At 43.7% G+C, this 60948-nt stretch overlaps 5 protein-coding genes and 1 non-coding gene across 9 annotated transcripts in view; 3 read left to right on the top strand and 3 right to left on the bottom strand.

Annotated features, from left to right (window-relative positions):
- Positions 1 to 588: 588 nt before the first annotated feature.
- Positions 589 to 11675, bottom strand: DEFB123 (defensin beta 123). The gene is made up of 2 exons (XM_039479667.2): positions 11553 to 11675; positions 589 to 838 (listed from the first exon to the last, which is right to left on the bottom strand). The coding sequence occupies exons 1-2, from the start codon at positions 11608 to 11610 to the stop codon at positions 693 to 695; spliced, it is 204 nt and encodes a 67-aa protein (XP_039335601.1). The 5' UTR covers positions 11611 to 11675; the 3' UTR covers positions 589 to 692.
- A 4305-nt stretch (positions 11676 to 15980) lies between these two features.
- On the top strand, positions 15981 to 19085 carry LOC141585535 (beta-defensin 122-like). The gene is made up of 2 exons (XM_074405381.1): positions 15981 to 16079; positions 18843 to 19085. The coding sequence occupies exons 1-2, from the start codon at positions 16022 to 16024 to the stop codon at positions 18989 to 18991; spliced, it is 207 nt and encodes a 68-aa protein (XP_074261482.1). The 5' UTR covers positions 15981 to 16021; the 3' UTR covers positions 18992 to 19085.
- Positions 19086 to 30963: 11878 nt separating this feature from the next.
- DEFB121 (defensin beta 121) lies at positions 30964 to 34553 on the top strand. Of its 2 annotated transcripts, none has more exons than XM_003941000.1 (2): positions 30964 to 31190; positions 34313 to 34553. In XM_003941000.1, the coding sequence occupies exons 1-2, from the start codon at positions 31169 to 31171 to the stop codon at positions 34483 to 34485; spliced, it is 195 nt and encodes a 64-aa protein (XP_003941049.1). In that variant the 5' UTR covers positions 30964 to 31168; the 3' UTR covers positions 34486 to 34553. The 2 variants fall into 2 exon arrangements, with proteins under 2 accessions (XP_003941049.1, XP_003941048.2); XM_003940999.3 differs by lacking the exon at positions 30964 to 31190 and adding an exon at positions 33196 to 33312.
- Positions 34554 to 48380: 13827 nt separating this feature from the next.
- DEFB119 (defensin beta 119) lies at positions 48381 to 55807 on the top strand. Of its 3 annotated transcripts, none has more exons than XM_010351737.3 (2): positions 48381 to 48548; positions 55534 to 55807. In XM_010351737.3, the coding sequence occupies exons 1-2, from the start codon at positions 48488 to 48490 to the stop codon at positions 55725 to 55727; spliced, it is 255 nt and encodes an 84-aa protein (XP_010350039.1). In that variant the 5' UTR covers positions 48381 to 48487; the 3' UTR covers positions 55728 to 55807. The 3 variants fall into 3 exon arrangements, with proteins under 3 accessions (XP_010350039.1, XP_010350038.2, XP_010350037.2); XM_010351736.2 differs by lacking the exon at positions 55534 to 55807 and adding an exon at positions 49668 to 49926; XM_010351735.2 differs by lacking the exon at positions 55534 to 55807 and adding an exon at positions 49665 to 49926.
- A 712-nt stretch (positions 55808 to 56519) lies between these two features.
- On the bottom strand, positions 56520 to 56648 carry LOC120367997 (small nucleolar RNA SNORA40). The gene has a single exon (XR_005582228.1). It is a non-coding gene; the product is annotated as a small nucleolar RNA SNORA40 (small nucleolar RNA).
- Positions 56649 to 58727: 2079 nt separating this feature from the next.
- DEFB118 (defensin beta 118) overlaps positions 58728 to 60948 on the bottom strand; it is a 2987-nt gene continuing 766 nt past the window's right edge. Inside the window, exon 2 of the mRNA XM_003941001.2 lies at positions 58728 to 59775. Coding sequence (XP_003941050.1) covers positions 59462 to 59775 — 314 coding nt within the window. The 3' untranslated portion in view covers positions 58728 to 59461. The remainder of the gene's footprint in view (positions 59776 to 60948) is intronic.

The raw sequence follows: 60948 nt of genomic DNA, 5'->3' as shown, positions 1-60948 counted from the left end.
CCCTTTCTGCGGGAAGTAAAAAGAATTGCTTTGCTGAGAGCTCCTTTGGCCCAGTACTAATTTTTCTTTGCAGCACCAAAAAGAAAAATTTTATACGTAACAGTAACAAAGTGAAACCCTATCTTTATAAAAAATAAAAAATTAGAACAAAATACCTCTGCTAACCAAGATGACAAAGTGTTCTTATTTCTTGTGGTGCAAGGTAAGTTGTGGGATTTTCAAGTAATGACTTATTAGATGATTATAAAGGCATAGAGATTAATAGTTACAGTTAATAATATAACCAAAGATAGTTTGTAAGAGTTCTCAGTAGAATTACTGAGAACAAATTACATGAATCCGTGAAAATGAACATACTTACACCTTAAGCCTTCTACTTAAAAAAATTCTACACAAGAGCACATTAGCACATCTTTCATTAGCTGCCAGAACAATTATGTCATTATATGTCATGTATATTCTAGAAAATTCCACTATACACTTGTGAAAGAGTAAGTTTAAAAAAGTAAAAAAAGTCTTACTATTATTATGAAAACAGTTTTGACATCGCAAACCGCCTGAAAGGCACTCTGAGAGCTGCTGGGGTTCACTAACAGGCAAACATAGGAATCAGTCAGACGTGTTTATTGATAGAGCATGGGAATTCACTGAGTAACTTCAACTGCATTTTCACGATTTCAGCTTCAAAGGACTTAAAATGGCCACAACCTTCCTTTTGGCTGGTACCTGGGCTTCACGCAGCACATTTTACTATTTACGCAGTAAACATAGACCCTTTCCTTCTTGAAGCATCTGCGGCGGCATTTGCCATGAAGATTCCAGCATCTTTGGGTGCCCCCTAACACAAAGCAGAATGAAATAAAGGGAGACGGTGTCAGTCTTAAGAAGTAGGCTCTGGACTGAAAAGCCTGTAAAAAGATGGAAATAGATGTGATAGAAGGTCCCTTGTTTCCCTTGCCTTGGCCCTTTTAACCTATTACTGTTTTTCCTTTACCCCATTTTTTTGGCTCCCCACCTTTGAGAGAGTGATCTTGGTGTACATCAGCTGAATAAAGCCTTGCTGTGTGTGAGTTTTTCTTTTTTTCTTTTTCTGGAGACAGAGTCTTGCTCTGTCACCAGGGCTGGAGTGCAGTGGAATGATTTCAGCTCACTGCAACTTCATCCTCCCAAGTTCAAGGGACTCTTCCACCTCAGTTTCCCCAAGTAGCTAGGATTATAGACATGCACCACCATGCCTGGCCCACCCTCTTGTCTTTAAGTGCCTTTCTGTGTATGTGTGAGAGGAAACTACCAAAGGCCTGGGAATAAACAAACAAACAAACAAAACACCAAAAAGAAGTAAACAGAGACATAGACCAATGGAACAGAACAGAGACCTCAGAAGCAACACCACACATCTACAACCATCTGATCTTTGACAAACCTGACAAAAATAAGCAATGGGGAAAGGACTCCATGTTTAACAAATGGCATTGGGAAAACTGGCTAGCAATGTGCAGAAAGCAGAAACTAGACCCCTTCCTGTCACCTTGCACTAAAATTAACTCCAGATGGATTAAAGATTTAAACATAAAACCTAACACCATAAAAACACTAGAAGAAAATGTAGGCAGAACCATCCAGGACACAGGCACAGGCAAGGACTTCATGACTAAAACACCAAAAGCAATGGCAATAAAAGCCAAAATAGACAAATGGGATCTAATTAAAATTCAGAGCTTCTGTACAGCAAAAGAAACCATCATTAGAGCAAACAGGCAGCCAAAAGAATGGGAAAAAATTTTTGCAGTCTACTCATCTGACAAAGGGCTAGTGTCCAGAATCTACAAAGAACTAAAACAGATCTACAAGAAAAAAACAACCCCATTCAAAAGTGGGTGAAGGATATGAACAGACACTTTTCAAAAGAAGACATATATGAGGCCAACAAACATATGAAAAAGTGCTCATCATCACTGGTCATTAGAGAAATGCAAATCAAAACCACATTGTGATACCATCTCACGCCAGTTAGAATGGCGATCATTAAAAAATCTGGAGACAACAGATGCTGGAGAGGATGTGGAGAAATAGGAACACTTGTACACTGTTGGTGGGAGTGTAAATTAGTTCAACCATTGTGGAAGACAGTGTGGTGATTTCTCAAGGATCTAGAAATAGAAATTTCATTTGACCCAGCAATCCCATTACTGGGTATATACCCAAAGAACTATAAATCACTCTACTATAAAGACACATGCACACGTATGTTCATTGCAGCCTGTTTACAATAGCAAAGACTTGGAACCAACCCAAATGCTCATCAATGATAGACTGAACAAAGACAATGTGGCACATATACACCATAGAATACCATACAGCCATAAAAAATGACGAGTTTGTGTCCTTTGTAGGGACTTGGATGAATCTGAAAACCATCATTCTCAGCAAACTGACACAAGAACAGAAAACTAAACACTGCATGTTCTCATTCATAGGCGGGTGTTGAATGATGAGAACACATGGACTCAGGGAGAGGAGCATCACACACTGGGGGAAGTTGAGGGGGCTAGGGGAGGGACAGTGTGGGGTGGGAAGGGTGGGGAGGGATAACATGGGGAGAAATGCCAGATATAGTATGCATACTATATATATATAGTATGTATCTATGCAACAACCCTGCATGACCTGCACATATACCCCAGAACCTAAAGTAAAATAAAAATAAAAATAAAAAGAAGTAAGCAGAACAATTCCCAGTCATTGCATAGGTCTGGGAATAGCTTGTGTTTCCACCTGCCTGAATGGAAAGACCCTGTAAAATTTGTAGCATTTGGTGCTCAGAAGGCTATTGCTTTATTAGTGGGGGCTAAATTAACCCTAGACTAAAGAATATCCTGTATCCATCCTAACAAAGCTTAAAAGTCAGTCTTGAAAATATTCATCTGATTCCAACTAACTTGGCTGCATGCCAGAAAAATATCTAACACTCTTTAGAGAATGACAAGAAAATACAGAAACCAAAAGTGTAAAAATATTTTTCAGGCATACAAAAAAAAAAAGCAAGAAAATATTGCTCATAACGAGGAGAAAAACAAATCAACTGACACAGAAATGACAATGATGATGAAAGTAGCAGACAAGGATGATAAAACAGCTATGATAAATATGCTCCAAGTAGTAAAAAAGGTAGAGGAAACCATGAGCATGAGAAGAAATAAAGATGTAAAAAACATTCACATGGAATATGTGAGATGAAACATTAACTATTAAACAAAAAATATACTTAGTGAGATCAATAGCAGGTTAGACTGAAGAAGAAAAGATAAATGAACTTGAAGACACAGCAACAGAAATCATCCAAAATGAAACATGGAGAGAATAAAGATGGGGGGAAAAAAGAGCAGAGTGTCAGTGACCCATGGGACAATAGCAAGTGGTCTAACATACATACAATTGGAATGCCAAAAGAGAGGAGAATGGAGGGGCGGAAAAAGTATTTGAAGAAATAATGGCTGAAAAATTTCAAATTTGATGAAAACTGTAAGTCCATAGAACCATGACCCTCAGTGAACTACAAGCTTAATAAAACTAAAAGAGAAGCATGCAAAAGCATATCATAATCCAATTGTAAAAATCACATGAAAGTGAAAAATCTTAAAACAGCAGAAGAAAAGACACATTGTGTACATAGGAGTAAAGAGAAAAATAATAGGAGAGGCTGGGTGTGGTGGCTCACACCTGAAATCCCAGCACTTTGGGAGGCCAAGGTGAGAGGATCACTTGAGCCTAAGAGTTCGAGACCAGCCTAGGTGAGACCCTATCTCTACAAAAAAAAAAAAAAAATTAGCTGGGAGTGTCAGTGTGCTGTTAGTCCCAGCTATTAGGGAGGCTGAAGTGGGAGGATCACTTGAGCCTGGGAGGTCAAGGCTGCAGTGAGCTGTGGTCATGCCACTGCACACCAGCCTCGGTGACAGAGTGAGACTGTCTCAAAGAAAAAAGAAGCCCAGAAGACTTATTGTCAAAAAGTGCACACTAGAAGATGGTAGAGATCTTTAAAGTAATAAAAGGAAAAAAGCCCAGAATTCTTTACAGAGCAAAAATATTCTAAAAATGTAGAAACAAAGACTTTTTCAGATATTTGAAAACGGGGATAATTGATCACTGAAAGCCTTTTTTTTTTTTTTTTTGAGGTGGAGTTTCGCTCTTGTTACCCAGGCTGGAGTGCAATGGCGCGATCTCGGCTCACCGCAACCTCTGCCTCCTGGGTTCAGGCAATTCTCCTGCCTCAGCCTCCTGAGTAGCTGGGATTACAGGCACGCGCCACCGTGCCCAGCTAGTTTTTTGTGTTTTTAGTAGAGATGGGGTTTCACCATGTTGACCAGGATGGTCTCGACCTCTTGACCTCGTGATCCACCGTCTCAGCCTCCCAAAGTGCTGGGATTATAGGCGTGAGCCACCGTGCCCGGCCCAAAAGCTTTTAGTATAAGAAATGTTAAAGGAAGTTATTCAGGTCTTCTGCCTGAATATCTGAAAAAGTCTTTATTTCTCCATTTTTAGAATATTTTTGCTCTGTAAAGAATTCGGTGCTGAAAATGGTGCCAGAGGGAAATCTGGATGTCTACATAAAGGAGTAAAGAAAGTCAGAACTGATAACCGTGTGGGTAAATGTAAACAACTTTTGTTCTCCAATGTTTATTTATTTTTATTTTTTCATTTTTTTGAGATGGAGTCTCACTGTGTCGCCCACTCTGAGCACAGTGACGTGATCTCAGCTCACTGCAAACTCCACCTCCCAGGATATTTCTTTAAAAGATAATTGTTTAAAATAAACTAACAGCACTGGGCTGCGGGGTTCATAGCATACATAGAAGTGAAATGTTTGACAATAGCACAAAGGCTGGGAGAGTTGAAATGGAAGTACAGTATCCTGTTTTAAGGTTGTTACACAATGTGCAAATTTGCATGTTTTTATTTGAAGGGAGACTGGGGTAAAGACATCTCCTGTAAAACTTAGAATGAATTCAAAACCTGGTGCAGGATCTGCACAAGACAGGCCTTGACTATCTTGTCACTCCAGATAGCCAATGTAAGCCTGAAACTGCCTTTGTTAACAAAAGAACGAAGTGCTGAGAAACTCTTTCTCTAATCACAACTCTTGGAAACTTTGTATTTGAAATCATATCAGCAAGAAAGAAACGTTATATTCTTCCCTCAGGAACGGAGCCTTTTCGATACAGAAAAGCAGCCTTGATTTCAGAGCCAGGTGCTGGGTGTCAGATAAGGGGTTTTGGAATATAAAATTCCACGTCTCTCCTCATTTTCTGCTTTCCATGGAAACGGGATCCTGAATCACTTTCTCAGCCTAGGTCTGATGTAAATTCCTTTACACACCGCCCTGTGGCCCTGCCTTGCCTTGAAGTCTATCAGACTCTGCTTCATTTACATTATACTTGAATCTGCCTTTTCCCTTAATCCTACAGTAACCCTACTGTTTCTTTGTTTGGTGACTCCTCCTGCACCTCCACAACCACCCAGAGGCCCTTTGGTGTGTCGTGCTGTTTTCTTTGCTGTGGTAGGTTAATAGATCTAACTGTCAGATTGCTGATATGTCCTTGTGGTCTTTGTAAGATGGACTTGATCACAAGGAAGCTATCAAAGATTACCAGGGATATGTAAAATAAGGCTCAGGATCATATTAAAGAGGCTCCCCCAGCCACGGATGAGACAATGTCAGTTTCTGTAAGATTAAGATAGTAATGAATGCAAATTCATTAAATATATTTAAATCCATGCATTTGTAATGATATAAAAACAATTTTGTCACAGTTGGGGGATGATAGGACAATAGATCGCTATCTTGCAGATTTATAAATGAAGAAAAACCATCAAGCATGTATTCTGACTTTTCTTTTCTTTTCTTTTTTTTTTTGAGACGGAGTTTCGCTCTTGTTACCCAGGCTGGAGTGCAATGGCGCGATCTCGGCTCACCGCAGCCTCCACCTCCTGGGTTCAGGCAATTCTCCTGCCTCAGCCTCCTGAGTAGCTGGGATTACAGGCACGTGCCACCATGCCCAGCTAATTTTTTTGTATTTTTAGTAGAGACGGGGTTTCACCTTGTTGACCAGGATGGTCTCGATCTCTTGACCTTGTGATTCACCCACCTCAGCTTCCCAAAGTGCTGGGATTACAGCTTGAGCCACTGTGCCCAGCCCTATTCTGTCTTTTCTATATAAACTGTACCGCTAAGAAACTGAATAGTAGACAATGAGGAGTATCTTTTTCATATGACTGTTCCAGCTAACTAGTGAATATCACCTAACAGAATATTACCATTTTGTAATGCCCCAAAAATTAATGGATCCAGGCTTTGAGCATAAATGATTCCTACTGTCCTAAAAGACAGACAACCAGATATTATATGCCTCCTAATGAAAGAACATATCACCACCAAAGATTTTGCCAAAATGGGAGAACTTGAGCCTGACGAAACCTCTGGATATAGATACCAATTTGCAGGAAATGCAGAAGTGAGAGGAATACATTGAATTTTACCTTGAGTATGCAATCAGCAAAATTTATATTGTGTCAAAAGTTATAGATCAAATGACTTACGTTTTTTCAATAGATAACTTGCAAAGATAAGAAAGGGATGAAGATGAACCAGTAAATTAAAAAATTTAAGGAATCTTAAGAGATATCAGATTGTAACAGTATAAATAGGGTATCTAGGGATGCACCCTTAGCAATGAGACTGTAAAGGAATGCAAATAACTGGTGGCTGTAAAAGTCAGGGGAATGCCTAATTTGGTGGATGGAAACAATTGTGATGGATGAAATAGGTGGAGATGCTTTTGGGGTGACTGTCAATGCTCTGTTCATTGACCTGAACGGTGGTTACAAGGATGTGCACTTATAACCTCCATTAAGCTGCACACTTGTATTATGTGGTTTTCAGTATCTGCAAGTCTGTTTTACTTTATAAAAAGATAAGGAAAAAGCCACCATTTAACAACAAAATCTCAATTTTTAATTTAAGAGCATCAAGAGGAACTATTGGTGAGTAAGGGGAATGACACTCATACACTTTTTTTTTTTTTTTTTTAGCAGAAGTCTCACTCTGTTGCCCAGGCACTGGAGTGAAGTGGTGCGATCTCGGCTCACTGCAACCTCTGCCTCCTGGGTTCAAGCGATTCTCCTGCCTTAGCCTCCCAAGTACCTGGGACTACTGGCACGCACCACCATGCCTGGTTAATTTTTGTATTTTTAGTAGAGACGAGGTTTTACTATGTTGGCTAGGTTGGTCTTGAACTCTTGACCTCATGATCCACCTGCCTTGGCCTCCCAAAGTGCTGTGATTACAGGCATGAGCCACTGTGCCCGGTCTCATAAACTTTTTATTTTATGTTATTTTATTTTTTGGCATCTGTGGAGGCTACTGAGCAATAACTTATGCATTTTAAAACTATACACAGTCTTTACCTAGCAATTCCTTTCCAGATGTCTACGCCAGGGAAATACTTACATGTATAGACTGAGAGGCCTATGTACTGGAGAAAAAACTATAAATGAATGAGACACCTACCCTCAGAGAACTTCCAGTCTAGTGAGGGGAGAAAGAGCCATTAAAAAAATGGATACCCAGATATTTAATTAACTAGAGTATGATGGAAATTATAAAGAAAGAACTCAGGGTGTAATGGAAGGGCAGGTGGCATGTCCCACCTCAATCTTATCTCTGTTGGGTTTCTGGGCTTTACATAGGTCTCCTGAATTCCCACAATTAACCTAATGGTGAGTATGACAATATTTTGAAAATATTAAAGTGATGCCTATATTAATCTCCTTTAATCATGATACCCATTGGTTGTCAAAAAGCAGAACTGGGCAGTTTCTGGGCTTTGGGGGAATGGTGAATAACAGAACAAAAAACTCATTGCTCAGCTCTAATGAGATAAGGGTTGTACATAGAAAGACAACTTTAAGGACCAATGTTGATTAAGGAAGTTCAGGGATTTCCAAATTTCAAAGAGCTCCATTATACATTATTAGGTGAACCTGGAGGGTTCAGACAATCCCATTTCACCATAAGCTATAGGAGGCTAAGGCTGAGAGTCCAGCTAAAGTCGCTTCCATTCAACCTCTGTCACCACCACCATACCCAACAGGAAGTAGAGGGGAAATACTCTGCTCATAATTTCCAGGGAAGCTGGAAATTTAAATCCAGCTCCTACAGCAGCAGCAGTGGGCCTGACAGTCCTGCTAGAACCCGTGCCTCACTTTTCCAGCCTGATGGTGGATGCGCCAACAAGCTAGGGACAAGGCCTTTCATGCATCTTTCTCTAGCAGTCTACTGGTTGACCTGAACACTCGGGAAGTAGAGATAATTAACAGGAGAAAGGTAGGGGCAAGAGGATCTCTTGCTATGAATGCCCAGATTGGTTGGAAGAAATTGCCGAAGCAGAGGACACCTACTCTTTGCCTCTTAGAGCATAGCTCAGGGAAACTGGTAGCTCCTTAGAGAAATTCTTATCTGCAGCATGGATACAGTACAGCATGGTGCTACCTGAAGGGGGATTAGAAATGGCTGAGGGACATGGCTGAACGTTGCTCTCAGCTCTTTGCAGCATAAAATAGATCCAGAAGGTCCCCAAGTTCTCTTGTCTCTGGTTGAGATAGAAAAACCAGTGAGGGCCGGGCGCGGTGGCTCACGCCTGTAATCCCAGCACTTTGGGAGGCCGAGGCGGGTGGATCACGAGGTCAAGAGATCGAGACCATCCTGGTCAACATGGTGAAACCCCGTCTCTACTAAAAATACAAAAACTAGCTGGGCATGGTGGCGCATGCCTGTAATCCCAGCTACTCAGGAGGCTGAGGCAGGAGAATTGCCTGAACCCAGGAGGCGGAGGTTGCGGTGAGCTGAGATCACACCATTGCACTCCAGCCTGGGTAATGAGAGCGAAACTCTGTCTCAAAAAAAAAAAAAAAAAAAAGAAAGAAAAGAAAAACCAGTGAGGGACCTGCCGAGTGTACACCCATAGCGCAGAAGGCAGTAAGGGAGAGTGTGAACAGCCTTAACCTGGGGACCAGATGGAATATCTGGCTGAGATGAAGGGTCAAGTCAGTGGGAACCCCAATATTGCTGAGAGATTTCATCAGCCATGAAATCCACTAGTAAGTGCTAGCAGGACACTCACTGACCACATCCATCGAGGGATGTGATCCCCGAAGTCAGTGAGGGTCCAGCACAGGACCCGACCCCACCTTCTCATGTTCCTATCCCGGGGCCCTCGCGTTTGCTGTTTCCCCCAGCTTGAATGTTCTTCCCTACATATCCACATGGCTCACCCCGGATGTTCCTTCAGGTCACAGTGAGATGTTCCACAAGCACCCCCTTAAAAATGGCAAAGATCAGGCATGGTGGCAAAAGCTGTAATTTCAGCACTTTGGGAGGCCAAGGCAAGCAAGATTACTTGAAGTCAGAGGTTCAAGGCCAGCCTGGGCAACATGACCAAACCCCGTCTCTACTAAAAATACTGAAATTTCCTGGGCATGGTGGCGTGTGCCTGTAATCCCAGTTACTTGGGAGGTTGAGGCATGAAACTTGCTTGAACCTGGGAGGTGGAGGTTGCAGTGAGCTGAGACCATGCCACTACTACTCTCCAGCCTGTGTGACAGAGGGAGATGCTGTCTCAAAAACAACAACAACAACAACAAAAAGGCAAATCACCTTCCCCTGGTGTTCACTATTTCCTTTCCTGCCTATTCTGCTCACGGTACTCATCATCTGACGTACAATATGTTACATTTATTTTTCAAATTCTTTGAGTCCTCCAATAGAATGTCAGCTCCAAGAAGACAGATTTTTCTTATCTTGTTTCGTTCTGTTTTGTTCACTGCTCTACCTCTAGCACCCATCACAGCGCTTGAAACAAGAAATCCATTCAACTGTATTTACTGAATAAACCAATTAATTAATTGATGTCATATCGAGTTACTTTTCCTTAAAACCAGATACTATCCCAGGAAAGAGAAGGGGTGATAGAAGAAAGAGACATGCTGAAAGACGTAATACTTATTCAAAAGAGATTGAATTAGCTTAGAAATCATTTTAAGCCAGAAAAGACAAATATTTAACTGCTGAGTTCAGGCGCAGCCCCTATGTGCCATGTCACCCTGGGTTGTAAATGCTATTTAACTGTCTCCCCTAGTTTGCCCTCCTCACACCATGTCATTTACCTCTCTAGTCCTGCTCCTCCCATCACTAACTTCCACAGTCAGAATTGAAGTTCCTGGGAAAGTTCAGTGAGTTATGAGAATCAAGAAGCCACATTTCTTTTGCAGACCAAAATTTCAGTGTGTTCAAGGTTGTTCCCTCAACCTGATATTGTTACGTACTTGATGTTGTTACTGCAGTTTGAGAAATGAGGACATGGATACTCTGAGCAGCTCAGCTTCTTTTTGGGGGTCACAGTCAGAAAATGATGGGTCAGGTTTTAACCTGGAGTTCGGGCTTTCCTCTCTACTCCAGGTGAATGGTGTTTTAGGGCCTCAGAAAGACACAAGGACTGAGGTCAGCTTGTTTAGGAAATTCACACATTCTGACTCTGTAGTAAGGTTAGCTGACAGCCTCAGGGTGGGTAGAAACTTCTGCCAGATAAGCAGGAATGGATAGGTGGCTCATACTGGATTTGGTGGGTGGGGTATGTCTGACCAGGGTCCTTCTCTCCTTAAACCTTCCCATGGGTCCCACACCTGGCATTCAAGGCCCACTGACACCTGGACCTTGGATGCTTCCTCAGTTTACCCCTGCCTCTCTCCTAACCCACCCCTCCATGTTGTGCAGGTCCCCGAGGCTACCATGCTGTCCACCACATCCAGACCTTTGCATAGGCTGATGACCTCTCTGCCTGGGACACCCTTCCTGCTTTCCCCTCTTCTCCTTCCTTTTCTATTTCCAGTTCACTTTTTAGAACTCAGGATGTCCTTCCAGGAAGACTCTCCTGACCCTTAGACTGGGCTGGACCAGCCCCGTGGCTTCCCACTGTCACAGCCATGTCACCTTGGGTTATAAATGCCATTTAATTGTCTCCCCAGTTAGCTGCCCTGGCGCCATGTCATTTATCTCCGTGGTCCTAGCTTCCAGCGCAGAGTCTGGCACAGAGACAGCTACAGTACAAATGAGCGTTTCTCTCCCATTAAGATGGCTATGATCTTCACAAAGCTTAGTTCATTCTGGGGACTATTTGCAAAAGGGCCATGCCTGCCTCTCCTCTTTCCTGCTTCTCTTGCTCACCCCTCCCACTCTTCCTCACACACTAGGCCACCCCCACATGCTCCCTGGAGCCGAGCAGGGAGAGGAGGGATGGAGCGGCTGAGAGAACAGCTCTGGATGTGGTCGTTGGCATCTATCGTCTGGCACCTGCTGCTGGCGAGGCACCTCCTGCCTCCTATACATGGTGTCAGATGGCAACGTGCAGCCCATCATCCTTGTAGTCCTTGGGATTCCCTGACCAGGCCCTCAGTCTCCAAGCCCTGCCCCTTCCTGGAGGAGGTCCAGCTTACCAGCTTACCTGGAGTCAGCTGGGACAAGAGCAGCAGCACAGTCAAAGTCAGCAAAAGGAGCTTCATGGCTCAAGACGGCCCGAAGCGAAGCTGCAAGTCCGATGCCACTGCTGAGCTAGTGAGAGGGGGAGTGCCTGGCCTGCGGCACGTTCCCTCCGCTGCCCATGGGTATAGCCCTCCTACTCTGAGTGGACACACCTCCCCTCGTCATTTAGGTCAGCAGGCAGAGGGCAGCCATCAAGGTCCAGGGCCCAAGACTTAATACTACCCGTCCTTCCATGCAGCTCCAAACCACCATCGGCTTACTGGTCTTGACCAGCAGCTTCCAACAAGCATCTAGGGAGGAGAGGCTGGCAGAGTGGAGACTTAGCTCTGGTGGCCACCCAGCCTCCTTCAGTCCAGCTGGATTTGCTCTGAGCAAATGAGGCAAAAGCAGACAAACAAACAAACAAAGAAACATCAGCTGCAGTGGCTCACACCTGTAATCCCGGCACTCAGAGAGGCCGAGGTGGGTGGATCATCTGAGGTCAGGAGTTCGAGATCAGCCTGGCCAACCTGGTGAAATCCCATCTGAACTAAAAATACAAAAATTAGCCATGTGTGGCGGTGGACACCTGTAATTCCAGCTATTCAGGAGGCTGAGGCAGGAGAATCACTTGAACCCAGGAGGTAGAGACTGCAGTGAGCTAAGATGGCACCACTGTACTCCAAACTAGGCAAGAGAGTGAGACTCCATCATAAAAAAAAAAAAGTCCAAGGCACATGCTGATAAGATGCCATCTCTTGAAACACTCTGCTTTTATTGCGCCTGGCACAGGCTCTTGCAGTCAGCAGACCAGGGCAAGACAACCTGCAACCTGACTACACCACAGGCTTGCCCATTTAGGTGCAGATAAAATAGTTGGACTTTAATCCTCCAAGGTCCATCCCTGTGAACGAAAATTAGATGGTGACCTTTCAACAACCATGCCCGGCCAATTTTTGTGTGTTTTGTAGAGACAGGGTTTCACTGTGTTGGCCAGGCTGGTCTTGAACTCCTGACCTCAAGTGATCCCCTTCACAAAGTGCTGGGCTTACAGGTGTGAGCCACTTCGCCCGGCTGTCTTTTTCTACTTCCCTTTCTGGGATGCCTTCTCCCAATGTCCACCCACCACGAAGGCCCACAGGGACCGGAGACCATCAGTCTCTGATCTCTGCACATGTCCCTGCCAATGGGCAGCTGTCCCATCCAACTTAGATATCTCCGAGGATGGGCAGCTCAGCCCCAGCCATCAGACTCCAGAGACATCAGAACACGGGTCCATCTCCAGGCCTCCCACATAAACCGCCAGGCATTTCTTACCCGTGCCTTGTACACTGCTTGTCCCCAGGAACTATAAACACTTCCCGAGGAGGACCTGAGCACGTACAACTGGCGCGGTCACTACCCATTATCTCACTTGATTCCACGCCCAGGGCCTCGAGTATCCCTGGGCAAGGCTGTGAGTGAGCCTCCATGGGCAAGCCCCGGCCCGGTCACAGTGCCTCCGCCGCCCCCAGACTCACTCTTTAAAATCCTTTGCAAATTGCCCTTGAAGTCCAGGGCCCACTGGTTGAGTTAACTGTCCCGGAACCCCCTTCAAAACCTGCAGCCCAGCAGTTTGAACTTCCAGGAGTCATAAGTGCTTCTGGAAGGAAAAGACCATGAGTGTGATTCTCCTGTCCTGCTGTGCGCCCCTCTTTGCAGGTGGCCTCCGAGTGGGGGTCATCGGGCTGTTTCTGTTTCAGGTGCTTCTGTACACGACTCTCCTGACTTCTGCCATAAGTTTTTGCCCAGCTACATGGGAGGCATCCAGGAGGGGACCCCGACTCCTGCAGGTAGCCCTTCCCATCCCCCCTCCCCAGGCTCCCGTTCCTGTCCCTTTCTCTCAGGGCCTGTCCTCCCCCACGCTGCTTCCTCCCTAACACTTGTCACAGAATAGAAAACCATTTTGCTTGGAGACTTTTCACAGCATTGGGCCTCAAAACCATTGAGGGCAGCTGGGGCCGTCCCACACCCAGGTTAGAAATCACTTTTCTGGGTAAGGAGGGAATGGATGGGCCCAGCTCCTTCCCAGGCCCATATCAGGGGACAAACTGGGCCCTGGTGCTTCTCACAGAGACTGCCAGGCCTTCCTCAGGGCTGTTCGTGGGAGGCCTTGTCTGTTCATTCCTTGCCATCCTTGGGAACCAACCCACGAGGAGCCTGGCTTCATGCCTCGAATGTGGGTGCAGACTGGAATCCCACCCGACTCTGCCTACGTATTTTAACCGCATGCTAGGGTCTGTGAGAGAACCAAATTCCCAAACATGGGTCATCTTTCCGTCGACCCATGCACTTTGTCCGTGGTTCCCAATGGGTGTGATTTTGATCCTGCAGTATCAACGCAGGAAGCTTTAGCCGTGTCTGGAGCTTTTTATTTATTTATTTATTTTATTTTTATTTTTATGAGACGGAGTCTCGCTCTGTTGCCCAGGCTGGAGTGCAGTGGGGCAATCTCGGTTCATTGCAATCTCCGCACCTCCCCGTCCCCGGCTGCTGCCAAGGTTTAAGCAATTCCCTTGCCTCAGCCTCCCTAGTAGCTGGGATAACAGGTGCATGCCACTACCCCCGGCTAATTTTTTGTATTTTACTAGAGACAGAGTTCCACGTGTTGCTCAGGCTGGTCTTGAACTCCTGAGCTCAGGTAATCCACCTGCCTCGGGCTGCCAAAGTGCTGGGATTACAGGTGTGAGCCACCAAGACTGCCACAAGCGATGACTGCCAGCGGCGTCTAGTGGGTGGAGCCAGGGATGCTGCCAAATGCCCTACAGTGCACAGGACCATCCCTACAATAACCATGACCTGGCCCAAGGCGCCAACCGACCGTGCCAAGGTCAAGACCCCTGACTTAGTTCTTTCTCTCTGGCTGATCTGGTCCCCACACTGCAGATGTGCCATTCCGGACAAGTGATTCCAACTTAACCCCTCTCTGCCTGTGATGTGACATGAAAAGCAAGCAGCTGCCTTGAAGATTAAGAGCGTTAAAGTCCATAGAAAGAAGTGATGGAAACGTCTACAGCAGGGACCCCGCTACACAGACACGACCCCCTTCTCTGCCACCCCCACCCCCAGAGCCACTCTGGGTGCAGGGCTGAGGGAATAACAGAATCCTGAGTTACAGGCTGAAGCGTGTCCCCCACATTGCGTGGAAGGCCTGGCCCCCCAGTCCCTCAGAACAGGCCTGATTGGAAGGTGGTTGGGAACACGGAGCAGGTCACTCATGGTTTAAACGAAGCCCCCGGGGTGGGCCTGATCCCGACTGCCCGGGGTCCCTGTGGGGAGAGGAGACTCAGACCCGCAGAGGGCGGGTGGCCCGAGGGGGCCCAGGAGATGCCCGCTCCCAGCCCAGGAGGGGCCAGCGAAGGAACCAAACCCTGAGACCCGCTGACCTCGGGCTTCTGACCCCTGAAAGGAGGAAACCAACGTCTGTGGGTAGAGCAGTTGGAGGTGCCCCGGCTGCGCTGTCCCGAGGCTGCGGCCCCGCAAACTCCTCCCAGTGGCAACAGAGCGGAAGGTCCCGCAAAAGCCCTAGGAGCCGCCCAGGGAGCCCCAGGGAGCCGCCGTCCCACCGCGTGGGGAGGGGAGGGAGCGAGTCCCGCCGTGGGTCCCTCCGCCGGGCACCGGTTCCGGTTCCGCAGCTTCCCCAGGAGGACGGAGGCGAGGCCCCAGGAGGCTGCGGGCGGGGCTCAGGGCGGGTTCCTAACGGCGGGGGGGGGGGTTCCCAGAACGGATGGGGGGGCGTGGCGCCTCCGTGGGTCACCCCTAAAACCAGTCCACAGGAAGCAGCCCTGAGATGGGGGGCCTGCCCTGTGCTGTCCCCACAGGGAACAAAGGCTTCCTCTCTTAGACTGGAAATAATCCAATAGACACATTCTCCCTAAGACAGGAAAGAGCGTCCTTTTTTCTTTACTCTTCAGCTCTCAAACTGGCAGCCGCATTTGAAAAAAGGAGCTTCCTTAATTTACATTAGAACCATGATAATGGTGGATTTCTAAGCCAGAGAATATAGAGCTTTGTAGGGCATTAAAGATTGTGGATTTTGTTTTCTGGTTGTGATATGGAGTCTTGGAGGATTTTTAAGCTGGGTTATAACAAGTGCTGACATATATTTAAAAAAGTATCCTTCTGGGTGTTGTATGATTTATTCTTGCTGGTCCCTTAAAAATGATGGTGGACAAAGGGAGGTGTGTGAGCTCAGGGGTGTGGGGTTCACACTGTAGATGTGGGGGTGTTGGGATGGTGACTGAGCATGAAAAAGGCAGGCTGTCCCAGAGCGAACTGTACCCGTGGGCAGCTAATGGCACGTGTGAGTGACACAATTCCCAGCTGATTAGAGGCAGCAGAGAGTCCTGAGCTCGCCTCCATTTCCTGCCACTTCCCCTGAGCTGAGACTACTCTGTGGGCTACTTTGAAGTCATGAAGTCTTTTTTGGTAACTTTGGCTGTGCTGCTGCTCTTCTTCCAAGTCATTTCAGGTAACCTAGACCTCTTCAGGGGAGGCGCTGGGAGTAGATAGTGGGTCTTGGTCAAGGGAGGATGGGCTGACAGGGAGCAATGTTAAATAGCAATTGTCTGGAGGAAGAGGAAAGAGTCCCCCAGATCCTGGTTTAGAAACTGCCTCACCATTTTCAAGTTCTGTGATGCCCCCAGCAAACTACTTGGTGCCTATGAGTTTCAGTTTATCCATTTCTCAATTTAAAATAATAAATTAGGTTGAGGGATCAACATTGAAGACACTGAAATTTTGATGTACAACAAATGTAGCTCTTGAAATTTTTTTTTGTAATTCATTTGAATGTTTCCAGGAACTCTCATCCTGCTGGTAGAAAAAGTGGGAGCTGAAAAGGCACAGGGATGTACACAGCTTCAGAAGACAATTCTATTCATCTTTTTAGATTTAAAAGAGCCTCTCAGATGAGCTCATTCTGCTTTAAAATGTTCAGTCTTTCAGTGTTTCTACTTTCACCACCTCTCCCCCTCCTTCTCAGAATGGCAGCTGGATTTAGGGGATAGTGGACATGTCATTGCTTAGTTAAATAACTCATTCATTCAGTAAATATTGTTGAATGTATTCCATATACCAGGCACAGGTGTTAGAGATAGAGCAATGAAATAAACCAACTAACCAACCAACCAGCCAACCAAATAAAACCACCATCCTCTTGGAGCTTATGATTCTATTGGGGGAATGAATGAGCAGAGTAAGCAGGGGATAGCAAGTATGAGGGGACGTGAGTTTGCAACTTAAAAAAGGGGCATCAAGGGAATGCCTCACTGAGAAGGTGACATTCGAACAACGACTTGAAGGAAGTGAGGGGTGAGCCATGCAGATATGTTGGGAAGAACCTTCATTTATTAGCTGAACTCCTTATCAAAGAGATGCTTTCTGTCATCCATTTGGTTACCTTGGGGTTTAGAGAGTTCAGAGAGGAAGACAGGATGAACACTTGAGTTTATCTTTGCTTAATCAGTTTGAGAGATAGTGAATTAGTTTTCCATCAGCCTCTGAGGTTGAGTCATTAGTTTTTCTTAAATATTTTTTATTTTGAACGGATGATTCTAAGGAATGAGTTCAATCTATTGCAATTATTATCGCTATTGAAGTACAAATTGTCCTATTCTTGGCCAATAGAAGTCTCTTCAATTTGGCTTGCAAGTCTTTCAGATATATCCCTATTAGTCTTTGATGGTTTTCTTGGTATCTGGTATGACAAGATGTTTCAAGATCATCTTGTAATTTACTGCCCGTAAGTGGCATCCACCATGTCTCCAAGAAGTCCTGTTTTTTAAAAAAAAGTTTACTGGGAGATAATATTTTAAGATTACAATATGGGTAGTAGGGATGCTAATTTCTTCTAGGCATTGTTTCTAGGCTTTCTCAGTGACCAGAGCTGGAAAAAATTTTATCTATCTATCCATCTGTCAATCATCTATCTATTTTATCTATTTAAATATAAAATACTTTTGAGTTCATACTGGCATTTTCAATTCAAATTCAGAACTCAAATTCAGTATTTTCTTTTTTATACTAACAATTCTGGTTCTCAAGGTCACCAGGGATAACAGAATTAGAATATGCCATGATTACTCATTTGATTGATCTCTCATTACATATACAATAGTCTTAGTAAAATAATATCAATGCTATGATAATGTCATGATTACTCAAACTAGTTAAGCTGTCTGCATATACTCTCACCATTATTCTCTCATTTTTATGGTGTATTGTATCTATATTTGTCAGAACATATAGCCATTATGTACTTTACTCCTTCTTTTAAAATCCTCATTTTGGTCTACAAGTATCTTTTTATTATTATTATTATTATTATTATTATTTTTTTTTTTTTTTGAGACGGAGTTTCACTCGTTACCCAGGCTGGAGTGCAATGGCGCGATCTCGGCTCACCGCAACCTCCGCCTCCTGGGTTCAGGCAATTCTCCTGCCTCAGCCTCCTGAGTAGCTGGGATTACAGGCATGCGCCACCATGTCCAGCTAATGTTTTGTATTTTTAGTAGAGACGGGGTTTCACCATGTTGACCAGGACGGTCTCGATCTCTTGACCTCGTGATCCACCCGCCTCCGCCTCCCAAAGTGCTGGGATTACAGGCTTGAGCCACCGCGCCCGGCCACAGGTATCTTTATTTTTATTTATTTATTTATTTTTTTGAGACGGAGTTTCGCTCTTGTTACCCCAGGCTGGAGTGCAATGGCGCGATCTCGGCTCACCGCAACCTCCGCCTCCTGGGTTCAGGCAATTCTCCTGCCTCAGCCTCCTGAGTTGCTGGGATTACAGGCACACGCCACCATGCCCAGCTAATTTTTTTGTATTTTTAGTAGAGACGGGGTTTCACCGTGTTGACTGGGATGGTCTCGATCTCTTGACCTCGGGATCCACCCGCCTCGGCCTCCCAAAGTGCTGGGATTACAGGCTGAGCCACCGTGCCCGGCCGTATCTTTATATTTAATATTCAGTTCTGTGTCAATGCTCTTCTCATTTGCTTATCTACAGCTCTTTTTCTAGTAGATTCTTTAGAAAGGGCCCATGGGTTCCACTGGATATTTCCTGGGTTTCAGTATGGTGTCAGACTCTATAACCACCCTAGATATCTAGAGGGGATGCCTCCTTCTTCTACAGCCTCCTCCTTCTGTCTGGCCCTCTGTTAGTCTTCTCAGTCCAGGACTCATTTCCCCTCATGACTGAGATCAGCTCCTTTCTCTTTTCTTTTTGTAATAGGCACCATTGAAAAATGCTGGAATTTTCGTGGCTCCTGCCGTAACAAATGCCTGAAGAATGAAAAGGTCTATATTTTCTGCGGGAGTGGTAAACTGTGCTGTTTGAAGCCCAAGGACCAGCCACGTTTACCCTATCTTACAATGAATTAGTGCTTTAAAGTCTGAGGCTGCAAAAATGAAGATAAACTTGCCCTGAGTCTGATGTTAGTGGATTCCTGAGCTTTATTAAAGCATCTTTGGCTGACTTCTGTTTGTCTCTTAGTATACTTAATCAAGCTCAAGGAGAAAAGGTGTGGGTAAAGTTGTATATACATAAGAGGAAACTGGACCTACTATGTGTTGGGTATTTTGGGTCCTTTTCCTTTTAATTTATTTATTTTTGTTTTAGAGATGGAGTCTTGCTCTGTCACCCAGGCTGGAGTGAAGTGTCATAATTATGAATTACTGCAGCCTTGAACTCCTGGGCTCAAGCAGCTCTCCTGCCTTGGCCTCCCGTGTAACTGGGACTAATGACTAGCTAATTCTATTTTTTCTTTTTGTAGATACAAGACCTGGCTTTGTCGCACAGGCTGGTCTCAAACTTCTGGCCTCAAGCTTTTCTCTTGCCTCAGTCTCCCAAAGTGCTAGGACTATAGGCAGGAGCCACCACATGAAGAAATTTTCCTTTTTTATGAAAAAGGAAATCTCATCTATTCCTTAATTATTTTTACAGCTTTATTAAGGTATAACTGACAAATAAAAATTATGTATACTTAAGGTATGCAACATGATGACTTGATATGCATATACATTGTGAAATGATTGCCACAGTCAAGTGTTAATTAATACATCCATCACTTCACATGGTTACCAATATTTTTTACAATGTAGTGAAACACTTAAGATCTACTCTCTTAGCAACTCACAAGTATACAATATAGTTTTTTCTTTCTTTCTTTTTTTTTTTTTTGACAGAGTTTCACTCTTGTTGCCCAGGCTGGAGTGCAATGGCATGATCTCAGCTTACCACAACCTTCACCTCCTGTTTCAAGCAATTCTCCTGCCTCAGCCTCCGGAGTAGCTGGGATTACAGGCACGCACCACCATGCCCAGCTAATTTTTTGTATTTTTTTAGTAGAGACGGGGTTTCACCATGTTGACCAGGATGGTCTCGATCTCTTGACCTCGTGATTCACCCGCCTCGGCCTCCCAAAGTGCTGGGATTACAGGCTTGAGCCACCGCGCCCGGCATCTTTTCCTTTTTTTTTATACTACATTTTCTTTATCCATCCATCCATAAACAGGGGTTTAGGTCTATTCCATAACTTGGCTAGTATGAATAATGAGGCAATGAGCATAGGAGTGCAAGTGTCTCTTCAACATACTGAATTCATCTCCTTTGGATGTCTATCCATGTGTTTGTCTGATCTCACAGTGCTATAAAGAAATACTTGAGACTTAGTAATTTATAAACAAAAGAGGTTTAACTGAATCACAGTTCTTCATGGCTGGGAAGGCCTCAGGAAACTTATAATCATGGTGGGAGGTGAAGGGGAAGCAAGGCACTTCTTACATGGCAGCAGGTGAGAGAGAGAGCTCACTGGGCGGAGGGGAACTGCTGAACAGTTTTAAAAACCATGAGATCTTATTCAAACTCACTATCCTGAGAACAGCATGGGGGAAAGCATAATCCAATCACCTCCCACCAAGTCCTTCCCTTAACATGTGGGGATTGCAATTCAAGATGATATTTGGATGGGAACACAGAGTCTCACCATATCAACCCAGGATTCTTATGGTAATTATGTTTTTTAGGTTTCTGAGAAACATTCATATGGTTTTCCATAATGGCTGTACTAATTTACATTCCTACCAACAGTATGCTAGTGTTCTTTTTTTCTTTATATCCTTGCCAACACTTGTTATCTTTCATCTTTTTGTTAGTAGCCAATTTAGCAGGTTTAAAGTGATAACTCATGGCTTTAACCTGCATTTCTCTGATGATTTGTGATGTTTATGATTTTTTTTTTTCAAATACCTGTAGGCCATTCATATGTCTTCTTCTAAGAAATGTCTATCCAGGTCCTTTGCCTATTTTAAAATCAAGTTATTTATTTTCTAATAATTATTCTAATTATTTTCTAATTATTTCTAAAAAAATCTGATTTTCTAAGTTATTTATTTTCTAATATGAGTTTCCTTATATATATTGGGTATTAATGTCTTATCAGATATTTGGCTTGCAAATATTTTCTTCCATTCTGTAGGTTGTCTCCTCTCTCTCTGTTGATTTCCTTGGCTGTGCAAAAGCTTTTTAGTTTGATGTAATCTCATTTGACTATATTCGCTTTTGTGGCTTGTGCTGTTGGGGTCATATCCAAAATATCATTGATCAGATGAATGTCACGGAGATTTTTCTCACTGTTTTTTTCCTAGTAGATTCACTGTTTCAGTTCGTATGTTTAAGTCTTAAATTCATTTTGAGTTGATTTTTGTATATAAGGCAAGATAAGGGTCTAATTTTATTCTTCTGCATGTGGATATCCAGTTGTTGCAATACCTTTTATTGAAGAGACCATCCCTTCCCTTTTGTGTGTTCTTGGCACTACTGTTGAAAATCAATTGACTGTAAATGTGTGGATTTATCTCTGGACTCTCTATTCAGTTCCATTGGTCTGTGTGTCTGTTTTTATGCCAGTACCATGCTGTTTTATTACTATCCCTGCAACTTTACTAAATTCCTAATTTTTTTTATGCTATTGTTTTTTTTTTTTTTTTTTTTTTTGAGACGGAGTTTCGCTCTTGTTACCCAGGCTGGAGTGCAATGGCGCAATCTCGGCTCACCGCAACCTCCACCTCCTGGGTTCAGGCAATTTCACTCGTCACCCAGGCTGGAATGCAATGGTGAGATCTTAGCTAACTGCAACCTCTGCCTCCTAGGTTCAAGTGATTCTCCTGTCTCAGCCTCCCAAGTAGATGGGATTACAGGCACCCACCATGACACCCTGCTAATTATTTTGTATATATATGTATTTTTTTTTAGTAGAGACGGGGTTTCACCATGTTGGCCAGGCTGGTCTTGGGCTCCTGACCTCAGGTGATCCACCCATGTCAGCCTCCCAAAATGCTGGGATTACAGGCATGAGCCACCCTGTCTGGCCTGTTTTAAATATCTTTTAAAGATAGTTCATTATTCATCTAATCCTTTCAATCAACCCAATAAGTAGTTATTGTCATCACTTTTATTTATAAGTGGGGAAACTGAGGCTCAGATTGGTGAAGTCATTTACCCAATGCTATGATACCCACATAACTAACATGAGGAAGTACTGGAATTAAATGCTAGTGTGCATGACTCAAAGGAGAGGGTAAAGGATGTAAGCTTGCAAATAGCTCCTTGCTTCTATACCATTGCTAACATAAATGAAAACATCTGTTGAATTTATTTGAATTTCTTAAATGAAAAGCTGGGAGTAGACAGTGTTGCAAAGGGGTTTTAATTTCTGGGATTGTTATAGAAGTTAAACAGTTAAGCAGGAAAATTAACTTTATCCACAGGTCTAATTCTTACCTCATTCCTTTCTCGCTATATTTGTTATTTTGATTTTCATATTTAGTTTAAATGTTTATCAAAACCATACATACAACATAGTTTTAAAAATCAACTTTGAGGGCAGGCATGGTGGCTTATACCTGTAATCCCTGTACTTTGGGAGGCCGAGGCAGTCAGATCACCTGGGGTCAGGAGATCGAGACCAGCCTGACCAACATGGTGAAACTCTGTTTCTACTAAAAATACAATAATTAGCCAGGCATGGTGGCGGGAGCCTGTAATCCCAGCTACTCAGGAGGTGAAGACAGGAGAATCACTTGAATCGGGGAGGTAGAGGTTGCAGTGAGCCAAGATCATGCCACTGAACTCCAGCCTAGGTGACAGAGTGAGACTCTTTCTAAAAAAAAACAACAACTTTGAATAAGAGATGTGGGGAACATTCCCGTGTGAGACCCCCAAAAGGCGTGAGTCTCACTATACGGTGAGTTTGATCCCAAACACAGTTTCCTACTGGAGGCAGTCGAGCTATCCGGAAAAATAGGAACTTAAAGATGAATGATCGGTTTCTAATATCAACCACAATATCGTTTGGGCCTAAAACTATGCATTGCTGCTAGACCGAGTGACCCCCTACCAGCAACCAGTTCCTGCTTTTAACCTTTTTATGACTCTTTGTACCCTAGATAATGGTTTAACTGTCGATATTTGCAAAGCAAAATGCCACCATAAGGGATGGCTTTGATTCCTGACTCAGAGATTCCTGAATGGGGAAGTTGAGTTAAGTTGAGTCAGGAGTAGACAAAGGAGAATCTGATTAAAAGATATTCTGATGAGCAAAACCAAAAAACCTTTTCACATCTCAGTTCTAAAACAAGGTCAAACCAGAGATACCTGCAGTCAGGAGGAATAATGTTTGGATGTAAACAAGCTTTGTGAATAATGTTTGGATGCAAACAAGCTTTGTGATTACAGGAAATTCTGTTACTTTTTACAACCTCTGATTGCATATCTGACTTCTCTATTGTATAGGCCATGTGAGGCATACATTTGCATTCCTCTTGCTATGACGTAAACCAGAGCCAAGAAAGTGTATTTATTCCTGGCCTTTGAAAAATAAAATTTGCTGTTTAGGCACAGCCTATCAGCCCTCCAGACGCCTCGCTTTCTCTCTCTCTGTCTTTATTAATTTTCCAGGTGCACTCCCTCTTCCAGGTATTGGGACCCTCTTGCAGGTCGAGAGACCCCTGGCAGACGTGCCTACCCGTCCCGGATGGTCCATGACAAAGAGACTATAATAGTATGTAATAGTATAGTATTATATAAGACTATAATAAAATATAGGCATCCTCTGTCTCCTTTTCTTCATTTCTTGCTTTTCAACATCTTTTGGTTGTTTCTTTTGATTTCACTTCCATCTCTTGCATCATTATTTACTAATATGTTTATATGGTTACTCATTAATTTTTCAGTTTTAAGCATTTTCCATTGGATTTCTGCCAAGGGAAATGAGGATTTAGCTGCCTGCCATCTTCTTTGAATATGTTCAGAATCTTTAGGTATTTTACCAATTTTGTCTTCCTGGAGACTTCTCTCCTTGGGCATTCAGACCTGCTTCACTCTGAACTGGTTGACGTTACTCCTGGAGACTTGATATTATCCTGGATCTCTATTTATATCATCCTGTGGATTCTTTTTGACTTTCTCCTGAGATCAATGCTTTGATTTCTGGATTCTAGGTCTTTCTTGATTTACTCTTATTTGAACAGAGCACCTCCTGATACCTTCATGAAAATGTCTGACTTCAATGTACTACTATCCTCATACTTGGTTAGTGGTTTGGCTGGTCACTTCGCATTGGAAATTACTTTACTTTCGACTGTCGAAGGCATTGCCTCATTGTCTTTTCCAATATCTAGTGTTACCCGTGCGGGGTAAATTCTTAGAAAAGAATTCAAGAGTGAGCGGGGGTAGAAGAAACCAGCTTTACTGAGATGGTGGCAGTGTTACAGCTCTGTGTCTGCTCCTGCAGAACATGGCTACCCACAGGCAATGTGATGAGAGTAGCAGCTCAGGGGCACTTCTGCAGTCATATTTATATCCAGTTTTAAATCCATGGAAATTAAGAAATTGATTATTTAGAAATTTCTAGCCGGGCGCGGTGGCTCAAGCCTGTAATCCCAGCACTTTGGGAGGCCGAGGCGGGTGGATCACGAGGTCGAGAGATCGAGACCATCCTGGTCAACATGGTGAAACCCCGTCTCTACTAAAAGTGCAAAAAATTAGCTGGGCATGGTGGCGCGTGCCTGTAATCCCAGCTACTCAGGAGGCTGAGGCAGGAGAATTGCCTGAGCCCAGGAGGCGGAGGTTGCGGTGAGCCGAGATCGCGCCATTGCACTCCAGCCTGGGTAACAAGGGCGAAACTCTGTCTCAAAAAAAAAAAAAAAAAAAAAAAAAAGAAATTTCTAGAAAGGGGGTGATAACGTCCAGGTGTTGCCATGGCAATGGTAAACTGTCGTGACATTGGTGGGCGAGTCTTATGAAAAGGTGCTTTTGGTACCTCTGGCCTGTTTCAGTCAGTCTTCTATCTGAAGTTGAGTCCTGCCTCCTACTGCTTTACTGTGGAGAAATCTGAAGCCATTCGGATTCTTCTCTTTCTTTGTGACGTGTTATTTCTCTTCTGAAAGGGAGAGAAATAAGAAAATAAGAAAGCTCTTAAGGTCTCTGTAGGGTTTTGATGTTTCATGTTGAGGTGCCTAAATTTCATGTAGGATTACTAAATCAATTTTTCTTTTTTTCTCTTTGATACAAAGTTTCTCTCTTGTTGCCCAGGCTGGAGTGTAAGGGTGTGATCTCGGCTCACCGCAACATCGGTCTCCCAGGTTCAAGCAATTTTCCTGCCTCAGCCTCCCGAGTAGCTGGGATTACAGGCAGGCAGCAACATGCCCAGCTAATTTTGTATTTTTAGTAGAGATGGTGCTTCTCCATGTTGGTCAGGCTGGTCTCAAACTTTCAACTTCAGTTGATCCACCCCCCTTGGCCTCCCAAAGTGTTGGGATTACAGGCGTGAGCCACTGCGCCCAGCCTGAAATCAATTTTTCTGAGCACTCAGTGGGACTTGTCAATCTGGAAATTCATGTCTTTCAATTTTAGGACACTCTTTCTTTACTGCTTTACTTATTTCTTTGGTAATTCCCCGGTCTTTGTTTTTCCTGTTCCCTATTTCTGGGCTACCTATTTTTCAAATGTTGGACTCCTTGATTGATTTGTTGGTTTTCTTTTTTTTTTTTTTTTTTTTTGAGACGGAGTTCCGCTCTTGTTACCCAGGCTGGAGTGCAATGGCGCGATCTCGGCTCACCGCAACCTCCGCCTCCTGGGTTCAGGCAATTCTCCTGCCTCAGCCTCCTGAGTAGCTGGGATTACAGGCACGCGCCACCATGGCCAGCTAATTTTTTGTATTTTTAGTAGAGACGGGGTTTCACCATGTTGACCAGGATGGTCTCGATCTCTCGACCTCGTGATCCACCCGCCTCGGCCTCCCAAAGTGCTGGGATTACAGGCTTGAGCCACCGCGCCCGGCCGGTTTTCTTATATTTTCTCTATTGCTTTTATTTTATCTCTCTCATTTTATTCTAATTTATAGAAATTTCATCTTTGCATTTTTAATCTCTAAGTTTTTATTATTACTGATTTTTCTTCATTCTTTCTTTTTCTTTTTCTTTTTTTTTTTTTTTTTTTTTTTTTTTTTTTTTTTTTTTGAGACAGAGTCTCTCTCTGTTGTCCAGGCTGGAGTGCAGGGGTGCCATCTCGGCTCACTGTAACCTCTGCCTCCTCAGTTCAAGCTATTCTCCTGCCTCAGCCTCCCGAGTACCTGAGATTACAGGCATGCACCACCACACCGGGCTAATTTTTGAATTGTTAGTAGAGACGGGTTTCACCATGTTTCCCAGGCTGATCTTGAATTCTTAACCTCAAGTGATCTGCCCACCTTGGACTCCCAAAGTGCTGGGATTACAGGTCTGAGCCACCGTGCCTGCCCTTCTTTCTTTTCTTTTTTTTTTTTTTTTTTTTGAGACGGAGTTTCGCTCTCGTTACCCAGGCTGGAGTGCAATGGCGCGATCTCGGCTCACCGCAACCTCCGCCTCCTGGGTTCAGGCAATTCTCCTGCCTCAGCCTCCTGAGTAGCTGGGATTACAGGCACGTGCCACCATGCCCAGCTAATTTTTTGTATCTTTAGTAGAGACGGGGTTTCACCATGTTGACCAGGATGGTCTCGATCTCTCGACCTCGTGATCCACCCGCCTCAGCCTTCCAAAGTGCTGGGATTACAGGCTTGAGCCACCGCGCCCGGCTCTTCTTTCTTTTCTAATGTGAAGGGAGGCCTATGTAGACAAGCTACTGGGCCTTATCCTTCTTAAAATACTCCCTTTCAGGTTTTTGCTTGGGATCAGTCTCCCTGCTTTAAGAAAGGGAGGGGATTCAGATAAGAATCTCTCTCTGAGAGGCCTCACCAGTATAAGAATATACTGCCCTACTTTGTGGGGAGAGGAAACTTGGGATGATTAGCCTGGGAAAAAAAAAAAAAAAAGACCAAATAGACCCATTATAGCTGTCTTCAAGCATTTGACGTGGAGTTGTTTTTGGACTTATTCTCTGGAATTGGTAAAGGTCAGAATTAGGAATAATAGATAGAAGTTACAGAAAAGTAAATTCTGACTGCTAAAAATGAGAGGAGTCCAGCGATGGAATGTACTATCTTGACATGTATTGATTTTTCCATTGCTGGAAGAGCATTAAGAGAGAAGGCAAGAGTGGTTTAGAGGGTGTTCTTGCTTTTAATACATATCAGATGCAACAACTTCTCAGGTCTGAATTCCTAGAATCTATGCTCAAAAGCTTAAAGAAAAAATGGCTCTGTATTTCCAAAACCAGAGTTTTTCAAATATTATTTTTAAAGAAGCAGAAAACTTTTGAAAACGAAAAGCTTACATGCAACTCAATGTATCAAACAGATCAAAATGGAGCTTCTCAGTTCAAAGTGAGAAGGAGGCCGGGCATGGTGGTTCATGCCTGTAATGCCAGCACTGTGGGAGTCTGAGACGGACGAATCACTTGAGGTCAGGAATTCAAGGACAGGCTGGCCAACATGGTGGAACCCCATTTCTACTAAAAATACAAAAATTAACTGGGCATGGTGGCACACATCTGTAGTCCCAGCTACTTGGGAGGCTGAGGCAGGAGAACTGCTTGAATCCTGGAGGTGGAGGTTGCAGTGAGTCGAGATCGTGCCACTGAACTCCAGCCTGCATGACAGCGTGAGACTCTGTCTCAAAAAAACAAAGTGGGAAGCACGGCGCAGATCTCTGCCTTTTCAGCCTCCCTCAGTTCCCTGATTTTGACCTGAGAACCAAGTAAGTTTCTTACAGTTGCATTCAAAACACTTTAAAAATCTTATCTCTATGCAATGGTCTCACATTATATGGTGCAGTAACTGGCAGCTGTGGCCAGGCGGTATCATCATTATTTCCAGATGGCTTGCAGGTGTTCCTGCCACCACTCTTCAGTTCACAGGGCTCCCTTGCCTGAGCACTCTTTTACACCCTTTCCGTCTCCACCATTTCTCTGAAATCTATTCTTCTTCAAACCTTGGAGAAGGTCCTCCGTGAACCTCTCCCTGAATACCTTGGCCTTTGGGTGGTTGTTCCCATGCTCTGTTCTACTGTATGTATTGCTTGAACCCCGGAGGTGGAGGTTATAGTTATATATACATACATTTATATAATTTATTAAGTATATAATTTAATTTACTTGTTTATATAATAAATCAATAAATCAATAATTTCTATTATATAAATTTATTAATTTATATAATAAATATACAAAGTTATTAATTTATATAATCAATATATAAATTTATTTATTTTGATTAGACACAGCCTACTTGGCAGCATTTTTATGCATGTGGCCATTCTGCCTGACCACTGTGATGATATATTTGGTAGTCATTAAGACTGTTCATCGCTGGCACGATGGCTCACACCTGTAATCCCAGCACTTTGGGAGGCCGAGGCCGGTGGATCACCTGAGGTCAGGAGTTCGAGACCAGCCTGGCCAACATGGTGAAACCCTGTCTCTACTAAAAATATAAAAATTAGCCAGGTGTGGTGGCAGGTGCCTCAAATTCCAGCTACTTGGGAGGCTGAGGCATGAGAATTGTTTGTACCAGGGAGGCAGAGGTTACAGTGAGCCAAGATTGTGCCACTGCACTGCAGCCTGGGGGATAGAGTGAAACTCTGTCTCCAAAAAAAAAAAAAAGACTGTTCATCAAATATTCTGGATTTCTGAGTTTTTCAAAGGTTTTATTTTATTGTGGCAAGGACACATAACAGGTTGAGATCTGTTTTAAAAATTTTTCGTGTTCAATACATTATTATTGACTCTAGGTACAATGTAGTACAGCAGATTTCTAAAACTTTAATTAAAAAAAATTTTTTTGAGACAGGGTCTTACTCTGTCATCCAGGCTGGAGTGCAGTGGCACGATCATGGCTCACTGCAGCCTCCACCTTTTTTTTTTGTTTTTTGAGATGGAGTCTTGCTCTGTCGCCAGGGTGGAGCACAGTGGTGAAGTCTCCACTCACTGCAAACTCCGCCTCCTGGGTTCAAGCGATTCTTCCGCCTCAGCCTCCCAAGTAGCTGTGACTACAGGCGCGTGCCAAACGCCCGGCTAATTTTTGTATTTTTAGTAGAGACGGGGTTTCACCATGTTGACCAAGATGGTCTCAACCTCTTGACCTCCCGATCCACCTGCCTTGGCCTCCCAAAGTGCTGGGATTACAGACGTGAGCCATCGTGCCCGGCCAGCCTTCACCTTTTAATCAAGAGATCCTCCCATCTCAGTACCACCTCCTCACCATCCCTGAGTAGCTGGGACGACAGGGGCATGCCACCATGCCCAGCTAATTTTTTATTCTTAATAGAGACAAGATCTTGCTATGTTGCTTAGGCTGGTCTTGAACTCCAGAGCTCAAGGGATCCTCCTGCCTTAGCCTCCCAAAGTGCTGAGATTACAGGTGTGAGCTACTGCACCTGGCCTCTAGAACTTACTCATCTCAACAGAAACTTTCTGCCCATTGATTAGTACTTCCTCACATCCCTTACTCTCCAGCTCCTGATGAGCATCATGCCACTCTTTGCTCACATAAATTTGACTGTTTTAGACACCTCATGTAACTAGAATCATGCAGCATTTGTCTTTCTGTGAAGGCTCATTCATGTCATCACGTATTGCAGGATTCCCTTATATTTAAAGACTGAACAGTATTCCACTGCGTATATATACCACATTTTCTTTATCCATTCATCTGTCCATGGACATTTAGCTTGTCTCCACATCTTGGCTATGGTCGATAATGCCAATGAACGTGAGTGTGCAGATATCTCTTTGAGATGCTGATTCAGTTTATTTGGATATATATCCAGACATGGAATGGCTGGGTCATACAGTAGTTCTATCTTTCATTTTTTGAAGAACCTCGGTACCATTTTCCATAGTGGCCACACTACATTCCCGCCCAATGTGTGCAAGGGTTCCATTTTCTCCACAGCCACGTCCATGACTGTCTTTTGTCGTTTCGGTAATTCTGGCTTTCTGCGTTCGAAGCCTATTGCGGGATTGTACTTTTGGCCCTCTTGTGGTTGAATGGTACCATGTCACTGTTGTAGCCAGTTAGTTATGAGGTGGTTACATTTTACTTCCAAGGTCAGGGCATATAATGGCCAGTTCAAGACTCTCTAGAGCTCTCTTTCCCTCTGCCATGGTGATTAATACCCAATGAGTGGCTACTCTGGCAGTCTGGGTTCCACGCTGAGGTATGGGGCAGTGTTCCCAGCCAGCCTTCAGTGGATACACAGCGTGTATGGAAAATAGACAAACAGACCTTTGTTCTTAGAAGCCACTAAGATTCTTCTTCTTTTGGTTACTGCAGCATACCCTAGTTTATCTTAACAGAGCAGGCTGTTAGAGGACAATATCCTTACTGCTCTGAATTCCTGGTGCTCGGGAGAGTGCTCTGTACATAATAGTACTTAATCAAGATTGGATTTATTTAGAAGACATTTCTCGTGTGTGCTTTTGAGGGATATGAAGCTTATTTAAAAATATTTGTTTTTCATTTTCCTCAATACGTGGTAAGCATGTTAGGGACAGAAACCTTCTTGAACATTTCTGCCCTCACCTCCCAGAACCTTAGTCCTTAGTCCATAGGCAACTTACAGTGGCCTGGGTAGCTTTGGATGTGGGGTAGTTAGAGAAAGGCCCTTGAGGAGGGATGAGAAGCTGATCTGGCATGAGGAGAGCAGCGGTTCGTTCCCGGACAAGAAGACAAATGAACGATTGAGGGAAAGAGCAGCTTCTGGAAAGCTTTGGCAACAGTAAAGATAAGAGGCCAGTGAAGAGATCCCGGGAGGGACAAGGAGAGCCAGGAAAAGGGATAAGCTTGGAAATGTGTTCTGATAAAAAGCCGGGCATTTATCCTCTTATCTTTCACCAGTGCCTAAACAGTTACATCGAATACACTCCGGATGCAAGGGAGAGCTGTCCTTGAGCCTGGACTCTGGGTGAGCTCTCTGGGTCTTAGACTTGAGGTACTAAGTTTTGAAATTTTCAAACTTGAAAATCACAGTAAGTGGAGAGATCTCTGAGCTACTGCCCATCCTAGTGTCGCTTGCATTGAACGTTGATTATGTTGACAATGAAAAGCCAGGAGAGCTTCAAAAAGGAAAGAGGTCAATAGCCAAATGTTCCAAGAAGTCAAGGAAGGTGTGAATTTGTAGTAAATAGCAATAACTTATCAGAGGCTTTCTGATTATCAGAGTTATCCGCGGCTTTCCCTTACACCAGGCACCGTTCTGTGAGCTTTACAAGTTTTACCTAGTTTAATTTTTAATCCAGTGTACTCGACCCCTTCACAGCAAACCCCCACTGTCAGTAGCATCACCTCCATATTAGAGACAATTAAACTCAAGTTCAGAGACGTTAATTAACTTGTTCAAATTCACATGGCTAATACGTGGCAAAGTGAGGATTTGAACCCAGATTTGTCTGACTGCAAAGCTTGGATTCTTTCCATTACCCCACATTACCCCTAGTGATAGATTGTCAAACATCATGTCAGATAAATCAAAGAAAAAAGCCCAACATATTCATTACCATTGCTAATTACACATAGCACCAGGAGCCAGAGAGTTGGAATATAATAGAACCCCAGAAAATCTCCAAGCCTTATTTGAGCCTGAAGTTTCATTTTCTTTGCCCACTACCCTCCAACGCTTCCGACCCGCAAAGATTACTAAGAAGTGACATGTAAATATATTTCCTTTCCTGCTTCAGTGCTCGCAGCAGGGAACTAACCAGAAGTGGGTGGACGAAATCTGAGAAGGGAATAGAAGGGTGCTGCGCAAACTCTCCAACTAGGGTCACTTACGGTTTATGAGTCAAAGCAAGAGTCAATGGCCAGGCAGGGAACAGGTTCAGAGTTTTCTGAAAAAGAAAGATAGATCTTAGCGTTATTGTATGAAAAAGCACTTGGCTGTTTCCTGATCTATCTGCTGGCCTTATGCATAAGTTAGCCATTCCTATGTAACATTCCACGCCAAAACTCAGTGGCTTCAAACAGCAATCTTTTCTATTTGGCTAGATTGCTCTGCTTGAGGCTGGAGTGACTGGTGCAGCTCTATTTCTCACTGTAGATTTGTAAGTCACCTGGAGTAGCTCTGCCCCACATAGCTCTCATCCTCCTTGGACCACTGGGGCATGTTCTTCTCATAGTGACGGCAGAGGCACGCAGGTGAAAACATTCATCATCTCTTAAAACCTAGGCTCAGAACTGGCACGATGTCACTTCTGCCCATATATCACTGGCCAAAGCAAATCACATGCCAAGACCAAGCTGAAGGGACAATAAAATAGAGTTCTCCTCTAGGATGAATCCTTGACAAATGTGTGAATCCAAGTGGGTGGGGTGAAGTAGGGCCAAGAAGGCAATCCACCATTTCTTATAAGAAGGACCAGGCTGGGCATGATGGGTCATGCCTATAATCCCAGCATTTTGGGAGGCCAAGGCGGGATAATTGCTTGAGACCAAGAGTTCGAGGTTGCAGTGAGCTATGATTGTGCCACTGCACTCCAGCTTGGGTGACAGAGCAAGACTCTATCTCAAAAAAATAAACAATAATAAAAAAGAAAGACCACAACAATAATTAGTGGCTTTGCTTTTGCTCCTATGAGGGCGCAATTTGTTCCTATTAAACATGTTCTGTTAAAAGTAAGGGCTGTGGCTTTCCTGCTCATTCCACTCCGTGAATACGGACATTCTAGTTTCCAGTGGTGATGGCCGTGGAGATATTAAGGCATTTCCCCTTGCTCTGCCCTTCATTTGGTATTCTGGTAAAGAATCACCAACACTTGGGGCATCCTAAGATGTCCTTGTTGCTGGGAAGAATCCAAAGCGCACAGAAGTGTCACTCCTTTCTGTCTCATCTGGTTTTTTGGGTCTTTTTTTCTCATTAATAAAAAATAAATTAGTGATCAAAATACTTTCCCCCTTCTCGGTTCTCCAGCTGTATTATAAAATTCTTCAAAGGCAAGACTCTGTCTTCTCTTCATTAACCTCCCTTCCCCGCTCTCCCAGCCTCCTCATTCAGTGTGGTTGATACCTTCCTTGCCTGCCTGTCTGATCTCAAATGACTGTTCTCTTTCTGGTTGACTGAACATGGCTCTGCCATGCTCCTCAGGGCGATAAATACCAGTCTGGACTGCCCAGAATGGAGTTCTCTGTTTTTCCAGTTGAGAAGCCTCCTATCCCTCTCTAATCACTCGTCATTCATGAAGCTCCTTCTTCTGGTTTTCACTGTTACCCTGCTCCTGGCCCAGGTCACCCCAGGTAAACAGGATCTCCAGAAGGGGATGGGAGTCAGGGAACCTGATGCATGTTCAGAGAACTCTGGGAGCTCTGACAGGTTGGGTTGGGAGAATGGCCTGGTAGAGTTCACTGAGGCCTTTAGGTAGTCTCTCTAGTCATGGGCAAGTTTGAGTTCTCTGGTACCAACTGGTCTTCCCAGTGCACATTACTTGATCACTCCAACCTTATTTCTGGTTGGCTCTGGAGAATTTGAACATGATGAGCTGAGGGTGGGATAGGGTGTAAAGAGAGAGACTTGGGTATGGAGCATAGAGAAAATGAGGACTTTTTCAAAAAAATTGCTTGCAAGGATTTGAATTTTGAGCTACCATTGCCTCTAGGAAAATGGTTCTCAAGTTTCTGATTGTTTGAGGATTCCGATTCCACTTTTTTATGCAGCCCCAAATTATGTGGGTTATCTTAGGTTGTAGATTCCCCAGAGTGGCTGTTCCTAATTCCCTAGAGAAAAGTCCCAGGATGTGATGAAGAAGGCAGTATAATATCCTTGAGAGTTCTGCAGATGCCACAGAAGCCTTACAGATATTCTCATTTGTGTATTTCATATTCCTGTCACCTTTCATTGATATGGTCAGAGAGGGTACTGAAGTATATAAAGAAAAGGTGGCTAATTGCTACTAGGCACCTAGGTACATTATAATATGGGGGAGATAAAACCCTGGAGAGAGGGTCCTCTTCCCTCTCCTGAGGAGCTGGCCAAGGAGGAGAAGCAACGCAGTAGGTCCCATGCCACTGAGCTGGGGGCGGGGGGAGTTCTGGGGGTCCTAATGGGGGCACAAGTGGAAGAAGAAAGCATAGTGGTCTACAATCTCCCTTAAACGTAGGGGATCCTGTGTAAGGGCGTCTTCCTCACAGATCTCCTCCTTTCCTTCCTACTTCTCTACTGGGCTTTAGCCTCTCCCTTTGCCACCCTTCTGCTTTCTTTCAAAACTGACCCTGCTGTCTTCTTCCTTTTTGTTTTCAGTCATGAAGTGTTGGGGTAAGTCAGGCAGGTGCAGAGCAATGTGTAAAGAAAGTGAAGTATACTATATATTATGCAACACTGAGGCTAAGTGCTGTGTGGATCCCAAGTATGTACCTGTAAAACCAGAATTAGCAAACACAAATGCAAGCCTGGAATCAGCGTCTGCAGTCTGACATCTCTCTTCCAACCTGGAGTCTCAGCATCCTGCGATTCCCACAGTTCAATTAAACCAGTCTTGGCACTATCCTGTTTCTGTCTGATAGTTCCACCTAGTTATATTTAGAAACAAGTAAATACAGAAGAAAGGAGAAAGAGAGAGAGAGAGGAGAGAGAGGAGAGAGAGGAGAGAGACAGTGTGAGTGTGTGTGTGTGTGTGTGTGTGTGTACGCATGTGGGTGCATGCATGTTAGGAAGGACAAGATGGACCAAGTAGGTGGTAATAATCTAAACTTTGCAAATAGCTCCTAGCCTGCGGACCGATAGCTGGTCCCAGAGGATATAAATTAAAGAATATTAATCATGTCCATTTGATTTCCGTTTTCTTCTAGACCAGCACTGCCAATAGAACATTATGCCATGATGGAAATGTCTCCTATTTGTGCTGTTCAATATGGTAGCTACAAGCCACATGTGCTACCCAGCACTTGAAATGTGCCCAGTGTGAATGAGGACCTGAAGTTTTAATTTGATTCAACCTAGCTTTTTTTTTTTGAGACGGAGTTTCGTTCTTGTTGCCCAGGCTGGAGTGCAATGGCATGATCTCGGCTCACCGCAACCTCCGCCTCCTGGGTTCAGGCAATTCTCCTGCCTCAGCCTCCTGAGTAGCTGGGATTACAGGCATGTGCCACCATGCCCAGCTAATTTTTTTTTGTATTTTTAGTAGAGACGGGGTTTCACCATGTTGACCAGGATGGTCTCGATCTCTTGACCTTGTGATCCACCCTCCTCGGCCTCCCAAAGTGCTGGGATTACAGGCTTGAGCCACCGCGCCCGGCCGATTCAACCTAGCTTTAAATTTGTATAGCTAAATGTGGCTAGTGGTTTTTGCATTGTACAGCATGGCTTTAGAGTCTAGACTGAGGCAGGCTGTGGGTCTCAATCTATGAGTATTTTAGAGGAGTCCAGGAGGCAAGCAAGAGTCTATGATGAACACAAGAGCCCATTGTTGGCCCAGGGCTTCTCTCTATTCTCACACCGATGGCTTTAACTATCCCTCAATTACACCTGCAGTCTGCCCCTCGGGGGCTCCAGCGTGTTGCCTCTTGTGAATCTTCCTCACCGTGGAGGGTTCTGGCATCAGGCGCCGTGTGGACCCTTGCTCCATCTCTTTCCATTCCCTCCATTTGTGGCCATGGGACATTAAACTGCTGGCCGATTATTTTCCAGAACTGATCCTGAACCGAGACCACAGGAATTTTACCACATTCAGCCCCGTGATCCCAAGTATCCCCCAACTCTTGCTATTTATCTGACTAATCAAAAATAACTTGATTCTTTTTTTTAAATTGTACTTTAAGTTCTGGGGTACGTGTGCAGATTATGCAGGATTGTTGCATAGGTACACACACGGCAATGTGGTTTGCTGCCTCCATCTCCCCGTCACCTACATCTGGCATTTCTCCCCATGTTATCCCTCCCCGACCACCTCACCCCCCTGCTGTGTTTTATCCTGTGTTTAAAAGTTCTGTTTGAAGTCACCTGCCTCCTATTCAGCCCTTTCATATTGGAGTCCTGACCTGGCTTCAGCCTTATGTCCCCAGTTCACCTTCCTGATGACAAACTTCAGCCTCAGTGTCGATGTCTAAGTATCACCAAAGCTGTCTAGGGAAGACCATTCGATACAGGATCCGAAGACCTGGGGTCAAATCCTTGCCTCATCACATGTCAGCTGCATGACCCTAGGCAAGCTATTTAACCCTCTCTGCTCTATTTTCTCATCTCTAAAATGCGGAACCTTCCTACTCAAGGCATAGGGTTGTCATGAGAATTAAATGAGATAACAGACAGGGAAGCGCCCACCACAGAATCTAGTGCACATTCAGTTCTTGATAAAAATGTAAGATGAATCTAGGCTGATCTCATTTTGTAATTTTCTGCTTTTAGGTTCTGCACAGCAACTCTCTGCCTGGAAAAAGTTAGATCCTCCTTCACTATGTTGTCACCAGCTCTTACTTCTCAGAGTTAATAACTTATAAAGTCGAAGTAAAGCCCTGTACGCTACCATTTTTTCACTAGTTGTCTTGCCCTCCTGATTCAACTTTTGCGCAGGCACCCAATTGTCGGAGCCTGGGTCATGCACTTGTCTGCCAATTCTCAAGGTGGCGTAAGAGAATATTTGCCTTTAGGGCATTCTGTAGTGGAAAGTCAGCCTTCCTTTCCACCAAGACTACAAGAATAGAGACTAGCCTCCCAAACAGAAAGGAGTTCAGATGCTGAGTGTCCAAAGATGCAGTAAATGACAACTATCAGAGGATATTACCTCGAATATTACACCAAAATATTTTCCACTACACCTTAGCCTTTCTGATAGCCAGGGCCAGGACTAGGGTGAGGAGAAGGAGGTGCCTAGGGTATGATACATACGGAGGCACTCACTCTCAGGGGTGTGCAAATGCCTCCTTAAATGTCACCCTTTAGGTATCTGTTGCAATTCTCACTTCACCCTGGACCTAGCCTTGCTAATTGCATCCTGCACGTCACCTTTGCAGCACCCACCACACCTGTACTTAACCTTCACTCAGCATCCATTTTCATGATAGACTGTAATCTCCATGAAGACATAGACCATGACTGATTCATTCTCTGTACCTGGAATAGAATCTGGCATATATTGCATATTCAACCAATAGTAGTTGAGCAATTGATGGGCTAAATGAGATATATAAGTAGCTTTAAAAAGACAGCAGAAATGTCCTCACAAGAAAATTCCTTCTTTCAGATTTATTCACATTAGAAGAGTGTTTGATATTCAATGGGCACAGAATAATACTACAATGCTTATTCAAAATAGAAGATGAGACACTTAACAGAGATAGGTGGCAGTCACCTCCATCACTGTGACGGTCACCAGTCAATGATTTCATTATCAATGAGTAGATTGAGAGTTGTGCTTTCAAGCCAGGTGTGGTAGCTCATGTCTGTAATCCCAGCATTTTGGGAGGCTGAGGCAGGCAGATCACCTGAGGTCAGGAGTCTGAGACCAGCCTGGCCAACATGGTGAAATCCTGTTTCTACTAAAAAAATCACAAAAATTAGCTGGGTGTGGTGAGGTGTGCCTGTAGTCCCAGCTACTCGGTAGGCTGAGGCAGGAGAATCGAACCTAGGAGGTAGTGAGCCAAGATTGGGCCACTGTACTCTAGCCTGGGTGAGAGAATGAGACTCCATCTTGGAAAAAAAAAAAAGGCAAAATATTCCTTCATTGTCTGTATTCCCATTTAAAAGCAAGGACATGGCTGGGTGTAGTGGCTCACATCCATAATCCTAGCACTTTGGGAGGCCTCAGCAGGCACGTCACTTGAGGTCAGGAGTTCTGGCCAACATGGTGAAACCCAGTCTTTACTAAAAATACAAAAAAATTGGCCAGGCGTGGTGGCAGCCACCTGTAATCCCAGTTACTTGGGAGGCTGAGGCAGGAGAATTGTTTGAAACCAGGAGGCGGGGGTTGCAGTGAGTGGAGATTCAACCATTACACTCCAGCCTGGGCAACAGAGCAAGACTGAATCTCAAAACAACAACAACAACAACAAAAACAAGGATACATGGTAAGTTGTTCAGTCTTGTGTATTAATCAGATCAACTATATACATATATTTAATGTTTTTTTACATAAACATTTTGGCAGGGCGATGTATCAAGAATTTAGATAGCAATTACCTGATAATTTTTTCCCTCATTTTGTTTGAACAGGCATCAGCAAAAAGAATCCAAAAATATTTTTCTATTCTATTTTTGGAAAGGAATTCAGTACTTTGTATTTGAAATCCTGGCTTTTCTTCTCTACTGGGGAATTGAAAATGGTGTGTGTGTGTGTGTGTGTGTGTGTGTGTGTGTGCGTATGTGTGTGTGTGTAGGTCAGGGGACACAATGAAGACGATCCTTGCCATTTTTCATTTGGGAGGCCCAGGCACAAAGGGGGTAATTAAATTGTATGGTTTTCAAACACTGCATGTTCTCACTCATAAGTGGGAGTTGAACATGGACCCAGGGAGGGGGACATCACACACGGGGCCTGTTGGAGAGTGGGGGACAAGGGGAGGGAGAGCATTAGGACAAATACCTAAGGCACATGGGGCTTAAAACCTAGATGATGGTTGATAGGTGTAGCAAACTACCATGGCATATGTATACCTATGTGTGTGTATATAGGTGTACATGTGCCGTGGTGTACATGTTCTGCACATGTACCCCAGAACTTAAAATAAAAATGTATAAAACTTTCAGAAGAAAAATCGTATAGTTTCAGGAGAAGTGAGATGAGGAATTTTAGCTTGAAGGTCAAAAGAGAGGAGTGTTATGCATCTAAGGGTGTTGAATTTCCTCAGAACTGGGAGAGGAAATGGGAGTTTGGTTCCAAGGGAGTTTGATGAAGCACTCCAAACTGCTACTGCTACCCCACGGTAGCGAGTGCTGGATGGGGTTGCCTGCATGGGAGGCAGTCACTGTGGAGACAGCCACTGTGGCCGGAGCCCTGGGAGGAGCAGCAAAGGCCTTGATGGCTGTGCCGATGGTTGGTGGAGGTAGCCATGGTGAAGAGCAATTTTCCAGCTGCCCAGAACTACCCAATGAACAGCAATGGAGCCCATCCGCAATATCCCAACCATGAAGAGCAAGGAAATAAAGATCATCATCATGGAATAAGGACCAGATCCTTCCCCGTTTCCCAGAACCATCGGGTCCTAGTGGGATCAAGCGGAGGATGGCATGAAACCCCAATAATAACTGATGTTGGACCTCTCACTAACTTTGACAAGTAGTGTCTTGGAGATGCACTTAAATAAACAAGTAAATACAGCATTTCCTGAGGCTTGAGTATGTGGGGCATTCATAGCTCGTATGTGATTGTTACTATTTTAATGATTGTAGAAGAAATATTCTTACTAGCATTTATCTTTTCCCATGAACACTGCTTGAAATAGGACACAGTTGGGGATATGCTGGTGTGGAGGATTTCTCTGGAATCCAGCCACTCTAAAATAGTTGCATCACACTTTTATGCAAACTGGGTCCTCATATTATCTTTCTCTGAACCACCTACCTTTGCCTGGACACTTTTCCTACCTCACTGGGGAAGTAAGGAGATGGCATAAATTCATGGAAGTGAAAGATGCCCGTAAAAGGCTGTAAGTTTATGACTCTTATTTCTTTCACATTTTTGTCATATTATTAACCTAATAGATTAGTGGGAGGAGTCAATGAGATAGGGTAAAAATACCTGGCCTGTGTGAACTCCTTCCTGGGAACTTGATAACTAGTATTAATAATTCCCAGCCGGGCGCGGTGGCTCAAGCCTGTAATCCCAGCACTTTGGGAGGCCGAGGCGGGTGGATCACGAGGTCAAGAGATCGAGACCATCCTGGTCAACATAGTGAAACCCCGTCTCTACTAAAAATACAAAAAAAAAAAAAAACTAGCTGGGCATGGTGGCACGTGCCTGTCATCCCAGCTACTCAGGAGGCTGAGGCAGGAGAATTGCCTGAACCCAGGAGGCGGAGGTTGCGGTGAGCCGAGATCGCGCCAGTGCACTCCAGCCTGGGGAACAAGAGCAAAAAAAACTCCGTCTCAAAAAAAAGAAAAAAAAAAAAATTCCCTACACTCCCTACTGTGGAATTTAGGCTGCAGGGAGTGGGTGGCTTTTCAAGGACTTAGAAATGCAGCTGTGCAGATTTGAGGGAGTGGGTGGTGTCCAGGCTTCAGAACTGGCCAGGCCACGTTGTCCCCATGTGGGAGGCATTACAAAGCCTGAGACTACAGTCTGTTCTAGTCTTGGTGGGCCGCAGGAGATCTCAGGCAGCAATTACGGGCCAAGTTGGCTTTCCGACTGCACTCCCTCAGCCCCCAGCTCCTGGCCTCTTTTCCCCCAGTGGCTTCTGCTTCCTGGCCACGATGCTCCCCACACTCCCTTCAGCTGCTTCCCTTAGCCTTAGCCCAGATCTCCCAGCTGAATAGAAGAACCACCAAACTGTTGTGTTCCAGAGTCACAGGATGTAGAGATCTGAGAGAAACAAAGAGACTGAACTGAATGGAGCTCCACGCTATGGCATTTGGAGATCTGAGAACAGATGCACATGTACACAGGTACTAAACAACACAGAAACACATATTCTAATGTCTACATGCAAACTGATGCAAGAATCAACATATGCATGTATATGCATTTAAGTACTCACATACACAAAATACACGTTAATAACATGTACAAAATATGCATGATACATAAAATTTGAGCATATAAACACATGCACAAATCTACACATGGACACATGAGTACACACAAACAAAATACAGCACAAATATAAATCCACATACTGAAATATAAATGTTCTGTAGCAATTAAATCATCTTGTTCTATTTCTCCTGATGTAGGTCAAAGTCATTTTTCTGAGTCATCACAGTACTCCCTGGGCAGTCCTGTGCAAACAGGGATTCCTAAGAGGGCTTATGAAATATTGAAAACAGCTGTAGTGAGGAAGTGCCTGGAACCTTCAGGTTGGGAACTTCCGGTTTAGTACAATAATAACAGCACATATTCATACTGACGTCAAGTATCAGGTATTGTTCTAAGTGCCTTATGTGTATTTACTCATTTAATCCTAACATCAACCTTATGAAATGAAATATTATTACTCCCATTTTATAGCAGACGAAACTGAGGTTCAGAAGGGTTAAGCAACTTTTTTGAGACAGAATCTCACACTGTTGCCCAGGCTGGAGTGCAGTAGTGTGATCCTGGCTCACTGCAACTTCTGCCTCCAGAATTCAAGTGATTCTCCTGCCTCAGTATCCTGAGTATCTGGGATTACAGGCGTGTCCCAACACACCTGGCTAATTTTTGTAATTTTTAGTAGAGACTGGGTTTCACCATGTTGGCCAGGCTGGTCTCGAACTCCAGGCTTCAAATGATCCATCTGCCTCAGCCTTTCAAATTGCTGGGATTACAGGCGTGAGCCACCATGCCCAGTGTTAGGTAACTTTTTTAAGGTAACTCAGCCAGGAGACTAACTCCAGAATATAGTCTTGTAACCCCTCTGCTATGATGCCTCATTTCAATACGGAGCCCTGAGATGTTGCATGACATGCTCAAGGACACATGGTAAGTTGCTCAGTCTTGGACCAAATTGCATGCCTGGCATGTTCATCACACTGCTGGACAGCACCTCCAAATTCCCTCATCCTGATCAGCTCCATTGCACACCAAGCAAGTCTTCATGAACACCTTTAGTAACATGAAACACCAAGAAGTTTACAGTGCTACAAGTGGAATTCAAAAGAAACAACACTCAACTCTGAAATAAAATTTTACTTCTGTGAAATGACACAAAACATTCCTGCCTGCTGAGGTTAAAGGGGGTTCTTTAGATTTTCTGACTTTGTTTTTAGCCACGCTTTACCAGTGCCCTGAGCCTGGGCATATGTTCAGACCTACTGAGCCATCCAGTCCTGATCACAGGCCCCCCACCCCCACAGCTCTCTGCCCAGGGTATCTCCTCCATCCTCCACAGGGGCTTCTCCAGATCTCGCTTGCTTTCTCCAATCCCTAATCCCCGACACAGCAGGAAACATGGCTTCACTTTCACTGAGGCTGCAGAGGACAAACGGGCTCAAGACTCTAAATTTCCTCCTCCCTTACCTCAAAACAAAGAAATTTTAAGTAAAATGTATTGAGCACTTACTACCTGCCAGGCACTGTATTGAACTCTAGATAGGCACTTACCATTTAAAGGTTACAACAAACCATAAGCCAGTATTATAAGCTCCAAAACTGGTTAAACAACTTACCCATGGTCAATGCATTGATAAGGGCTTTTTTTTTTTTTTTTTTTTTTTTTTTTTTCTTTATGGAGTCTCACTCTGTAGCCCAGGCTGGAGTATGGTGGCATGATCTTGGCTCACTGCAACCTCTGCATCCTGGGTCCTAGTTCAAGCAATTCTCCCGCCTCAGCCTCCCAAGTAGCTGGAATTACAGATGCACACTACCATGCCCAGCTAATTTTTGTGTTTTACCATGTTGGCCAGGCTGGTCTTGAACTCCTGAGCTCATGATCTGCCTGCCTCGACCTTCCAAAGTGCTGGGATTACAGGTGTGAGCTACCACGCCTGGCCTTCAATAAAGGCTTTTAGCAAAGGGAATCTTTTGTCTGCTTGGAAGTTCAGAGAATTTCTAGAGCAAGGTTTAGAAAATGGGTGGGAAATAGAGAGGTAGGGTAAGAGGAGCCAGAGTGAATAATCACCGTAGGGACCCAGTCTAGTGAGGACACAGCTGCCACCAAACTTCGTTGCTCAGAACCCTAAACTCTACACCTATTTGTCCTGCTTTCCTATTGCCCCTGGACACTGGACATCATAATGGGCTCCTTTGCTAAGATAAATTCTCTACTGTTCCTTTTTCCTGGATTCATAAGCACCTGATTCAAAAAATAGCATGGGAGTCATCTGATTGGCTGAACCTACCCATGTGTCCATATTCTAGCTGCAGGGAAGGCAGAAAAACAAGGATTTGAAAGTTTTGCAGCCTTGAACTCCTAGGCTTAATCAATGCTCCCATCTTGGCAGGTACTATAGGTCCTGAGTAGCAGGGACTACAGGTGTGTATCACCACACCTGGCTAATTAAAAAGTTTTTTGTAGTGATGAGGTCACATATGTTGCCCAGGCTGGTCTGGAATTCCTGGGCTCAAGCAGATTCCCCTCTTGGCCTTCCAAAGCCCTGGAGTTACAGGGACTTGAGTGTCTTCTCTACTAGATCATTTCTCATAGACGTACTCAATGTATAAGTTATTTCTTGGGGGAGAGATCCAAGATGGCTGATCACTAGCTGCTCGGGATTGTAGCTCCCAGTGAAAGCACAAAGAATGAGAGGACGCCACACCTTCACATGAATTCTTGTTGCTCAAGCACCAGGAGATTCCCAGTGGAGGAGCCCCACGGGTCGCCAGCGCGACTCTTGTGACCAGCGAGGCGGTTTTGCCAGCGCCTCGGAGTGTCGGTTCTTGGTGCAGAGTCAGAAAAGCACCATCAATCTTAACGCGGCTGATTTAGTCGGTGCAGTGGGTTGCTCAGATTTCGGCGCTGAGAATCAATAAGTCGGACGTCCACTCAGAAACCCAATTACAAAGACAGTAAATACAAAGACCACAGATGGATAAATTTATAACGAAGGGAGAAAACAGCCAAAAAAGGCTGATAATACCCAAGATCAGAACGCCTCTCCCTCAGCAGGGGATCACAGCTCCTTGTCAGCAACGGAACAAGGCCTGATGGAGAACGAGTGTGTTCCAATTACAGAAGCAGGCTTCAAAGTGTGGATAATGAGAAACTTCTGTGAATTAAAAGAACTTGTTCTAACTCAATCCAAAGAAACTAAGCACTTTGAAAAAAGGTTTGATGAAATGTTAACAAGAATACACAATTTAGAGAGGAATATAAGTGAATTGATGGAGCTGAAAAACACAATATGAGAACTACGTGAAGTATGCACGAGTTTTTTTTTTTTTTTTTTTTTTTTTTTTTGAGACGGAGTTTCGCTCTTGTTACCCAGGCTGGAGTGCAATGGCGCGATCTCGGCTCACCGCAACCTCCGTCTCCCGGGTTCAAGCAATTCTCCTGCCTCAGCCTCCCGAGTAGCTGGGACTACAGGCGTGTGCCACCATGCCCAGCTAATTTTTGTATTTTTAGTAGAGATGGGGTTTCACCATGTTGACCAGGATGGTCTCGATCTCTTGACCTCGTGATCCACCCGTCTCAGCCTCCCAAAGTGCTGGGATTATAGGCGTGAGCCACCGCGCCCGGCGAAGTATGCACGGGTTTTAACAGCCGAATTGATCAAGCAGAAGAAAGGATATCAGAGGTCGAAGACCAACTCAATGAAATAAAACAAGACAAGATTAGAGAAAAAAGGATAAAAAGGAACGAGCAAAGTCTCCAAGAAATATGAGACTATGTGAAAAGGCCTAATCTACGCTTGATAGGTGTACCTGAATGTGACGAAGAGAATGAATCCAAGCTGGAAAATACGCTTCAGGATATTATTCAGGAAAATTTTCCCAACTTAGTAAGGCAGGATAATATCCAACTCCAGGTAATACAGAGAACACCACAAAGATATTCCTCAAGAAGAGCAACTCCAAGGCACATAATTGTCAGATTCACCAGGGTTGAAATGAAGGAGAAAATACTAAGGGCAGCCAGAGAGAAAGGTCAGGTTACCCACAAAGGGAAGCCTATCAGACTTACAGCAGATCTCTCAGCAGAAACCCTACAAGCCAGAAGAGAGTGGGGACCAATATTCAACATCCTTAAAGAAAAGAACTTTCAACCAAGAATTTCACATCCAGCCAAACTAAGCTTCATAAGTGAAGGAAAAATAAAGTTTTTTTGTGAACAAGCAAGCACTCAGAGATTTCATCACCACCAGGCCTGCTTTACAAGAGCTTCCGAAAGAAGCACTACGCATAGAAAGGAACAAACAGTATCAGCCTTTCTAAAAAATACCAAAAAGAGCATCAATATAATGAAGAATTTACATCAACTAATGGGCAAAATAGCCAGCTAATATTAAATGGCAGTATTAAACTCACATATATCATTATTAATTCTAAATTTAAATTGACTAAATCCCCCAATCCAAAGACAGACAGGCAATTTGAATAAAAAACTAAAACCCACCAGTATGCTGCATCCAGACCCATCTCATATTCAAGGATACACAAAGACTCAAAACAAGGGATGGAGAAAGATTTACCAACCAAACAGAGAGCTAAAATATATAAATAAAAAGCAGAAGTTACAATTTTTGCCTCTGATAAAATAGTCTTTAAAGCAACAAAGATCAAAAGAAGCAAAGAAGGACATTATATAATGATAAAAGGATCAATGCAACAAGAAGAGCTAAATATCCTAAATACATACGCACCCAATACAGGAATACCCAGACATACAAGACTAATAAAGAGACTTAGACTCCCACACAATAATAGTGGCAGACTTCAACATTAATATTAGACAGATCAATGAGACAGAAAATGAACAACGATATCCAGGACTTGAACTCAGATCTGGAACAAGTAAACGTAATTAACATTTATAGAACTCGCCACTTTAAATACACAAAATATACACTCTTATCAGCACCACATCATATCAACTTAGAAGTTTAAACGAAATGTTGGCTGGCTCCTTGTTTGTTATTCTCTTCCCTCATTTTCTTTCATGTCTCCATTATTAAGGACAATTATAGGCATACCCATATTTAGACTGCATTCTAGCCCGGGCAATAAAGCAATACCCCCATCCTCTCTCCCTCTTCCTCTTTCTCTTTCTTCCTCTTCTTTATTCTTTTTCTTATTATAAAAAAAAAAATCTAATCTCCTTTCCTTCTGCCCCACCTTTCCTCCCCATTCTCTCTTATCTCTAAAATAATAATAATAATAAGTTATTTCTTACCTGTAATTAGTTATTAAACTAAGTGATATTTATTGTTTATCGTCTACAGAGATTTATTAAATATTATTTTATATTTAATGCCAGGTATGTCAGAGATTGCTAGAACTTCCTCTGTGTATCTCTTTCCCTTCTTAGTAAGACAACCCCTAAATTTTAGCTGCAAATGGTTGCCTAGAATAAAGAAGATATTTCCAGACTCTTTTGCAGCTGGGTGTGATGGTCTGAATGAGCTCTGGGAGGTGGACAGGATTGGAAGTGAGGGGTGCAACTTATTATTATTTTTTGTAGGGACGGTGTCTTGTCCTTCTGCCCAGGCTGGAGTGCAGTGTACAGTGGTGTGATCTTGGTTCACTGCAACCTCCATCTCCTGGGTTAAAGCCATTCTCCTGCCTCAGGCTCCTGAATTGCTGAGTTTACAGGTGCCCACCACCATGCCCAGCTAATTTTTTTTTTATATTTTTAGTAGAGACGGGGTTTCATCAGGTTGGCCAGGCTGGTCTTTTACTCCTGACCTCAAGTGATCTACCTGCCTCGGTCTCCCAAAATGCTGTGCTTACAGGTGCGAGCCACCATGCCACGCTGAGGGGTGCAACTTCTAAGTGGCGTCCTTAAAGAAAAGGGTGTTGCATTTCACTTCCATTTCTCCTTTCCTGATGGCTGGATGGGGACTTAATGGTAAGAACTGGAGCAGCGTCTTGAAGATGGCAGAGCATCAAGCCAGAAGGAATCTAGTTCCCTGCTGAATGGTGAAGCTGCCACACTTAACTGTATACCCAGACTTTTACATAAAAAAGAAAACCATGTCTGTCTTTGGGAATCATTATTTTTTGGGGGGAATATCAGTTAAAATGGCTGAATAAGTATCTTAATACACCAGGTGATGTTATGGGTACTGGGGTTATAAGCCAAGTTTCTGACATTCTAAGTGGAGAGACAAAGATCAAACATGTAAAATAAAATTTTAAAGAATAGGTACATATATGAAGGTCACAAACAGTTATTACAGTCCAGAGTGACTGCAGGTTGGAGTACTGTTATCTAAGGTGGCCTAGGAAAGCCTCTCCAAGGAGGTGACATTTGGGATAATATGGAATGATGAGCAGGAGATTTTCATGGGAAGATTTGGAGGAAGAGCTTTACAGGGAAAACAGATGACAACTGCTAAGGCCCTGAACTGGGAAGAAGATTGGCAAATTCGAAGTTCCGAAAGACATTAGACATGGGTATCCTTCTGTTTGAAAGCTGAGAATAAGTAATTTTTGGTTAATTAATTAATTAATTATCTATCGAGATGGAGTCTTGCTCTGTCATCCAGGCTGCATGACCCTAGGCAAGCCATTTAACCTTCTCAGCTCTATTTTCTCATCTCTAAAATGGGGAACTTTCCTACTCAAGGCATAAGGTTGTCATGAGAATTAAATGAGATGAGACAGGGAAGCGCCCAGCACAGAATCTAGCGCACATTCAGTTCTTGATAAAAATGTAAGATGAATCTAGGCTGATCTCATTTTGTAATTTTCTACTTTTAGGCTCTGCATAGCAACTCTCTGCCTGGAAAAAGTTAAATCCTCCTTCACTATGTTGTCACTGACTCCTACTTCTCAGAGTTAGTAACTTTTTTTTTTTTTTTTTTTTTTGAGATGGAATCTCACACTGTCGTCCAGGCTGGAGTACATTTGCACGATGTCGGCTCACTGCAGCCTCTGCCTCCAGGGTTCACGTGATTCTCCTGCCTCAGCCTCCTGAGTAGCTGGGATTACAGGTGTCCACCACAGCCCCTGGTTAATTTTTGTATTTTTCGTAGAGACAGGGTTTCACCATGTTGGCCAGGCTGATTTCAAGCTCCTGACCTCGTGATCCGCCGCTTCCTTGGTCTCCCAGTGTGCTGGGATTACAGGTGTGAGTCACCGCACCCGGCCTCTTTAATGTATTTTTTACGTTTTAAATATGTTTTAAACATTTATAAGCAAGTAATATATCTTAAAGCAAAACATAATCATGGAGAAGAGTATTGTCACCAAGCATGACCAGGCAGCTGATATAACAGCACTGAAGAGCTCTTGTAAATCAATAAGTACACAACAGCACTCCAGCAGAATTGTCCAGATATCTGACTAAATAATTCAAAAGGAAGTAATAAAAAGACCAATGCATGTGTCGAATGAATGTTCTATTTATCAGAGAAATGCAAAGTAATTTTTAAATTAAATATTTCTCGATATATATTTATGTAGTAATAATTCCTTTGCGGGTCTCAAAGGCCAAGTGGCTTTAATTGGCCTGTCCCTTTACTGGCACGGGGTGCTGGCCAGTTTCCCACACGCTCATCTTGTGCTTTGCTGAGACATCTGCTACACACTGTCCTTTGGCCTGGATGACCTCCAACGCATCTCCTCCTTTTCTCATTCACTGCCCACAGCCCTGCTGATAAAAGCAAGGCTCATCTCTGCCTTGCTGCAGGGAACTCTATTTCCATCTGCTGCAGCTCACTCACCTCCTCCTCCCAGGTGTGCCAGCCATGAAACTTCTTGTCCTGTTTCTTGCCATCCTTCTGGCCATAGAAGAACCAGTGGTATCAGGTAATGTGAGCCTCTCTCAGGGGTCTGGGCGCCTGGTCATGCGCTTCCCGTCTCTCCGTCTCCTCTCACTGTGGGCAGCATCTGAAACCTTTTCTTCTCTCTTGCTGCTTTGGGAGATTTCCCCAGAATCAACTCGTTAATCTCTCTCTCTCTCTGATTCCTGGTGGGAGCTCGGGAGAGGTTTGAGGGGCAAAGCAGAGGTGCAGGCTGGGGACTTGTTGAGGACTTTGGGAGATTAGAGTGAAGGTTGGAGAGGTTAGAGTGAAGGTGGAGGAAAAACCTTGAAACTGGAGTGATAGAAGGAATATTAGGACCACCTGGAGGTGAGGCGCTGGGCTTTCCTGATGGTTCAGGGTAGAGTTGGAGAGGGGATGGGATTTGGGGTTGAGTGGAGCTGGTGTTGGGATTAGGCTGGGGCTTGGGCTGAGGCTGGGAGTCGGTGCTGGACGGTGCAGGGTGTTTCGGTTCAGCTTGCTGATGGGACACTGCTGGGAATTGAGGTCAGTGACTTGATTAGATGAGGCTTTGGTTAGTTTGGATTAGATTAGGGTCTGGCTTGGAGTTGGGGCTTGGGGGCATTGAGTTGAGTAAGGCTGGGAGTTCTAATTAAGGTAGGCCTGAATGAGTTTGACTTTGAATGGGTTAATAAGGAAGATTAGAGATTGGGATGCAGCTGGAGCCCGGGCTCGTTAGGCTTATGCTAAACAGGGTCAGGCTATTGATAAAAAAATCTGGTCTGTGTAACGTGAGTGAATCCTCTTCATCCCTAATATTACAGGTGATCATGTCCTGTTCCCTTCATTCCTAGCTCTGCGAGGTGGGACATTAATTAACTTTAGTTGATTCCAAAGTAAGGAGTAAGAAGTTGGGGGATAGGAAGACAGAAGGCTAAAAAAGCCTCTCCCAAAAACTTGAGAGTTCTCAGTTGGAAACATTGTCTCAGTTCTCTTCCCTCTCAAGGTCTCTTCTCTCTTTTCCTGGAACTGGGTCTAGCATTACTCACTCAGCTGGCTTTCTTCTCTTCTTCCTTGTCCTCCTGTTCCTCCTCTGCCTTCTGTTCTCTCTCCACTTGAGTGATACTAACATCTGCTTAACTGTTGTTCGTATGCCCCAAAGTAGAGTGTTGGATGGATGGACACTGCCGGTTGTTGTGCAGAGACAATGAAGACAGCATCATACGCTGCCGAAATCGTAAGCGGTGCTGTGTCCCTAGTCGCTATTTAACAATCGAACCAGTAACAATTCATGGACTCCTTGACTGGACCACTCCTCAGATATCCACCGCAGTTCCGCAAACAAAGATAAATAAAAATCGTGGATAGAAATGGCTTTGTTTCAGGTTGCTTAGGGTCCACGTTTCATTAAACCTCACAATTTTTTTCTTGTGTCTATCAATCATAAGGAATGATGCCCCAGATGGGTTGAGGGTGGGGGGATGGCAGGGTGGGGAGGCAAAGAGATAATAGAGAGAAGTCCCTGGAGCTGGGTCATAGCAATGGTGTGATTGTTACAATACCAAAGGACGGTTTCCCATCTGCCAGTGGCAGGAGAGGCTATTGAGTCTGAAGTGGACTGGGGAGAACGTGGTGGGAGCTGAGAGATTTAAAGGCATAGCAGATGCCTAGAGAGTGGGAGAATCCTTGTGCTGGGACAGTTGGTCCATCTTGAGAGTGAATGGGCTGAGGACTTAATAGAACCCAAATCCTCAGGGTTCTAGGGAAACCAGTTGACATACCTTCTGGTGCTCAAAGCCCTAGCCCCAGGGGTCAGAAGGTGTCTAAGTACTAAAAAAAGATAAAGTACATGATTTACTTATTTATGTATGAATTTGTTCATTATTCATTTTTTCCATTCTTTTATCGGTTCATTCATTCATATTCATCTCAGCTCTGCCACTTACTACTGGCAGACTTTGCTTATAAACCTCTCAGAACTTCATCTTCCTTGTCTGTAAATTAGAGTAATAGTAGAATCTATTTCAGAATTGAGGTAAGGATGAAATTTGATAGTAATGCAAAGGGAAGCACTCAACAAATGCCATCAGCTGCTTTTGTTCACTGATTTACTAGGGAATATGAGCTGTGTGTCTTCCAACTGTGTTGGACTCTGAGGGAGACAGAAGCCTGTCTCATTTCAACGGGTACTTCAGCCTGGGAGAAGACTCACTTGTGGGGAATATTTAAGAATTTTGATTGAGAATCTAGAGGATCCAGGTGTCTTCCCAGGCTTTATTATCCCAAGTCCTATTCTCTGGGCCTCGTTTAACCAACACGGTTGTTTACCCCTGAACTGTGTCCTCTGCAGTGAGGCCAGGGGCCGAGAGTGTTCTGTAAAGCATGGTGCATGGGATAGAGACAGACAGAAGGAGTCCACTCCCATCCAGGAAGACTATTTGTTCCCAGCTCAATATTTCTGCTCTTAAACTCTGGAAAGAGGGGCCCCTCCTCTGATCTTGGTCTGACTCTGGGCTTCTTCTGGCTAAGTCCCTCCCCATGGGGTGAGGAGTTGCTGGGGAAAAGGGGCACCCTGATGTGATCAGTATCCACTGAATTCCTGTATCAAACTATTTTATGTACCCCATAAATATATACACCTACGATGTATCACAAAAATTAAAAATAAAAAATTTTTAAATAAAAAATTCACCAAAAACAAAAAAGTAAACTACAAGAAGAAAAGGAAAGATTTCTTATATGAAGGTCTAAGAATCAAAGTGAAAGAATTACAGATATGGTATGGGAAATTAAATCATGGTGGATAAGAGGTGAGTCACAACCACAGCATAAAACATTAAATTTAGGCAGATATCTGCAATGTGAAAACTGGAATTAGGAAAAAAAAGGGTCCTCTATTCTACACGTGTGCTGAGTAGGATCAGTTGAGAGCCCTCCACCCTGACATTATTCCCCCTAAATATATGAAATGTAGACTTTTAACACAAATCTTTAAAAACTAATGTTCAGGCCGGGCGCGGTGGCTCAAGCCTGTAATCCCAGCACTTTGGGAGGCCGAGGTGGGTGGATCACGAGGTCAATAGATCGAGACCATCCTGGTCAACATGGTGAAACCCCGTCTCTACTAAAAACACAAAAAATTAGCCGGGCATGGTGGCGCGTGCCTGTAATCCCAGCTACTCAGGAGGCTGAGGCAGGAGAATTGCCTGAACCCAGGAGGCGGAGGTTGCGGTGAGCCGAGATCGCGCCATTGCACTCCAGCCTGGGTAACAAAGAGCGAAACTCTGTCTCAAAAACAAAACAAAACAAAACAAAACAAAAAAACTTATGTTCAGAGACAGTGTTTCCACTGTTCACATTTCATGATGTTTTGATGGTCTGCGAGTGGTAAGAACAGTAATTATCATTATCATTCTTTTTGTTTTCAACCTAACCTAAGTCAATTCTCTCTGCCTTCTATTTTTTAAAAATATAGACACCAAAAGACACCATCCCAACTGAATTCAGACAATGTTATTGTAAATTTCAAAAAAAAAAAAAAAAATTAAATTAAAAATTAAAAAAAAGCCACTGCTCTCACCTTAATCAGAATGAATGTGAATCCACAATAGAACAAACAAACATTTCTGCCTTAGACCCCAGGAATACAAATTAACAAACTGCTATGACAAGACAATTATTCTGCTAGATAGAGAGTGAAGAAAGTCTAAAAGAGGCAAGGAATGATACCACCTCAAACCTCACTGTTTTCTCAACTTAAAAATCCTTTTTCTACTCCAGATCTCTGCTCATGCCTCACTTCAGGCTTCCCTGAGAATTGTCCCTTTCTCATAGAATGGCCAGAATCAAGTGATGATCCAATGTGTTGGGGCACAGGTAGCTCCCACGGGCAGCCTGAGTGTCCCAGCTCACAGACAGGCAGCAAAACTGTGAAAAGATTATGCAGCTCCTGCCTCTGAAGTGGGCTGAAAAATGGATTGTGAACCTAAATGTGCATCAACAGATGAAGGAATAAAGAAAGTTTGCATATACACACAATGAAATACTATTTGGTCACAAAAAAGCATGAAACCCTGTCATTTGTGGCAACATGGATGAGCATGATGTTAAGTGAAATAAACCAGATACAGAAAGATAAATACTACGGTTCTCACTCATATGTGGAAACTTAAAAATGTGGATCTTGGCCCGGTGCAGTGGCTCACATCTGTAATCCCAGCACTATGGGAGGCCGAGGTGGGCAGATCACAAGGTCAAGAGATGGAAACCATCCTGACCAACATGGTGAAACCCTGTCTCTACTAAAAACACAAAAATTAGCTGAGCTTAGTGGCCCGCACCTGTAGTCCCAGATGCTTGAGTGACTGAGGCAGGAAAATTGCCTCATCCCAGGAGGCGGAGGTTGCAGTGAGCAGAGATTGCGCCACTGCACTCCAGCCTAGCGACAGAGCAGGACTCTGTCTAAAAAAAAAAAAAAAAAAAAAAAAAAGCTGGGTGTGGTGGCACGCACCTGTAGTCCCAGCTACTCAGAAGGCTGAGGCAGGAGAATTGCTTGAACCTGGGAGGTGGAGGTTGCGGTGAGCCGAGATTGCAGCACTGCGTTCCGGCATGGTGCCTGGCAACAGAGCAAGACTCTCTCCAAACAAACAAACAAACAAACAAAAAAAGCTGTGAATCTCATTGAAGTAGAGAGTAGAATTGTGTTCATCAGAGACTGGGAAGGGTAAGTGGGAGGGGAAGATAAGGAGAGGTTGGTTAACAAATGCAAAATCACAGCTAGATAGGAGGAACATGCTCTAGTATTCCGTAGATCTGTAGGGTGACTGTAGTTAACTATCATTTATTGTATATTTTCTTTTCTTTTTTTTTTTTAAACAGATTCTTGCTCTATCACCAAGGCTGGAGTGCAGTGGTGGAATCTCAGCTCACTGCAACCTCTGCCTCCCAGATTCAAGTGATTCTCCTGACTCAGCCTCCCAAGTAGCTGGGATTACAGCCACCAAGCCTGGCTAATTTTTTATATTTAGTAGAGACAGGGTTTCACCATATTGACCAGGCTGGTCTCAAACTCCTGACCTTGTGGTGATCCACCCACCTCAGCCTCCCAAAATGCTGGGATTACAGGTGTGAGCTACCCGCATCCAGCCTATTGTGAGGAAGAGGATTTTGAATGTTCCCAACACAAAGAAATGATAACTGTTTGAAGTGATGGATATGCTAATTACCCTGATATGATGGTTACACTTTCTATGTGTGTATTGAACTACCACACTGTATACCATACATATGTGCAATTAGTGTTTGTGAGGCCCACTCATCCTTCATTATCTTGTCTTTTAATGCCTTCTGACAAATTTAAAAAATGTATACAGTCCAGGTACAATGTACTTTGGGAGGCTGAGGTGGGCAGATCACTTGAGGTCAGGAGTTCGAGACCAACCTGGCCAACATGGTGAAACCTCATCTCTGCTAAAAATACACAGATTAGCTGGGTGTGGTGGCATGAGCCTGTAATCTTAGCTACATGGGAGGCCAAGGTGTGGAAATCTCCTGAACCAGGGAGGCAAAGGTTGCAGTGAGCTGAGATCACGCCATTGCATTCCAGCCTGGGCAACAGAGCAAGACTCTGCCTCAAAAAAAAAAAAAAAAAAAAAAAAAAAAAAGAAAGAGAAAAGAAAAAAAGTGTCTACATTTTGTGTGCCAGATATTTGTTCCAAATGACCTATTTTATTATTACTAGAAGAAAGAGTATAAAAAACCCTTTATTTAGTCCATTGTATGTTTAAATGTTCCTGTCATTTTATCCAAAAATTTCACCTATTATCAGGTTGGATCCTCTTTAATTTATGAACGATAAGGATTTTCAAAAGCATTTTATTTGGGGGAGAAGTTGTTAAATAAAGAAACACATGGTCTTAGAAAAAAACCCCGAACTCCCAATAGATCTGGACACAACCAAAATGGCCCTGAATAGACAAATGGTTAAATAGACTGTACTACATGCGTACCATGGAATATTACTCAGAAGTAAAAGGAATGAACTATAGATACACACAACATGGGTTGCTCTCAGTTCTGTTGATTGTCTTTTTTTTTTGATTAAAGTTGAGATTCTCCTGGTTATAATTACAATGAGTAATTTTTGCTGGGACCTGGATATTTTTGGTATTGTGTTATGAGATATTGAATTGTATTTCAATGATCTTTGTTGGCTTGCCTCCTCTGACATGGCTCTGGTGGGGACAGTGGGGTGCTGCCTGGATACTGCGAGGTGGGGGTGGAAGTCCGGGTGTATCTCCTCTGATACTACTTGGTTGGGATGGGGAGGTACATTCTGTTCCCCATGTGGCCTCCAAGTCACATAGCAGGGAATGGTGGCCCTGTTACTACTGTGTGGTGGTGAAAGTCCTGACTCTACACCAGGCCCCCTCTGTCACAACCCTATCAGGGAGGTAGAGAGATGGATGCCTTCTTCCCACCAGACAGGGGAAATCGAGGTTCCCCACACGATTCCTATCGACACTGCATGATGGTGATGGGCCTTGTGACCATCCAGCAGTGATAACATTCCCTGCTCCCCACACCTCCTTACAACGTGGAGAGGGCAGAATTTGAGGCTCCCCGCATGGCCTTCTTTGGTGGATGTATGAGTGGGAGTGTAGTTTTGTCTTTGGTTTTTCCTGGAGCAGAGCAGTTATTGTCTGAAATGTTCTTTCTTGCTAGGTTGACCTTTCCTGGTTCTTTGGCTGCAGGCAGGAGACTTTTCTTGGGAGACTCTATGTCTGCACTGGTTTGTGTTTCTAGGTTGCCAGTCTCTCCAGCACAAGTCTGGGCTTGATGAGGCAAAAAGAAAACCCAGGGAATTCATGGCTGTGTCCTTCCTTAGGTCCTGAGGTCTCTGGAAGTGGAAGTCATTATTACTCTTTAGGTTTTTTTTCCCCTTTAGGCTTTTAGGATGCTGCCCAACGTATCAGATTTATGTCTTTCCTAGGTGGAAATTAACTGTTTATATGTATTTTTTCTTTTGCCAGGCAAACATCACATCCTTCGATGCATGGGTAACAGTGGAATCTGTAGGGCCTCTTGCAGAAAGAATGAACAGCCGTACTTCTATTGCAGAAATTATCAGTCCTGCTGCCTCCAGTCCTACATGAGGATAAGCATTTCTGGCAAAGAGGAGAATACTGACTGGTCTTACGAGAAGCAGTGGCCTAGGCTGCCTTGAGTGCTGGTGATTACCATTCTCAAGCTCCCTGGGCACCGAGACCTGCTGTCAACCGCCCTCATTAAAATTCATGTACCTGCCATCCTTGTCTGTCTTTGATCCAGTGGAAATCACAGTGAGAGACTGGGCTTTGCATGGTGACAATGCCTGTCTCATTCTGGATGGGCCCTGTGAGAGAGAAGACTGGAAAACCAGGGTAACAATTGCAGAGAAGCTTGACAAACCAGTGAGGAAGGGGGAAGAATGAATCCAATAAGGGAGGGTTGAAGGGTTTAGGCAGATTATGACTTAATCTGTGCCATGTAGAACTCAGAGAGGGTCTACAACCGGTGGGATGGATACATAGGGAAGTAGGTGGAGGTTTTGTAGACAACTTTGACCTAGTTCATGAAAAAACTTTATAACCAACAGACCTGTTGTAATGTGGACTAAGCTGTGCTGGTTTCAAGCTGTGAGGCTGAAGGGTCTGTCTGGTGGTTATTGCAGATGGTCTTTGAATATTGGATGCTGTTGTGGATAGTGAAGGTCCTCTAATTTTTCAAAACCTAAGAGGCTTATGCCTCCAATGACAACTGATACCAGCTTTTTAATATAAAATTTTAATTTTACTTTTAAAGACTTAGCTCCCACTAATAAGTTCTAAATTCTGTCGAAAGTAGAGTAGTACTTACCCATTATCTTTCTCTACTTTTCTGACTCTTCTCAACTCATTACAATTTGCCTTTGTGCTTACTGTGCGATTGAATTGGCTCTGGCCAAGCTCACTAGTGGGTCTCCTTTTATTTTCATAATATTATTCCTTCTTATATGTATCAAAACTCCTACTAAACAGTGAGTTCTGGGTTGCAAAAGAGGATTTATTTTTTGCACCTGTCTATAAGTATTTGTCCAGAAGTTAAACAAAAACATAAAACAAGTGCAGCTGGACCTCCTTTTTGAAAGTTTCCTAATGTTCCTCAACGTGTATCTCAATCTGCCTCTGGGCAGCATTTCCTCTATAGGTTATTCTCTCCTTGAAAACCTTAACCGCCTAGGCTTCTGTGGTTTCACCCTTTCTTTGTTTTCCTCCTAACTTTCAGGCTGCCCCTTCTCCATCATCTTTTGGGGTTCCTCTTCTGTTATTTGTCCATTGGATTCTTCTGGGGTTGTTCTCATCTGAGAATAAAAACTCTCCACATTCCTAGGAACGGGCTGATAGTCCTATGGTCATTATAACAAGCAAATACCTTGAAATGTTTTAAACTTTTTTCATTGATCAATGACAACTTGCTTCAGTGAACACACTTCTGAAAGCTAGTTGTCAGTGATAGCATGATGCTTTGATTATGCCAATGAGGTTCGAATTCATTTCAGTGTACACACTTCTAAATTGTCACTGACCAATTCCCACCTCTGTAGCCAACACAATTCCCTCAAAATGTGTTCCCCAAATGCCGTATAAGTTCAACACTTTGCTCTGCTGAAGGAACTTATGATGGAGCAGCATGGCTCTCCTGTTTTTAAGAAAGCAATCATTTCAGCATTTTGGTTTTAGACATTGAGCCATAGTCTCATCCTTTGACAATGGTCTTTTTTTCTCCTTCCTCTGGTGCTGCCACCCATCCCAACAACAAAATCTATAATCTGGATAAAAGTGTTGGTTTTGGACCTCTGTTTCAGGAAGAATAGTGGCTGAAGAACCCAGGCTGATCCTGCCACTGAAAATAGTGAAAAAACTTACTTAAAATATACAACAAAACTTTAAGGCATCTTTAACCTTGAGAGAAAGTAAGGCCAAGAATATTAAAACCAAGTGCAAGTGGGCACTCTTTCAAAGGCAGTAACTGAAGCTGGCTTTTGTCACAAAGACACTTGCTGAATCAGGTGAACTTGAGCTTCGGTTTCCACGTCTTTGGCCAAGGTGGATGTGGGCAGGGGAGAGAAGGCAGTGACTAGGTTCTGAAAAAATATGAGTCTAGTAGAAGATCCCTACATAAACCTGTCTTTAAAGTGTTACATTTGCAGTGTAAAAATAAAGCAGATATAGCATCCCTTCTCCTTCACCAGAGGTTTTCAAGGAAAATTGCCTAGTTTTGAACCTAAGTACTCAGCAAATAGAAAAAAATCTTCACTGAGAATTTATTACCTCAGGGTAGATCTCACATAGTGTCTCAGCCTGAATTCACAGTATATGGATCATATGGAAAAACAAAAAAAAAACAAAAAAAACAAGCTTAAAGTTGTCCCAGACTCGTAGTACCAAACAGAAGCAAACAAAGGAGTAGACCTTTGACTTAGGACTCATCTAGTTTACTCAACTAAACTTCTGTGGAAAATGGACAGACCAGAGTCCCAACTCACAAAACACACAAGAAAATAAGGCACCATGAGTTAAGGTAAGCAGAAATCACAGGCTAGAGATTCAGACTTTCAAAGACTTCAAATAGCAGACTGATCAGGAATAAGAAGTTTAAAAAAATAATGAGACCCAAATTTCCCGTCATGAATTAGGTATTATCTAACCCCTTGGACAATACAATTAGACCTGTGAAGAAGCATTTCAATGTTAGGTGAAAGTGTTGTGTTCAAAACTGGAACTTAGCAGGTCTGGCAAGCATAAACTGCAGAAGCAGATGGTTCAGATCCCTATGACACCCATTCCTGTTTTATTGCCTCTCCTTCATCACACAGTAATGGTGTCATGAGGGGTTTCTCCAGTTAATCAACAAAGGAGGAAAAAGCAAGGCCAGATTTGTAGAATGATCTACATGACGGGCTAGCACCAGACAGAAGTGCTGCATTACAGCCTTATGTAGCGGTGGCCTAAAAGCCAGTGGTTAAGGGAAATCTTTCCAGTAGAAGGAAGGCTTGCCTAGGTATGGATCTATAGTAATACATGAGCACTGGTAATGGGTTGGCTGGTTTTTTAGGTACTTGGGAAGAGCAAAATTGGAAGATTTGTAACAATGATGTCTGTGGTAGAGTTACGTGGATAGGACAGGGTGTGAGAACTTCTTTTGGTATCAGAGGGAGACAAGTAAAGCTCTCAGTAATCAGGTGGACAAATGACCCATCCTTTCACCCACAACTGAGGAGCATCCTTACCTTTGGATGTCCATGTAAGATCAAGACTTGGTCAAAGAAATGGGTCTATGGAGCCACAGAAGCTTTTCAGCAGCTTCTATTTCAACCTTGAAGCCACTGGGACAAAGAGGAGCCTTCATAGCTCACACTTGGGACAGCCAACTTCCTACAGTGAGAGATGAAACATAGCCCCAAGACCATAGTAGGAAAATGAATGCTTTCACTTGAAGTGTCTCCTGTTCTAGAAAAAAAAGCTTTTAGTGTCCCAGTAGCTACTCTCACAGATGCAAAGATTTAGAATTTTGATCATGACCACTTACGCTGCTATTAAAACTTACCTGCTGGGAAGACAGGAAGACACATAAAAAAATTGTTGTTGGAATAGTTAACTAAGCTACTGAGGTGGTGCATAGGTCACTAGCAAACAAGAAATACTAAAAATAGGTTAAAACTTGTGGAAATAATTTGACATTTCAAGAAGAGCACTGAAGAGTTTATCATTGGAAATAGTGACAATTTTAGACTTTTTTACATAGCTCTTTATATCTATTAATAGAATTACATATTGGTGGGGGTGGGTGGGAGGGTCACTGTGGTGTTTTCAGTGCTTTATCTATATGTGACTTAGTTCATCACTCTGAGGACAGGGGTGAGTGACATCCGAGAGGAAGTCATGAGCTATGGTGAACATTTGGGAGAGAGGTCTGAGTTCCCCATCCCGACTCAGACTCTTCAACCACGTCTTTCTTGCTGCTTACTTCAAAGTAGTCTGTAGTGAACCTTACTGTTACAATATCATCCAGAATTCCTGGTGATGAATCATTCAAGAGCGTGGAAGATGTCGTAGGAACTTGCCTGTGGTTGTCATTGGATGGAATGCAGCAGACTCGAAGATTTTTGCATGTTTCCCTCACTGCTTCTCCATCTTTGCATCGTTTCCTGCAGTGCCCTGATTTGTTCCAGCATTTTTTTTCACCACTATAGGCTGAATAATAAAAGGAAAGACGTTCAGAACACTGTGTGCAGTGGGAGTATGAACAAGAGTTATTGGCCTCTCTGCAATGAAGGCAGAGGAATAGAGGCATTAATGGAATAAATATTTTTAGACTTACCTTTATTTTCTTTCCCACCCCACCAGACTTACCTTTAACTTGGTTATTTGCCTTCTAGGAATCTATCCTTTTTCAGCCATTGTTCAAATATGTAAATATATTAATATTTGTACAAGCATATTCATTGATGTGTTGTTAGAAAATTAAGAAATGTCTCAAATGACTACATATGACTTTATATGGCATTCCACAGTGGAACTTTACAACTTTATAAACAATGAGGCAGATATTTAGATTGGTAACAGGGAAAGGTCGCCACAAAATAATAAGTGAAATAATAGTGCTGTATAGGGCCGGACGTTGTGGCTCACGCCTGTAATCCCAGCATTTTGGGAGGCCAAAGCGGGTGGATCACCTGAGGTCAGGAGTTTGAGACCAGCCATGGCCACCATGGTGAAACCATGTCTCTACTAGAAATACAGAAATTAGTCGGACATGGTGGTGCACACCTGTAATCCCAGGCACTTGAGAGGCTGAAGCAGAAGAATTGCTTGAACCCAGGAGGCAGAGGTTTCAGTGAGCTGAGATTGTACCACTGCTAGGTGGTGACAATCTAACCAGGTGACAAAGCAAGATTCCGTCTTAAAAAAAAAAAAAAAGGCTGGGCCCAGTGGCTCGTGCCTGTAATCCTAGCATTTTGGGATGCCAAGGCAGGTGGCTCACCTGAGGTCGCGAGTTCAAGACCAGCTTGACCAACATGGAGAAACCTCATCTCTACTAAAAATACAAAATTACGGCAGGGCACGGTGGCTCACACCTGTAATCCCAGCACTTTGGGAGGCCGAGGTGGGTGGATCACGAGGTCAAGAGATCGAGACCATCCTGGTCAACATGGTGAAACCCCATCTCCACTAAAAATACAAAATTACCTGGGTGTCGTGGCACATGCCTGTAATCCCAGTTACTTGGGAGGCTGAGGCAGGAGAATCATTTGAACCCTGGAGGTGGAGGTTGCAGTGAGCCGAGATCGCACCATTACACTCCAGCCTGGGCAACGAAAGGGAAACTTCGTCTCAAAAAAAAAAAAAAGAGTGCTGCATAGCCAT

Source organism: Saimiri boliviensis, chromosome 9, assembly GCF_048565385.1.
Source record: "Saimiri boliviensis isolate mSaiBol1 chromosome 9, mSaiBol1.pri, whole genome shotgun sequence".
Taxonomy (NCBI): Eukaryota; Metazoa; Chordata; class Mammalia; order Primates; family Cebidae; genus Saimiri; species Saimiri boliviensis.
This window is presented reverse-complemented; position numbering and strand designations above follow the sequence as displayed.

Excerpts from the sequence above, each read along its gene's own strand:
- DEFB119 (XM_010351735.2), top strand. The coding sequence starts at position 48,488 with ATGAAACTTCTTGTCCTGTTTCTTGCCATCCTTCTGGCCATAGAAGAA. Across the intron at positions 48,549-49,664 it reads AGAAGAACCAGTGGTATCAG|TAGAGTGTTGGATGGATGGA; the intron begins GTAATGTGAGCC and ends TATGCCCCAAAG.
- DEFB121 (XM_003940999.3), top strand. The coding sequence starts at position 33,255 with ATGAAGCTCCTTCTTCTGGTTTTCACTGTTACCCTGCTCCTGGCCCAG. Across the intron at positions 33,313-34,312 it reads CCTGGCCCAGGTCACCCCAG|TCATGAAGTGTTGGGGTAAG; the intron begins GTAAACAGGATC and ends TTTTGTTTTCAG.
- DEFB123 (XM_039479667.2), bottom strand. The coding sequence starts at position 11,610 with ATGAAGCTCCTTTTGCTGACTTTGACTGTGCTGCTGCTCTTGTCCCAG. Across the intron at positions 839-11,552 it reads CTTGTCCCAGCTGACTCCAG|GGGGCACCCAAAGATGCTGG; the intron begins GTAAGCTGGTAA and ends GCTTTGTGTTAG.
- LOC141585535 (XM_074405381.1), top strand. The coding sequence starts at position 16,022 with ATGAAGTCTTTTTTGGTAACTTTGGCTGTGCTGCTGCTCTTCTTCCAA. Across the intron at positions 16,080-18,842 it reads CTTCTTCCAAGTCATTTCAG|GCACCATTGAAAAATGCTGG; the intron begins GTAACCTAGACC and ends TTTTTGTAATAG.